This window comes from Nuphar pumila, chromosome 2 (genome assembly GCF_984573655.1).
Source record: "Nuphar pumila chromosome 2, dmNupPumi1.hap1.1, whole genome shotgun sequence".
NCBI lineage: Eukaryota > Viridiplantae > Streptophyta > Magnoliopsida > Nymphaeales > Nymphaeaceae > Nuphar > Nuphar pumila.
Genome location: NC_143250.1, coordinates 4,600,459 through 4,672,547, shown reverse-complemented (window position 1 = coordinate 4,672,547; position 72,089 = coordinate 4,600,459). Strand labels below are relative to the sequence as shown.

At 37.9% G+C, this 72,089-nt stretch overlaps 2 protein-coding genes across 2 annotated transcripts in view; one reads left to right on the top strand and one right to left on the bottom strand.

The window, feature by feature from the left end:
* Positions 1 to 2,247, bottom strand: part of LOC149844542 (uncharacterized) — a 4,149-nt gene extending 1,902 nt beyond the window's left edge. The window contains exon 1 of the mRNA XM_089997508.1: positions 1 to 2,247. This exon is cut by the window's left edge and continues 921 nt beyond it. Within this exon, the coding sequence (XP_089853634.1) occupies positions 1 to 2,077 (2,077 nt within the window). The 5' untranslated portion in view covers positions 2,078 to 2,247.
* Positions 2,248 to 17,440: 15,193 nt separating this feature from the next.
* Positions 17,441 to 70,703, top strand: LOC149844541 (WD repeat-containing protein PCN-like). Its single transcript, XM_089997248.1, has 12 exons — positions 17,441 to 17,575; positions 18,971 to 19,182; positions 19,313 to 19,459; positions 26,280 to 26,622; positions 26,704 to 26,767; positions 49,861 to 49,974; positions 50,202 to 50,364; positions 56,689 to 56,836; positions 56,925 to 57,550; positions 58,185 to 58,369; positions 69,862 to 70,122; positions 70,277 to 70,703. The coding sequence occupies exons 2-12, from the start codon at positions 19,024 to 19,026 to the stop codon at positions 70,590 to 70,592; spliced, it is 2,526 nt and encodes an 841-aa protein (XP_089853374.1). The 5' UTR covers positions 17,441 to 17,575; positions 18,971 to 19,023; the 3' UTR covers positions 70,593 to 70,703.
* Positions 70,704 to 72,089: the final 1,386 nt, after the last annotated feature.

The following is a 72,089-nucleotide window of genomic DNA, read 5'->3' as shown; positions in this document are numbered from 1 at the left end:
ATGGAATGGGACCCTGAAGCCTGTTATGGGAGAGATTGAGACTCTCCAATGCCTTTAACTTCCCAAGTTGGCTCGGTATCGGCCCCGTCAACGCATTTTGGCTAAGATCTAGTAAGATCTGCAGTTGTGCCAGATTGCCTATCTGAAATGGAATTGTTCCACTTAAGCCATTGTTGTTCAGATTCAACAGAATCAAACCAACACAGTCCCCGAGTTCTTCTGGTATTTGTCCACTGAGATTGTTGGATGATAAATCAAGTTCTTCTAGTTTGGCTAGCCGGCCAATCTCAGGTGGTATACCACCTGAAAGATAATTGTTGCCCATATGCATCTTCAACAAGAACGACAATTCCCCTATTCCTGCTGGAATTTCTCCAGTTATATAATTGTTAGACAGAATTAGCTCTTGGAGTTGTGTCACTTGAGAGATCGAAGTTGGGATCCTGCCAGTGATATGGTTGCTAGAGAAATCCAAGTATGTGAGATTGTGGCATCCACCCCAGCTCGGCGAGAGTTCACCGAATAGCTGATTGTTGCTCAGATCAATGTAGCGTAGGCTGGGATAAGATCCAAATGCTTCTGATATGTTATCACTAAGTTGGTTCCCTTCTAATCGAACTCTCATTAAGCTTGTACAATTTCTCAAGCTTTCTGGCACTGGCCCTGTGAAACGGTTGTTGATAGCAGCAAAATATTCGAGTCTCCCATCCTTACATATCTGTGATGGTATAGAACCAGAAAAATTGTTCTGTGAAAGGTACAGACGGACTAGACTGGTCAAATTATTCATCTCCGGAGGCAGAGCGCCAAAGAGTCCGTTTTCATTAAGGGCCAAGAAAAAAAGATTGGACAGGTTTCCAATGGAAGAAGGGATGGAACCTGGAAGATAGTTGGAGGATAAATCCAATTCAGTGAGCCTATTGAGCTTCCACAATTCTGCAGGGATAGTTCCAGTTAACATATTCGTTTCAAGAAACAAAGAGCGCAGGTTGGACAGGTTTCCAATTTGAGGCGGTATCGAGCCGTTAAGATGGTTAGTATCAAGGTCCAGCATAGTGAGATTCCCAAGTTTTCCGATAGTTGGAGGGATAGGTCCAGTCAGCTGGTTGTCACTAATGGCTAAACTCACTAGACTGGATAGGTCTCCAACTGAAGTAGGGATGGAACCTGTAAGAGAGTTGAGGGATATATTTACATAAGCAAGGTTCTTAAGCTTTCCTATTTCTGGGGGTATAGGTCCAGTAAAGTTATTTTGCTGGAGGAACAGATTCTTGAGCTTTGAAAGCGCTCCTACTGAAGCAGGTATTGGTCCAGTAAGGGAATTGATGGATAGATCTAAATCAGTGAGTTCCTTGAGATTTCCTATCTCAGGTGGGATCTCACCCGACAGCTTATTTTCATGAATGAACATGACAGATAGCTTACTCAGTTTTCCTATATCTGAAGGGATAGGTCCTGCCAGATTGTTTACTGAGAGGTTTAAACTTCTAAGACTAGAAAGGCTACCTATGGAAGAAGGGATGCTCCCAGTGAGATTATTGCCAAAGAGTTCAAGATTTGTGAGGTTCTTCCAATTGGTGAAGAAGTTTGGAACCAACTCACCACCAATCAAATTCTCCGATATCCTGAGATAGGAAATCTGGCTAAGATTAGTCATAGTCTCTGGTAAGGCGCCAGACAACTGATTTGCTGACAAATCAAGGTAGGAAAGTTTGGGAAGGCTGCCTATACCATCTGGAATTGTTCCTGACAGGATGTTACCTTGGAGATCAAGATGTGCAAGATTGTGGAATGCTGCGAAGTTGAAGCGATCAAGCGTACCTTGAAGACCCACATTCGGAAGGCTTATTTTGACAGTGCTCATTTTGTCACCACTGCAGACTATTCCAACCCAGTGGCAGGGACCATAGCTGGAGTTGAGCAATGACCAAGAAGAATCCACTGCATGGTGAGCTTGGAGACTGTCCCTCCACTTGAGAAGTGCCTCTGCTTCTGCTTGTAATGACTGGGCGTCTATGTTCGTTAAACAAAGACTCCAAAGAGTCGAGCAAAGCAGGAACCAATGCCCTCTGCTCATAGTGGCTGCTGCTGCTTCTACTTCTGATTTTTGCTGCTATTGAGATGTCTACTATCTCTTGTATTCTGCAATGAAATGAGTTGATGGAAGAAAAGGTCTGTGGGAGTGTGAGCAGAGTGGGGAGGGAGTCAGCAATGAATGAAGAGTGAATGGTTGGTCTGCAAAGGATTTGGAATGACTCGGTCTGAATGATGAGGCAGTAATTTATGCTGCAGGGTCAGAAGCAAAAGTCAACAAAAGCATATTGTTTAGTGTTTCCTCACGATGAACAGTATTTCTAAAATTCACATCTTGTGAAAGCAATTGGAGACCATCTAAATCTAAGGCTGGCCCATGCAATTATGGGTCAACGGGTTGGTTTATTTTTGAATTGTAGGCGAGGATAGTAACAAGGATGATACAGTTGACATGATATTTTTTAATTCTGGTTTTGGATGCACCAAGAGTGCCATTGTGGCCAAATTCGGAATTTAGTGCTTGACTCTGAAGTCTTATGGAATTTTACTCTAACATCATTTTCACAGGCAATGTGAAAACAGGAAAAACGCTTTGAAGTTGGAGCAAGAAGGGGCACCAATAAGTGCCCGGACCCCACCTAAGGATACAAACATGGAAGGAAAGTCGGCTTAAAACGTCAACGGCTTGGGTTTAGGTAGGATTCAATAAAGCATCTAGTATCTGTTTATAATTTTTTGCAGAAATGGTCCCCTACCTTATGCGTTAGGTAGTCTTGCATCTTGATCATTATACCCCTGATAAAAAAGAAAAGCTATCATTTTCAAGTTGTCTTGCAAAATGGCCTTTGCCTTATTAGTTTTTAGAAAAATCTACAAAAAAAATATGCCTCGCTTTTGGCCTATTTACAAACACAAGTGCTGGGAGTGTATTTGTAATATTTCAAAAGTTGGCCGTGTATTCATACATAGATAAAAAGTTAGGCATGTTTTTGTAAACTTTTTTAGTTTTTATCAAAAAGGTTATCGAGAGTAAAACTATTATTTGTAACTCTTAGTCCATGCCTTATTCATGTTTTGCAGAAAAGGTGGCAGAAGGATGAATTTTTTTTTGCTGGTAATGATTTCTGACATGAGAGTCGAATGGATGCTCAGCTTAAAAACTTTATTGCAAGAGTTAACAAAAAGGTAAGGATTGATTTGCACAAGTAGGTAAGTTAATGGACGTTTTTGCAGCAGTGGCCATTTTGCAAAATGCCCATTTGTTTAACCATTGGATGCTATGCACAATCATATTTTCTTCTTTGTCTCCAAGAATCCTATTAAAACATAAAATCCTATATGGTGGCAATCGACCAACACCTTCACTTAGCCACTTTTATTCATAGCACTTTGGATTTAATGAATGAGAGGATGTTGCTCTTGTTTAGTCATGCAATCAATATTTTGTTCACATAATCATAAAAAGTTGTCTTCAAAGACTGGATTTTTTTTTTCATGTCTAAAAATTGTAGTTTCACTTTCTCAATCATAATGTCTCAAATCTCCTAGAACCTGTAGGGCATAGGTACATCTCTATCAACATCTCTCAAATGAGCTCTATGAACTCAAGAAAATAAATGACATTATCTCAACACATGTCATCAACAATGCATCTCTTGATAGATTGTGCTTTTGCAATATCATCAAAAAATAGAAAACTCAATCTTTATCATCCGAAATAGTGCATTATTCACTTATTTAATTCTTTTAAACATACAAATAACATATGCAAAATGTGTCTCAACAACCTTCAACAACTTTAAATAAGAATGCTGCCTTACGGTGGTTTGCAACAAAAATTTTTATGTTACTAATGTCATTATCTAGCTCTTTAATCCATGAACATAACTCGTAAGCAATAGGATCTTTGCTTGGTAGGTTGTATATACTTTTAAGAGCTAAATTTAAACTGTGTCAAGGAGTTCAAAAATATGTTTGGATATTCAGCCTCCACAATTATATCAGTTGATCAACATATTGGTGCATTGTCGGTAATGATTTGAATAACATTGCCTTTTCCAAAAAGTTCTTTTATATATGTTGTATCCTTGTACTCTCCCGATGTGTTTATTTATTTCAAAAACATTGGCTTTTTTATTGAAACTGCAATAAAATTTATCAAAGAGCACATTTGTATATTCCTTCACCATCCAACACTATATAAACACCACTTTCAACCCAAAAGAGAGAGAAACAGAGAAAGGAAGGACGAGAGTGGGAGGAGGCCGAGGGAGAGAGAAGGGGGGGGGGGGAGGCCGAGAGAGAGAAAAGGGGGAAGAGCAAAGAGTCGAGGCCATGGGTTTAAGGTTTAGGGGAGAGCATCGAGAGAGCCGAAAGTAATTCAACATTACCACTCATGAAGATCAACAAAATGTTAAACCCATGAACTGAACAAGAGCAAAAGCCAAAACAAATAAAGAAATCACAAGAGAAAAGAACATCAGACAGATAAAATGGGCTCACGCCGGAGCCGCTTGCCCAGATTGCGACAAAGGATAGGTAGCATCAGCAGAAGGGAGTGGAAGATCACTAAGATGCATACGCAAGATCGCATAAACATCCTACCAAAATTTTATGCACCAGTTTTTGAATGTTAACTGGAATATGACAAAAATGAGCATCGTTTCGCGCCATCCAAACAAACCACCAAGAAGTAAGCAACCACGTCTGCCAGATGAACCTCCACCTCTTGTTGCGCCTAATACAAACCGGCCCCAAGATTAGATCTAGCGCAAAGGACTCCTCCTTAACAAATACTTTTGGATGCCTCCAGGTCCTGCTAAAGATTTTCACAAATATTGGGCAAGACCAGAACAAGTGAAACGTAGATTCTTCTGCAGGTTGACAAAGCACGCACCAACTCAGGAGCTGAATGCCTCACTTCTTTAAATTACTGTGGGTCTAGATCCTATCGTGCAAAATTAACCAAGCTAGGACTTGAGAACGGGAGGAATGACCCTTCCCCCAAAGCACATTCTCGAGCAACCAATCAGCCCCCGGCGGGAGCAACGATCTATAGACTTTTTTGGTGAGAAACTCTTCGCTTGGCACCAACGCCCACTGCAACCACTGACCAAAATTTTTGGAGTCCTCAAAATGGTCTCTAAAGCAGGCTAAAGCCCTCAACCACGATTTACGCAAGTGCGAGAGCGCCAAACCTCGGGTTCCCAAACAAACTGGGATAAGAGTTGGATCCCCATATTTAGCAAGAAGCAAACTAGCATAAGGGTTATCCGGTTGGTGGGTCAACCAACATTGCTTGGCGACAAGAACAATGCTTCGCAGTCTAGGCTCAGAAATGCCTAAATCAACCATACATCGAAGTAAGACCACCGAACGCCAACCAATCAAGTGACACTTACCCTTGAGTTGACACCCAGACCATAGAAAGCCTGCCAGCAAGCGCATCAGCTGCTTTTCTACTCCCATAGGCATCACAAACATAGACATGAAAAATTCTGGAATAGTTGAAAGAACATGTCTGACTAAGGTTAGACAGCCAGCGCTCGAGAGATAAGACGACTGCCACGAAAGCAATTTGCGCTTCACTTTTTGAAGTGTCGGAGCCCAAGCAGCTGAAGAGAGGTGCTTCACTTGTAACGGCAAGCCAATGTACATAATAGGCAATTCAGAAATAGTGCAATTAAAAATTCTCTTTCCAACTGCAAGCATATTGGCATTAACATTGAACATGGTAATAGAGCATTTGGTCTCATTTAGAGAAAGCCCGGATAAGGAGAGAAAGAACTGAATGATAAGCTTGAACCTAAGCATCTGTTGAACATTTGCACGACAAAAAATGATCATATTATCAGCATAAGTAAGAATATGACCCGGGAAGTCGGAAACCTGCAAAGAATCAATGAGAGAGAGCATCGAGAGAGAGGGAGGAAGGGGAGGATTAAGTATAGAGTGGGGAGGAACCAAAATGGCTCCATCCCTCTGACCCTGGTTTTACCATATACATTCCTAGTCTACAGTGGACCTGAACTGAGGCGTAGTGCGGACCCGACCCGCATGTCGACGTGGGTACGGCTAGGTTTTAGCCGTGTCGCGATAACATAGCTGTGTAAATATGGCTCTTAGCATTCTAAGAGAGATGGTTGAGACTTGGTGATAGGATGGCCAGGGCTTTTTATGAATTTAGAGTAAAATTTCATATGCAGGTTGAAATTGAGTAACAAGCTGCTGAATTTTCTTTGATGTTGCCTCCTACTCGCCAAGTGGGGGAGGGACTTTGGAAGGTCCATGTGCATGTTCCCGCTGCTTCATCAGGCAGCACTGGCCAGAGCTGCCCTGGGTTGACCAAGCATAGTTACATGGAATTGTCACTCTTTTTCTGGGGATAGCTCTTTGGTCACCTCTGGCTTGGATGAAAAAGGACAACAGCTTGAACCTGATGGCTATAGAGCTTAGGCTTGGCCTTCCCAGTTCGCAGTTTCCTGTGAAGGATCTTGACTTCTCCCTGTCAAGCAATACTAAACTTGGGAAAAAAACCACTTTCCTTTGGGACCTGTAAAGGAGGGAACAACTGAAGATAAACACTTGAGAAACCGCAGGTACACAACCTTGTGCAGAAGAACATTCTCTGGTAACAAGAGAGTGTTCTTTGATGCCATTGATGGGTTTGCTGAGGTAAAAAGGCAATGGGTTTGCAAAGGGGAAATGGATTTTTCCAGGTGCAATTTCTGAAGCTCAAGTCATTGCAGTTACTATATTGGGATGATGAAGATTGTAATGTGCACTTTATGTAATCTGTAATTTGTAATGCTTACAATTGTAACAATATCAAATTGTGTATTCTCATTGTAAAACAATTTTATAAATAAATAAAATTTTTTATTTTGTTATATATTGTGCAGAATGATTTTTTTATAAATAAACATAATTTTTTCATGTGGAAGATCTAGAATGATTTTCTTTTTTGGTTCATATCGCCGACCCCAATTGTTTTGGGATGAAGGCTTAGTTGTTGTTGTTGTATTGTGCAGCAAAATCTAATTTGGTTTTTTTTAACATATAGCAATGTGACGCAAAAATGCTGAGAAAAAGTTGTGGCTTCTTAAAAGTTCTATGCACTGGCACAACTCTGCGCTAGTAAAAAGTAGCTCACTGGCTCAACATTGGGCTAGTAGAAAAACAAATTACTGGTGCAAATAGGTGTCAGTGAAAGATGTTTCATTAGCACAAATATTCGTCAATGGAAAAGGGAAGTTTGGCACGACTTTGCGACAAAGAAAATTGTACACTGGTGCAGATTTGGGCCAGTAAAAAGTTGTTGACTGGTGCAAATATGTGCCAGTGAAAAACATTTCATTGGGGCAACTTTTAGTCAACGAAAAAATGAATTGTGGTGCGACTTTGCACCAAAGAAAAGTCAGTAAAAAGTGGTTCACCGTCGAATGTGTTTTTCGTCTGTGAATAAATCAATGATGAGACTTTTACTGACGGTCATTTTCTGTCAATAAAGACTTTCACTAGGGCAATTCTTGCACCATTAAAGCCTCCTTTTTTTATATACTTCTTGTGAATACTCAGGGAGAACTCAAAGCTTCAAAGCTAGACCTATCTTGATATTTATACATGTTGGACTATGGATCGAATCCAATCTAATGTGACCCATATTGACATGAGAACATCAAAGGTTTTCAGTTTTGGAGGTTTCGGTTATATGACAATTATGAGAATGTGAAGAGATCTCATAATTGTCCATGCATGAAAACCTCCCAATATTGCATCCTCTCACTATATAAATCAGCACGATAGTGTGACGAGGACTACGTGATATTGATTTCTCTCAATCTCTAAGGTTCAAGGGTCCCGCTTACCTCTCGACTTGACGGTCAGGCTCATCAAAGGCATCGATTAGCTAAGGAGAATGCCTACAACCCACCTCCATTGAAGCATTCTTCGAATCCACAATGGCCGCTCTCGTTAAGTGGCGTTTTCCCAGTATTTTATTCTAATATTCGGTTATGGGCCCACCCTGCTTCTATTGTGCGTGTTATGGTTGTGGGTATGTCAACGTCCATGTCGTGCTCACCAGAAACTTTCTCTTATTTCTCATTAAGTTCATGCCGCTCAAGTTTGAGCTAATGTCAGCCATCGATGACCAGCTCAGTCTGGACATCAATGTCAAGTCATCAGCGTATAAGATAGAGAGAGGGGAGGAATCGTCAGAAGATTCTTCTCCTTCATCAGACTCCCGTTCAGATTTGGAAGTCGCTAGCAAGGAGAGAGGTGTCGATCAGCAACTCACCACCTGCAGGTCAACCACTAATGTCGTCCAAGCCCCATCAAGGCTCGCGGTGGTCACTGAGAGCCGAGACTTAGCCAACGATTGCCATCTCCCCCTCTCCTTTTATCATTTTTTTTTTTTGTTTTTTACAGCTAGAGTTGTTGGCGGACGTCTAAGACTGATGGTGATTGCTAGTAGCGAAGGCTGTAAAGCAAAGTGGGAGGGGGCGTAGGCGTAACCCTAAAAAAAAATATAATCCTGGCAGGGTGGTCGGGATTCATTGTATCACTATAGCTACAATGAATTGCTAACCCGGTAGACCTAGTCCATGACCCGAACCCAATACTTGGGTTTTGGGTGGACCGGGTCTGACCCTGACCAGGTGGACCTAGACCCAACCGGATCTGACTCTGACCCAATGGACCCAGTCCAAGACCTGGACCTAGTACAAGGGTTTCAGCCTTCAGGTGGATCGACTTTGAGCTTAACCAGATGAGACCAGGTTCCAGACCCAAGCCTAGTACCAGGGTTTCAGGTTTGAGCTCTCCACGCCCAGGCCCCTTCAAGGACCTAGTTTTTGGTTGGACTCAGTGGCGGAGCCAGGGGTGGGCATGGGTGGGCGGTCGCCCACCCCAGAATTAGAAACCGAGTCGAAATATGATACGACTCGGGTCTTCTTCTTCATTCCCCACGATTTGGAGGTTGCATTCTTTCCTTGCGAATGCTTGTCGAAGAAGATCAGAGCAGGGTCGTGCAGGAGTGGAGATCACACCTCCCTGCGATACAGAGTTGCTCTGCCTCGATGCTGTGGCGAGGACCGTCCCCTCCGAGAGAGAGCTGAGGAGGCACCTCAGTTGGAAGACCTTCGGCTTGCTGCTGGATCACCACCGAGAAGGAGGTGGCTCAACTACCGAAACAGGCTTTCGATCTCGATGTATGATCTTCACCACCATGGAAGCTTCGTGCCACTGTGCCACCGACAGAGGTAGATGATCACCACCCGAAGTCTGCCCACCCAACAAAAAACTTCTGGCTCCACCACTGGTTGGACTGGGTCTTGGTTTGATCCAAAACCCGATCCTGGTGCTCGATTCTAGGTGGAGTGAGTCTGGATCTTGCAATTCAGCCTGGGTCTATAGTCCGAGTTGATAGACTCGAGTTTGGATCTTTGGATCTGGTCGGGTTGGGATCCGTTTTGGCATACTAGGATTGGATCCATGGGAGGGTCATATCAGGTCTAAAACTGGACCATGTTAACCCTTTAAAAGTGCAGAATCGATTTAGGGTCTTCCAAAACCGGCTTAGGGTCTTCCAAGACTGGTTCAGGATTTTTTAGGTTCAGTTTAGGGTCTTCCAAGACCTGATTAAGGCTATTTTGGGGCTAATTTCAGTTATTACCTATAACAATATGCTTTTGTCATTTCTCTAATACTTTTATATAGTATTTTTATCATGTAAGTGTGACTTTAGTATGATATTATGTGCATTTTATGATTATTTTGAGTTGTCAATGATATTAAACATGAGATTATCACTGAATTCATAAAATGTGGTGTGGCATGCTTTGCAATATAAATATACTTACAGTAAAAGATCTTGATCAACTTACTCTTACAATTACCAAAGTGATCTGAGTTGTGTTGATTGAGGGTTCCTTGGACTGTGTCAAGATTGAAATTTGGTGTGTGACTTTATGAATCAATTATTATACTTAAAGGTAGATACTTGTGTTTCAAATTCATACATGGTGTAATAGTGTGTATGTACACCAGCCCATGAAGCATGTTTATACCTAAAGGTACAACATTGAATTATCTCTAGTTACATAATCTATTAGTTTTACTAATTTAGTGATAATTTCTTGAGAATTGAGAAGGTGAAGCATCTCTGAGTATTATTCTTTTCACCAAAGTGAAAACATAATGACCCTATTATGATTGCCTTAGAAAATGTGAATGATAAATGGTCGCATATTTACCTTTTCAATATGAATCTTATATGAGTATTTAAACCACCTAAAGGTCAATGGATACTCAAATGCAGATTTATGAGGATATCTCAATAGTAAGAAGTCTACTACCTGTTGGCAGGTGGCGTCGTTTCATGGAGAAGCAAAAAATAGTCTACAACTTTAGCTGACACCATAATAGCAGAATTTATTGCTTTATACGCGACTTCATCTGAGGCTATATGGATTAGAAACTTCATCTGAGGCTATATGGATTAGAAACTTCATTTGGGGTTATGGTACTGTCGACTTTATTCGGAGGTCACTGAAGATCTTTTGCGATAATGAAGTTGTTATGTATTTCTCTAATAACAACAAAAGTCTTACTTTAGGTAGATATAATGAGTTAAAGTACTTTGTTGTTAAAGAAAGAACTGAGAATCATTTAGTATGTATTGATACAATTGACACAAAGAAAATGATTGTGGATCATCTTACTAAAGGGCTAGCACTAGGATTGTTTTCTCAACATGTAATGAGAATGAGTTTATTTGATTCCTTTTAGTGTATAACAATACTTTATAGTTTTATGTGATCACATTTCATAAACTAAATTGATTCTCTATGTTTTGTGAATTGTTGAATTATGTGTAAAGTGTCTCTTATTTTTTAAGAATGACAAAAAAGAATAGGTTAGAAGCCAACCTATTCATAAAGGTACTCTTAACATGCTAATCACTTAAAATGGATGACAATTTAGTACATAGAAATATGAAATTTCATATAGAAATGTTTATTTCCATAACTTGTATGATTCATTCTTGTGATTCAGTATAGCATGTGAATCTACATGAAACTTGAATCAACATAATAGTAAAGAACCTTGATAATAAGTTTTTTTGTATCAATGGATCAAGTGAAAGAATGTTGGACTATAGATTAGATCCAACCTAATGTGACCCGTATTGACATGAAGACATCAAAGGTTGTCAGTTTTAGAGGTTTTGGTTACAGGATCGTTGTGAGAACGTGAAGCGATCTCATAACTGTCCATGCATGGAAACCTCCCACTATTGAATCCTCTCGTTGTATAATAGTGTGACGAGGACTACATGCTATTAGTTTCTCTCAATTTCTGAGGTTCAAGGGTCCTACTAACCTTTCGACTTGATGGCTTGGGTTCATCGAAGATGTCGATTGGCTGAGAACACCGACAACCCACCTCCACTAAAGCATTGTTCGGATCAACAATGATCGCTTCCGATAAGTGGCATTCCTCCGATTTTTCTATTCTAATAATAGATGCTAGAGTACTTAACAAAGCATTCTGTCACTCAAGATATTTCTTTACAACATTCACCACCAACATCCTTGTTTCATTTTATGATCCCATACAACCAACATAACTTATGAGTTAAAGCGTGTATTTGAAATCTAAAGTATAAATTCAGGCTGCCAAATGTAATAACTGAAATGATGAGCAGCTTTTTTTTGTAAATTACTCAAAAAATAATTGGACGCCAGCAGTCCCACTAAAAAACTTGCCAAAAGATACTACATAGATTTGTGGACTTTTTTCACTTACCACCAGATTGCTGTGAGGAACCTACTTTTCAAACTTTGCAGCTGTGGGCTTGACTTTTATGCATCAACTTAGCGTGCACTGCCCCTCACTTTACTATGATGATGGTGTGTGTGTATGTGCATGACGTGATTAGCTTGTGACTGCCAATCGAGTGCGTATAGTACTCATTCCAAGGGGTTGTGTGACTGGTGGACTGAGAAATAAGCAGCTCATTTAACTTAAACGAGCTCACCATGAATGGAGAGAAATTGGCTTTGGCTCAGCTTGGATGATTCCTTATAGATATAGGGAGTGTTTGGCTATAAATTCCTCAGCTTTTTGTGGCGTTTGGGGATGCTTATTCTCACAAAACAAAGATAAAAGTCTGCTTTCCCCTATTGTTTTTTAGGAATAACACTGGGGGATTACCTCGAATTTGTATTAATCATTAAGAACCCTAAGAGGGTAGCCAATCCGGAGGCTTGTCTTTCCAAAAAAAGATAATCGCATGTAACATAACAAGAATCTTGCCCATGGCCAGAAGTGAGCCCTTACAAAGAATGTGATCTACATTGAACTCACTAGACAAAAAATAGAGCACCCACTAAAGATCTTCGCCCTTTTTAACACTACTTGGTAGAAGCTCCTGCATTGATAGGTAAAATTTCTCATTGACCCACTCTTTTTTATTTTTCCTAGTGATTATGAGAAGAAACCAGTATTAGGGCTGTCAGTAGGTTGGGTCAGGGTTGACCGGATTCGTCCTTATAATTAATAACCAGGTTCGGGTTTTGCCAGATCACGAAAATGGAATCCCAAATCCAGACTTGCATAATTTCAGAACTTTATTTTTACTAAAACTGCATATAAAATACTCAGGTTGAATTAGGTACCCAACAAACATTATAATCCAAACTCGGTATGCATATTGCTCGGGTCAGGATCAAGTCGACCTAGATATTATTCGAATCTACACTTTTCATGCCCATACTTGAAAATTCGGTTTCGGGTCAGGTCGGATTGCGTACCCAGTGCAAACCTGACCAGTTCACAGTTCATGGTTCAGTTGTCTCATATGGGATTGAGTGCATGTTTGCAATGCCATGTGATTCTTGAAAACTGTGACTGTAAATCATAATCCCCATATTTTCTCAAATAGAACATGAAAAAACAAAAGTTGTTACTGTGATGGCAAGCACTTATTGTTTTTGCCCTTTTTTTGCTTTTGAATCTTATGAAAGTTGATGACAGAATAAATAATGTGTTATTGTACTTTTTCAGCTTATACTCTCACATATAACCAAAACAAACAAGCCCGAAAGTTGCCACGTTGACTAGGCTTTATTTAGGTGTCTGCAAACTCCGGCGCTAATATTTTAAGGACATTGCAAAGCTGATGTGATTGGCAGCAAGTTGCAAAACTCTGTTTAAAACTTGTTCTATTGAATAAAACTTTGAAAATGAGGGAAAAAAATGAAACTGTCTTTTTAAAAAAAATCGACGAAAAAATGTGTTCTTTTGAAAGAAGCATTTAAAACATAAAAAGTTATATTTAAACAAAATACTTTTCAAAAAAACTCAATGATTGATCCATGGATTCTTGAATCCGAATCTCATAGTTCCTATATCCTAACTTATTTTTTGTGGAAAAATCTCATATATGTCTTTTTTTTACTTGGTTTTATAAAATTAAAACCAAATTAAACCCGTATGTATTGTTAGACAATTTTTTTGTGACTTGTTTCTTTGTACTATTTTTCAGCTGTTTTTTTAATGCAAGGCCTTTCAAATAAGTATTCAGTTTTAATCATTTTTTGCTGTTTCAAGTACTGCTAACTATGGTTGAGACACACTATTAGAGGATCCAATACCACTAAAACTGATCTAGAATCAGACATTATCACATCAGCAAACACTTTCAATGGTGAAGGTGCCAAAATGGTAAGAAACGTTGAATAAGTTCAGAGCAATGCAAATCCTCTGATTAAGGAAAGATACCATGATTGTGGCAACTTATCAAAGCCCAAAGAAAACCTATCCAGTAACAAGGTGCAGGATAGGTTTGAACATGATTTTGTATCCTAAATCTATTTTTTCATGCTATGTGGACAGCTTTAAGCCATGCCCACCAGAAATCAAGAAATCAGGAACAAGTGATTTGACTTGAACCAAATCTTGAAGACACCCTTTGGCAGAGACAAGACCAACTTCTTTTGAGTTGGTTAATTCAAGCCCAAGTCATTGGATTATGGACTTTAAATGAAGTGTGGAAATCATTAAAGCAGTCTTATGCTGCTTGTTTGAGGCCTAACATTAAAGAGCCGGTTGCAAGAGCTTAAGAAGAGTATGATAAATACTTGCAAGAGGCTAGGAACCTTTCACACCAGCTTGGTATTAGAATATGATTTAATTATGCAGATACTCATGGGTTTACCTAATGAGTATAGTGTTTTTAAGACATTGGTCGTGAGTCAGGTAGATTGCATCACATTGAATGAGTTGCATAGCCTGCTACTCATTCACGAATCACAAAGTTTTTTTATCTAGTCATAATGTGCCATCAGCCAATTTTGTTCAATGTCAAAACAACAAAAACCATGGGAATTACCAGAACCAATCAGGTAAATCAGGTTACGATAACAACAGTTTTAAGTCTGGATATCAAAATCAAAATAGAGGCAGCGGGTATGGGTTAGGTGGAATCAAGAAAATCATTGCAAAATCAGAAATGGTCAGACTCTTTTGCATTTGTGAGAAACGTGTTTCCCACCCTAAGTGCATTTTCCATCCTATGGGAAACATGTTTCCCATACTCCAGGAAACCATGTTTTCCACATGTTTCCCTTTCATGAGTTACATGCTTCACATGTTTCGTTTTATTAATTTATTATGCAGGAGCAGAGCGATACATGTCCCGGTCAGTATCCTTCATTGAATCATTTGAGATCCATATCATCTTAGTTTGAATACTTTTTGTTTTGAGTCATTATAATAGATATTGGATATCATTAATCTATATATCTTGATTCATGTTTATTAAAATAGTAGTCTAGGTCTATTAGGACTATGGTTTTTTTTCTATAAGTATAGGGAAGATTTGAGCAGTCAATATTAGAGTTGATGGATGGAATTATTATTATTTGTATTGAATTTATGAATTAAATTTTCTTATTTTTCATTGTTTATGCTTTCATAGCGTAATTCTTGTAAAAGTAAACTTAATTGTTTCTTCATGAATCAAGAGTTCTTGATTTACATCAAAGTGGCTTCTGAGCAAGACCTCGATCTTGTCCACGATGTTACTAAGTTCATAAAGTGACTTGAAGGGAGTTTAGAACTAAAACATGAATTTTGTCAGAGCTTCTTTGCATGAAATAAACAAAAATGTGCATGACATAGCTCAAGAGGTTGATTCAATAGTGAAGACGCTTATGCAAATATCTCAAGAAATGAAAGAGGCACAAAAGGCAATAAATCAATAAATTGGTCCATCGGAATAACACATCAATCTTTCGTGGTGACTAGAAAAACAATGAATTGAAGGAGATTTGACTCATGATGCTCACGAAGAAAACCCCTTTCAAGAGGTTGATGATGCGACATCAACGATTGTTGGTATGTAGGAGACTAACTTATATTTAATTGACTTTATTTGGACCCAAGTGCATCTAATTAAGATGAATCTTTCTGTTTTGACTGGTGTTCTACATGAAGACCCCTTTGGTTACATGCTGCACCAGCCAATGGATGATGGATTCTTCATTTTGCACTTGGTTAAGCATTCATCATATCATATCACACTAATGCTAGTGGATCTATGCCTTTCATATGTTTCAATGGTTAATTATTTCCTACAATTAGAATGAAATTGAAAGTAGCGTAAGCAAGATCATAACATGAGGGCAAGTCTTCTCCAACCCAGGAAGAATGATGTAAAAGCATAGCGACATATCTGGGTCTACATCCTTCATTGGATTATTTGAGACTCATACTATCTTAATTTGAATATTTTCTTGTTTTGAATCATTGTAATGGATATTGGATATCAGTAACTGATCCATATATTATTTTAGTAGTTTAGTAGAATTAGAATTTGCTTTCTTGATTTATATTTATCAAAATAATAGTTTAGGTCTATTAGGAATAATATATATTCTTTTCTTACAAGTATAGGAAAGATTTGGGCAGTCAAGATTATAGTTGATGGGTGAAATTATTGTTATTTTTATTGAATTTATGCATTGATTTTCTTCATTTTCTGTTGCTTATGCTTTTGTAGCATAATTCCTGTAGGAGTTGAGTAACTTAATCGTTTCTTCACGAATTGAGAGTTTTCGATTTGCATAAGTTATTAAGGTTTTTTCCCTTAAACGTTTCCCATGTGTTTCCTACATGTTTCCCAACCATTTTTCCAGCTTGTTTCCCATTTCCCATTTCACATGGATCAGAAAAACCTCATGTTTTATTTCCCAAGACATTTCCTATTTATATTTTCCTTTCTCGCAACCTTGGTCTAGGCCACATTGGCATTCCATCCATCGAATTATATCAGCAAGTTATAATTTCTACTGTAGTTATGATCCTATAATTTGAAAATATCCTAATTTTTATTTATTGATTTTTAATTGCTGAGAAAAACCATTTTAACAATGTAGTTTAATTTAAAGATGCTGCACCTCTTACCATAAATGCAATAAAAATCAATTTTAAAAGGTTTTAATTATTTTCATTTTCTAATGTAACATATTTGTATTTTATTTAGAGATACATCAAATACTTTTATTGTTCTACATATTTATTTCTATTTATATTAATATTGTCTCTTTTCTATTGATAAATTGTAAAGAATTTTGATTTTGTAGGGAATACACTTTTTGAATATATATTACATTTTTGAATTGGTCCCCATTGGTTTGATAAATCTCTCTCTCTCTCTCTCTCCAAGATTGTATTTCTAATCCACATTCACAACTCTTTCTTAAAAAAAAAATCCATGCAACTCACAAGTATCTCTATAATTTTGAAACTATTACTTGTACTCAAGCAGCGGGGCCACATTATTGGGAGGGCGGGCACATGACCATCCTTACCTACAAAAATCCTCCAAAGGGGTATGGGTCAGCCTGCCTCGCAGGGTATGTGGGCATTGCTGATGGCCCGATCGGGTTCCCTTGATATTGTGTCAATGGGTCGGGTTTGACTCAGACCTGATTCATACCAAACCCTATAGGGTCAGGGTTTGGTGATAAATAAGAAGGTTCAATTAGAATCTAGGTCAGACCCAAAGTTTCCGATTAATATATAATATATGGAACTGGGTATGGTTTGCAAAATTTCATACAAGATCCAGTTTGGACCCGAGTGTCAACTAAGATCTGTAATTTTTCAATGTAAAAAAAACTAAAAAAAATGTTATTTTACCATGGTCCGAGTCTGGTCCATGTAACCTTTATAGGATTCGGGTATGATTTCTCTTATGAAGGATTCAGTTGGATCCAAGTCCGGACCCAATACCATCATCTCTGATTCCACCTGGGTGCGAACCAAACCCGACTTGTTGACACCCCTACCTGATAGGCTGTTACCCTAACCCCACTCTCTCTCTCTCGCGCGCGCGCCCTCCCCCGCCCTCCGGAACCCGCTTTTCTCTCTCTCACCAAAACGCCACCGGACCTGCACGGCTGCACCTCCGGCGGTTCGGCCTTTCACCGACCGGCGGAAGTATCCGGAGCACGCCGTGCACCCTTCGCAGGTTCTCTCTCTCTCTTTCTCTATCTCTATGAGCTTCTGGCCTACTGTAGCTCCGCTCAGCGCCTTCGGCTATTCGGCGTTGGGTGGCAGCCTCTGGTGCACCCCTGGCAGGTCTCTCTCTCTCTCTCTCAACCCTGCTCAGACCGGGTTAGGCCCACAGGCTTGCCGCCTGCGCCATGCGTCCAGCGGCTTCCCCAGCAAGGCAGCACGCCACCGTTGGTCTTCTTCTTCTTATGTTTTTTTAGGGTTTAGGGTTTTTTGTGCTTTTTTTTTTCCAATTAGCTAAATGTGATGAATATTTAATTAGGTATTTCTGTGTTTTCTTAATCAACATTAAACATGGTTTCACATACTTGATTTTAATTAGAATTTTAGTTTTTTTTTCCAAATTAGCTTCTATATGAATGATGTTTGCTAGGATTAAGGTTATTTATTTATTTATTTTAAATAGCATGGAATATTTAATTAGGTTTTAGGGTTTTTTGTGTTTTCTTCTAATTAGCATTTAGATTTGTTATTTTTTAAATGAGGTAAATATTTAATTAGGTATTTCTTTAATGGACATTAAACGTGATTCCACATGCTTGATTTTAGTTAGATTTTTAAGTTTTTTCTTTTAATTAGGCTATATATGAATGATGTTTGTTAGGTTTTAAGTTTCTGATTTGGTTTTTTGTAAAATGACATAAGTGTTTAGTTATGGTTTTATGTTTTTTTTCAATTACCATTAGTCTTGAATCCAAGAATAATCAATAATGAATGCTTGATTTTGGTTAAAATGTTAAGGGTTTTGGTTTTTTATCAATTAACATAAATGCATAGTTTATAATGTTCGTATGAATTAGGGTTTTGATTTGGTGTTTTGCAAAATGACACGAATGTTGAATTATGCTTTTAGGGCATGTGTTTTTCTTCTCAACTATTATTAACCATGAATCTATAAAGAATGGATACTTGATTTTAGTTAGAACTTAGAATATTAAGCTTTTTTTTGTTTTTTTATCAATTAGCATAGTTGAGAGATCTATGATTTTTGTTAGGATTAGGTTTTTGATTTGTATCACTTCAAATAATGTGTGATTAAATTAGGGCTTTAGGGACTTTTTGTTCTTTTCAATTAGCATTTTAATTAGTAATAATCATCATTATATGTTTGTTTTCAATTAGGATGGGGTTTTGTTTGTGATGTTCAAATAACATTAATCATGATTCTATCTTTGATTTCTATTATGGTTTTAGGATTTTTTGTGTGTTTTTGCTGATTTGTTTTAGTATTTGATATATCTATATTTTATGGAAGTAGTTTGACCATTCAAATACATTTTCAATATAAACATTGGATTGATGTTTCATACTTGGGACTTCACTTATTAGTAATTATTTTTCTTTTTCACAGTGCATTTGTGCCCATCCTAGTTTAAATTACTGGCTCGCCCCTGGAGGGAGGAGATGGAGATTCACAGTGTGAGGTGCCTGGAGTGGAACCCTTCCCCTGTGGTGGCCCTCGCGACGAGCCCTGATGATGCTCAAGTGGCGGCCGCTCGAGAGGATGGCACCCTCGAGATTTGGCTTGTCTCTCCCGGCTCCATCGGGTGGCACTGCCAGCTTGTATCTCTCTTTCTCTCTCTGTCTTATTGGTCCTTTTGTCTTTATGATTCTTTCTGTCGGTATTTGTCTGGAGGATTGGGGTGTGTGTATGTGCGCACTTGTGCTTCTGACTGCCTTCTTCCTTCGCCAGACGATTCATGGTAACTCCGACTCGAGGATCTCATCTCTCACGTGGTGTCGTTCAGGCCTGAAGGGGATGCATTCATCTGGTCGCTTGTTTTCATCTAGCATCGATGGTTCGATTTCCGAATGGGATCTCTTTGCATTACAACAGAAGGTAGTGCTCATTTGGATATCTACCTTCTTTTTTTGTTCAGCCCTTTCCATGCTTCGTTTCTAGATTCGTGTGCAAATTAACTGAGAATCTGGTGATTTTTTTTAATACCCTGCATTTTTCAATGAAATCAATACTTTATTTGACTTGTAAGAATTGACTGGGAATTTAGAGAGCTTTTACATATAGACAGTGAGAGCGATACACTTTAGGCTTTTTTGTTCTATAAATCTGTCAAATGTGGGTTTTAATATCAGAAAAGGGGACAGTTTCTCTGGAGCTGGCAGAACAGCAAGCGCTAAACCATGGCTTGGTAAGAAGAGAACTTTTTTCAGCCATTGAACCGACGGAACAATGAAGTTCCACTCTTGATCTTCATCTCCACTTGATCTGTGCTGATATTAGTCAGCCTACTCATGAAACCTTATGCTGCTTGTGCATAAGCATTTGTGAGCAGCGAATTATTATCAGGTTTTAATCATGCCCATTGCAAAGTTCTACCATCCTTAATTTTAACTTGATGGATCTTTCATTTTTACTTGTGGCTGCTTTCTGCAATGGTCCCTTCTATATCAGTTAAAAGTTGTAGTGCAGCATCCACCTTCAATTTGATATTGAGAGGCATGCATCTTCTTGTGAACCCGCATCAGTCAGTAATGTAACTGATGCTCGCTCAAGGGCACATCGAAGTATAAGTTTTTCAGGTTTTTTGTAGCATCATTATCATTTCAGATTGCTGTCAAACTTATCCATATGAAATGTGCATGATAGATCTAAATGCCAGACAGCAGTTTTAATCATCAGTTGATTGTATACTGTCGCGCTAGACTTGATTCATAACTTGTACGTGTTGATGACCATGTGATTTGGGTGGGTCATGATACTTCCTTTCACCATAACAGATGTGATAAAAAGAGTGGATCACTGTGGGAATATATTACAGGATGACATTAGATTCATAGGCAAGCAGGCTGACCAGGGCATTGAAGTGACATGATGGTCTCATAGGTCCTCAGCTTGAGGTCCAAGGGAAGGCAATGCCTCAAATTTGCATTTAAAGGGGGGTTGGTGGTTCTTTTTTTTCTGTCTTTAAAGGGAAATATGTATAACATCGTATTTGAAAGGTGGGATTCTCCTCTTAATTTTGATAATGGAAAAGAAAGAACTCTTGTTGGTAAACTGGGTTCCCAATTGTCTAATGGATAATAATGGAGAAAATAGGAAAGGCAATTTTTTTTCTAGATATTAAAGTAGATATGCTGCCATAAAAAACAGTGGAATTTGAATAGGTTGTTTGATAAGGTAATTGGTCTAGAAACAAGAATTTTAGTACGATATGGATTCATTTATTTTTTCCTCAAGGTTGAAAGTAGAAAATTGCTGCTAAGTATGTCAATTTTTATAAGTTGTTTTCCCTTTTGGATATAAAGGGAAGAAAGCTACTAGAATATATGCAAACTATGAAATATAGCAATGATAGTTATCTAGGCAAATCCACTCTTTTTTTACTTAACAAGATGGCAGAGATGGCATGCTCTCCCCTCTTCCCCCCAACCTTTTTTACTTTTTTGCCTGAAATGCAAATATAAGGGAAAGATTCATTAAGTGAAATGAAGACACAAAAATGAAGTAAAAATGAGCATTCCTTATCCAATGCCTACATTTATTTGCGTGATCTCTTGCATTTTTCACACTCCTTGGTTTTCATTGTTTCTATTAGACAATTTTTTTGTTGTTGTTGTTGTTTATCTCCTTATATGACAAGACCACCTTGAATATCCTTCATGGATTTTAGAATCTTGGCTGTTGGACACCATATGCCAAGAGAGAAGCAAGATGTTTCTGCTGTTCTTAGTGTTAACTTACAGGTACCTAGCTAGGGAAGGGTGTTAACTCTAATCACAAGTTATTGGCCATGTTTGCCTGGACTCCTACCAATGTTACCATCTAGTCATGCCAATATATCAGTCACCTATATCGTTCAAGGTATTATCTCGGCGAGGGTATTTCTCGGAGAGATTTTCAAAAGTTGAAAAATCTTGGGAAAATCTTTGGGAGTTTAAAAATTGGAAAATATATACATAATACCAAAAGGATAAGAAAAAAATAAGTTTTGCATTATTTTTCTTTCAAAAATATAAAGAAAAAAGTTTTAAAAATATGCAAGAAAAAAAGAAAATGCAAACTTAAACTATAAAAAAGAGTTTTTCCCCAAAAATATCGTGATATTATCGCAATATTTTGTCTGCTGGTGATATTTCAAAAATATCGCAAGATATTCCCTTTAATATTGGCTAACTTAAAATATTGGTATTTCTTGCGCTATTTTCAAAATATCGCCGATATTGGTGACAGTGCAATATATAATAGGGATACCTATCAAAATCACCTGTGAATGTCCATTTTCTTTTAGTTCATTTACTGCTAAATATTTCTTTGTGAACTTTAGGCTATCCTTTTTTAATTTGAATGGACTTTTATGCTTGATTTTGTTAAATTTGTTTAAGATTGAAAGCATCCTAATTCCTTTTTTTAGTCTCGTTACAGTTCTATCTCAATAATTAGAAAGACAATTATGACATAATGTATTAGTACTTTATTGATTTTTAGTCTCGTACATTGCATTACTAATTTGGTGCCCTCTCTCTTTGTAGTTAAATGTTCAAACATTTTTATCCTCTATCTTTTTAGTTTGAAGTTCAAACATGTATTTTAATACTGTGTGCATGTGTGTGCATAGACATGCACATACTCATGCTCATTTATCTAGTGTTGTAAGCATTGATGTGTCTGACACTTTGTACCATTCTTGATATTGGCACATGTATCCAAGACGTTGATGTAGCACCACACATCTTGGAAATTGTCAAAATCTTAATTAGCTAAGGTGCCTCTCCATGTTGAGCATGCTAATGGTGATAGGTGCTTCCAAATGCTCTTGAAGCTACACAAAAATTGCATATAGTAGTGGGAGGTGTATTGCTCGTGCTTCAAGGTTTAGATTTGCTATGTCAAGTAGATGTCTTATGCACAAATTTGTGATGAAATTTGTGACTTTTTTTTGACTGAAGAATGACATTGCATTTTTGGCTATTTAAGAAAGCCTAGTATATAGAGTATGGATTTTGACTTGCGTGAATGTGATCTTACGTAGTTTTCAGACAAATGATAGATGGTTTTGTAACAATTCTTGTTTTTGATGGCATTATGGGAAATATGAAATATCCTATAATATACCCTGCATTACAGAGTCTGAAATACTCTCATAGATAACTCTTCAATAGCAATATCTTCTTCCATTTTTTCTGATTATTTAGTATTTATATTAACACTTCCCACAATTGGAACTCAAACATCACCTAAGGTATGTATTGCCACCTAACACATATCAAATACCCTATCCTCACGGGGTGTTTACTTCAGCACAAAAATCCTGATGTAAACTTGATTGTTTAAAACTTAAGTCTAGACTAATGCAAGTGGTATCACATTATTGGTTCAAATTAGCAGGATTTGATGCTAGTACTTTTATGCCTGGTATCTTATTTTATTGTTATTATTTTTTTTTAAAACCCAGAAGGGGTTTTAACCTTCAGAGGAAGCATCTAAACTGGGTCTAATTAGTATGGTCAGATTTGGTTCTACCGAGCTGCACATGTCGACACTTGACACTGGCTTTGATAATTCCAATTCATTCGGGACAAGGACTCGAGTTTGTTACTTTTTCTTTTTTCAATGCATGACCTCTTCTTCTATGTATCTGGGTCAAACAGACTGGTTGTACATAAGGCATTATATGCTACTCATCACATGCACATGCACTTGTGTTTTCTTTTATAACTTCGTAATTGATCACATAACATTACAAATATTGTTTTTGGCAATTTCTCTGTGATGAAATATCTTGGGAGATATTGAAAATTTTGATTTTATGGGATAACTCTTGGGAAAATATTGTTCTATTGAATATTATAAATAAATATATAATTTAAAATATTATAAATATTTATGATGGGGTTAGAAGGTTTAAATATAATGTGAACACATAAATATAAAGGCATTAGTCTGACGTTAAAGAAGAGAGGGAGTAGTGCTTTTATAACTTGGTTTAATAGGCATTAATAGAGTTCACAATGTAAAGGGACAAAAAATAGTCCCTTATCGAAGAGGAGGGGAGAAACCTCCCCTCTCACATCTATTTAAGATGGGCTTTACCTCTCCTTTTGCTGCATTAAAGAACGGTAGCTGTTCACTTGGGTGAAGTTCATGCCAACTGCCTTTCTATTAATTTTTAAGTGGGACTTTAATGCTCCTGCCTTTAATAAAGCTTTTTAGCTTTAAATAGAATTTTCATATCCTTTTTGGTTAGATTGCGATATTATCGAGAGATATTCAGAGTGAGCGAGATTTTGAAAATCGGGATTTTCAAAATCCCAGCGATATTTGTCTGTGATCATACATATGTAAGATTGATGAAATCAGTTATTGTTGTTACTACTACTACTACAACAACAACAACAACAACAACAACAACAACAACTACTACTACTACTACTACTTGAACAAAAAACAAGCTTTCTTTAAAATCAAGATCCAATGACAAACATGAATGGCAAGCAATCATCTTAGAGAACAAGAGAACAAGGTTAAAGGAAAAAAAAGGAAAAGAACTACAACTACTTTAAGCCACGATCAAGCAAGTTTCAGACATGCATAATGCCAGAAACTCATATCCTCTTAGGCTCAATCTGATTCCAGTCTAATGTATTATCAATTTCACCCATTGCACTAAGTAAAGCCCCTCTTTGAATATTGGAGTTGATTATCCTAGAATCACTTAGGCCCTGTTTGGGTCAGATTCAAAGGATCTTGACCGGAAATCCTCAAATCTCTAGTCCGGAACACCCCTTTGTTGTTTTTAGTTGTAAATTTGGATCTCAGATCCTAGAGGAGTTCCGATCAAGGCATGGGGCCCATGCCTTAATCCGCGTGTCTGTGGATATCCTCAAAGATCCACAGCATTCAACATCCCCTAAACAAATCTCTAAATGTTAGATACTTGGACTATTCCTTTCCAACCATGTGAACTGCCATGCTAGACCTCCACCATTTCCAAATGTGCACTCATTTCTTACTTGTTTGCCCTTCTCAAGGAGCTATGATCAGCAACCTTAAGTCACCAATTTTGGACATGTTAATGTCTCTACCATTCTAAGCCAATTTGAAAAAGTTTTCCAAAGGGAAGTACCATAATAGGTCCAATGATGATTCATCTGCAGCCTGAAAGGACAAAATCAGCTGGCCAAGGACATGGCCCATTTCTTCATGTTCAATTGTCTTGAATCTGTCCAATGGAACAAGCTATGAGAAAACAGCTCCTCATTTGAGTAGGCCTTCTGTCCTAATGAATCTAATTATGAAAAGGAGCCATAGACGGTTCAAGGAGGACAATTTGTGGGTCTTGATTCTGAAAGCACCAGAAGTTCCAACTTTCAAAACAATGCAATCATTTAACACTTTTCAATCTGCAATCTTGTAGGATTAACATTAGAGCATCCAATTCATGGAACTTCTCTGATGTTGGGTCTCGTAAGAGTTATATCTCATGCATTATTAGAAAAGAATTATATCCCCCATTGTTCCTCGTGTAAGTCTGCCACATCATTGCGGATGCATGTGGAAGTTAAGTCATCCCTTTTATTAGTTTATAATTTTTTAATTCTTCATTTTTCTTTGTTCATTGTCTTTGTAAGGATATTTGCATGACCTACTAGTTTACTAGTGACCATCTTTGTTGTTGGTCAATTACATTTAACATAAACCTGGGCATCTCGTAGCCTGCTCAAATGTCAAATCCCTCTTATTCTCCAGGCCTGCCCTCCTGTTAAATGGTTATATCTTCTTTTCCACTTCTATTTTCCAGCCCGTTTTTATGGCCAGAACAATACCTATATCAATGCCTTCTGATGCCTTGGCTTATTCATGCCCCATTGTATTTCTTCTGTGGGTATTTTATTTCCTCTTTTAGAAAACGTGTTTGCATGCAGGCACTATAATATCAAGCGGTGAAGGAAACTGAGGTGTATTTAGTGTTGGTTTATCTTTTACTGTTTTGACTTTGAGATGACTGAAATTTGGATTGTAAATGATGACTACGATTCCTAATTGTGAGATACTTTTTTATGGAAAATAAGAATTATCTAGCATATATAGTTAAAGTTTTAAAATGAGCTGAACTTGACTTGGCTTCTCTCTAGAATACTAAGGAATGTAGTAGCTATACAGATTTTGAAAATATCAAATTTTGCAGCTGTTCTGTTGGCTGCGTTAGTAAAAGATTTATCGTTAAGTTGATATGCCTTTGTGACAAATACATAGGCTGGCAAGCTTCACAGACAATGGAGATGAATATGATTCACCTACTGAACAAGGCCATAGTTGTTCATGTTCAAACCATCGTGTAGACATTCACTGAAATGATGTTTTTGTAAGGGCTGCACGCCTCCAATTTACTTGACCATCAACTTGTTGCAATTAGGGTTGATTACAGTCCCCAGAGTCTCTACTTTGGCAGCGAACATTTAACCACCACCAGGCTTTTTGAGAATTCTTTCTTTTTTGGTTCAACTGATTCTACTCAATGTACTACTAGAGTTTTTGAGCTTTGGCAACTCACAACCCACGATCAGCAAAACTGGTGATTATTGCTGATTATGCAATGATGGAAGTCTTTCAGTTTATTCTGGCAGATTTCTTGAAGTTTTGGTTTCAATAACTTATGTGGAATAAGAGTTTTTTAACATATGAGCCATCTGTCTTGCAGGTTGTTTTGGAATCTATAGGAGTTTCTATTTGGCAGATTGCAATGGAGCCTTCTGAAGAATCTTTGCATTTTGTAAAGCATATGGATGCAGCCACAAGTAATGGGGTTGCAAATGGTTCCATTCATCATAGAGGTGATGATGATGATGATGAAGAAGAAGAGAGTAGTGATGATGATACCAGTAGTAGTAATGATAATGACACTAGTGAACCTCTTTCTGTGAAAGCATGTAGCTTTAATCAAAGATTGGCCTTTGGCTGTGACGATGGTCGCGTGCGAATATGTACCATCAGTGGTTCCGATGAAGCATTAGATGCTATTGTATCTCTGCCAAGGGTGGATGGTAAGATGGTTCCTGCTGTCTGTGTAGGATAGTTTTATTATTCATATATCCATATGTTCATTTTGTCTGTTTATCACACAGGACGGATTCTAAGTGTTGCATGGAGCTATGATTCCAGGTTTATTTTCTCTGGGAGCAGCAATGGGTATGTGTATTGAACGTATTGATAATGCATCTGCATTATTTAATTCTTAAGTTAGGTGCAACTCAGAATTCTTGATTGTTGAGTTAAATTAAGAATTCAGTTCTGCAAATAAAACTAAGTCATGAGTCTTGTGATGATTCCAGGTTTATTTTTTTCTGGGAGCAGCAATGAATATGTGAATTGAAAGTAATGATAATGCAACTACATTATTTAATCCTTTATTAAGTTGGCTGCAACACAGGATTTTTGATTGATGAATCAAATTAAAAATCTAGTTCTGCAAATAAATACCATGTCATGAATTTTTTAGATTGTGATGCTTTGAGCAAACCTGATCCAAGTCATCCGAGTCTCATATGTTCATGATTCTTTCTGAGATGGTTTTCTAGCTTTCAAAGTCAGAATGATATTGATCAAGTCTTTATGGAGTCTTATGAATCTAGTTGTGTGTGAAGATGGGTGTTCTCACGGATTTGTTGAAATTTGGCATGTGCCACATGTTAATATGTATGGGTATGTGGTATGAGATATGGTTGTAATGAAATAAGCGGAAGAAACCAAGAATGCTAAAGCATTCACTATGTCCCACACGGACAAATGCAACAAGCACAAGAGAGAAAATCCACTAAGGGATATACAAAGGGCCTTATAAAAAGGCTACACACATGAAAAATAATATCACTATTATTGAAGAGGAGCTCTCAAGAGCAATACAACATACATGGGGGGTTCCCCCTATTTATAAGAAGAGGAGACCAAAGGGGCTCCCAATAGAGTCGTTGGGAGCCCCCAACGGTCACATATGTGACCGTTGGGGGCCCCAACGACTCCATTGTGGGGCCCCTTTTCGGTATCCAAAAAATACAAAAATAAAAATAAAAAATAGTGAAATACGAGAAACAAAATAAGTACCCCTATGGGGTACTTTGTGAAATGACCATAATACCCCTATCGGGTATTATGGTATTATTACATATGTTTTAACACCCCCCCTCAAACTTTACGGGGGAATGACCGAAAGTTTGCCAAGGAGGAACAAGAAGCGAGGAGCAGGCAGGGCTTTGGTGAAGAAATCAGCAAGTTGATATTCTGAAGTGACATATGGCAGTGTTACTGTCCCACGAAGATATTCATCACGTACATAATGACAATCCATTTCAATATGTTTCGTCCTCTCATGGAAAGTGTGGTTGCTGGCAATGTAGATAGCACTTTTGTTGTCGCAACAAAGCTTCGAAGCCCCGGTAATTTCGACTCCCATATCTTGAAGAAGACTTCGAAGCCACACCAGCTCCATTGTAGTGGTTGCCATAGCCCTGTATTCTGCTTCAGTAGAAGACAATGAGACTTTCTGCTGTTTCTTGCACCTCCAAGCAATTAGCGAATCTCCTAGGAATACACAAAAGCCAGTAGTTGAGATTCGATCATTTGGGTTTCCTCCCCAGTCAGCATCAGTATAAGCTAGTAAATCTAAGGAAGAGATTGAGGATAGGAATAGCCCTTTAGTCAAAGTATTTTTAATATATCGAATGATCCGGAGCACAGCACTCATATGCACAGATATAGGAGCATGCTGAAATTGGCTTGCAGAGTGCACAGCATGAGCAATATCGGGCCTGGTGATAGTCAGATAGGTGAGGGAGCCTATGAGTTGCCTGTAGGGCGTAGGATCGTCCAGCAGAACTCCATCCTCCAGTCGTAGTTTAGCATTGATAACCTCGGGAGTCTCCACCTTTTTATCATCTGAAATCCCAGATTTGGAGCATATGTCTGCAGCAAGCTTCATCTGTGACAGTATATACCCTCGAGAAGAGTATGCAACTTCTATGCCAAGAAAGTACCTGAGAAAACCCAGATCAGACATATCAAAATTATGTTTTAACATATTTTTAACTTTAAGAATACCGCTTTCATCATTGCCAGTGATGATCATATCATCAACATAAAGCAGAAGGATGATGATACTATTACCTGCATTTTTAACAAAAAGAGCAATGTCAGTATAGCATGAGCGAAATCCCAATTGTAACATGATAGCACTAAATCTATCATACCAAGCCTTAGGGGCTTGTTTAAGACCATATAAGGCTTTTAATAACCGAAGGGTTTGACCTTGGTTAACACTGATTCCCGGCGGAGGATCCATATATACTTCTTCATTCAACTGACCATTAAGAAAGGCATTTTTAACATCTAATTGGAATATAGGCCATTTCTTAGATGATGCTACCGCAATTAAAGTTCTAACGCTTGTCATGCGAGCCACGGGAGCAAAAGTCTCCTCATAATCGATGCCATATTCTTGTGAGTATCCCTTAGCAACTAATCTAGCTTTATAGCGCTCTAGGGAACCATCACTTTTTGTTTTGACTTTGTAAACCCATCGACATCCTATAGCTTTCTTATTTGGAGGAAGGTGAACTATTTCCCAAGTTTTAGCTTTATTTAAAGCATCTAGTTCAACTTTCATTGCTTCAACCCAATGAGGTATACTTTTTGCTTGATTATAATGGGAGGGTTCATAGTAAGAATGCAAGGCTATTAGACAAGCTCTATATTTAGGTGAAAGAGTTTCATATGAGACAAACCTATTAGGTGGAATTGATTCTCTAGAAGAACGCCTAAGGTAGGTTTCTTCTAGGGGTTCATTAAGCCGCAAGAATTTTTCTAAAGCACTAATAGGTTGGGCTTCCTCACGCCGAGTGTATACTTGGAGATTGTCACCATTAGTTGGTGATACATCATCATCATGAGAATCATGAGTATTTTCTAAAATTTCCGGATGACTCAAAGAGTCATCATTTGAATCTTCTAAAAGATCATTGATAAACATATAATCAATTTCATTTGATTTTTCCAATATGTCAAATCCATTTTCATCTTCTAAAAAGGTTACATCTTTGGAGACAAATAACTTATTGTTTTTATGATCAAAGCATCTATAGCCTTTTTGATTTTCACCATATCCTAAAAATACACATTCTATTGCTTTAGGTGACAATTTATCTCTTTTATGTAAAAGAACAAAGCATTTACACCCAAAAATCCGAAGACGATTGTAGTCGGGTGTCATATTAAAAAGTTTTTCATAAGGAGAGATATTATTCAATTTTGAAGATGGCATCCTATTGATTAAATAGGTGGAGGTTAACACGGCTTCGGCCCAAAAATTTTTAGGAATATTTTTAGAAATGAGTAAGGATCTAGTGGTTTCCAAAATATGCCTATGTTTTCTTTCCGCTAGACCGTTTTGTTGAGGAGTTCTTGGGCAAGATTTTTGATGACAAATGCCATGTTGTTTTAGATATGCTTGAAAATCATTTGATAAGTATTCTCCACCCGAATCGGATCTAAGAATGGATATTTGACTTTGAAATTGATTTTGAATTTTTGCATGGAATTCTTTAAAGAAGTTAAAAACTTCCGATTTAAAGTTAAGAAAATAAATCCATACATATCTAGTATAATCATCAATAAAAGTAACATAATATGAGTAACCACCTTTAGATAGAACCGGAGATGGCCCCCAAACATCGGAATGCACCAATTCAAAAGGTCTTGTTGTCACAAAGGATCTAATAGGAAAAGGAGTAGACTTCATTTTGCCAAAAATGCAATCTTTGCAATTGATATCTTTTTCTTTACAAAACTTGTGTCCAAAAGGAAAAAAATACATTTTAGAGTAACTTGGATGTCCAAGCCTTTTATGCCAAGTTTCAATATTTTTGTCTTGGACATAAGTACAAAATGAGGTATTTGGAAGCATTAAATTATCCATAAAATAAAGGTCTCCCTTCCTATGGCCTTGCCCAATCCGCTTCCCGGACCGGAGATCCTGCACAAAGCACCCTTGGGATGAGAAAGATATTTCACATCCATGGTCGGCTATTTGAGAAACGGAAAAGAGGTTAAGATTTAATTTTGGAACTATTCTAACTTTTGGAACAAGGAAATTTTGAACATTTTTAGAATCAAGAGTTCCAACACCATTTATTTTGAGAAAAGTTCCATCGGCCGTAGAGACATAAGACATTTTTGAATTGGTGTGCACATTGGTTAATGCATTTTCATGAGGGGTCATGTGAAAAGAAGCTCCGGAATCTAAAATCCAAGAGTACGTACCGGGAGGTGATGATGAGGCAATGGCGGCACCGGAGGTGGAAGAAGTGACCTTTAAGATTTGTTGAAGAGCCAAGGAGATTTGTCCAAGAGTGTCTTTGAGATTCCCGTTCTTGCCGTCATCTTCTTTGGTGGTGGATTCTTCAACGGAAGCCACCTTTGGCTTGAATGCCCCATTTAGCTTTGGGCAAACGGGTTTAATATGTCCCGGCTCATAACAATGATGACATATAATCATTTTTCTTCCACCACTCCCTTGCTTACCAAAATGAGGTGGTTTGTATGTTTTAACATGATTGCCGGGTTTAGATACGGCAAGAACTTCCTCTATGCTTTTACCCATGCTATGCCTAGTCTCTTCTTGAGTAATCTCGGCAATAGCTTCTTCTAAGGGAGGAAACGTGGATCTATGGAGAAGTGAGGATCTCACTTGTTCAAATTCGGGACGAAGCCCAAATAAAAATTGAAACAATCTATCTTGTTCCATTTGTTTTTGTCTTAGAACCACATCCTCCATAGATACCCATTTGGGCTCTAAAAGAGCCAATTCATCCCACAAAGGATTTAGAGCACTATAGTAATCTTGTATGCTCATGTCGCCTTGTTTTGTGGTTCTTACTTTTTCTTGCAAGAAATAAGCTCTTGCAAGATCCTTTTGGGTAAACATACCCTTCATAAAAAACCAAGCTTCATTTGCCCGGCGGAATTTTGCAATATTTGCACATACCTTAAGTTCGACATTATTCATAAACCATGCAAGGATTTTTGCATGGTTGCTCTCCCAATCTTCCATTTGATGATTATAATCTTCAATGGCCTTGAGACGAGCATCGCCTTCAAGTGCTTTCTCTTGATCTCCTTCCATCTTTGTGAGCTTAAGTTGGGGTTCCGGAACGGTTTCCATTACATAACCCCAAAGCTTCTTGCCTTTGAGATTATTCTCCATTGCGGATGCCCACATCATGTAATTTTTTCCATTGAGTTTGAATGATAGATCGATCTTGACTTCCATTGCTACACAAGGAAGATGTGAGAAAGAAATGAAGTAGAGAGAGACAAGATTTTACCTTTAGAAGATCTTATGGCTCTGATACCATGTAATGAAATAAGCGGAAGAAACCAAGAATGCTAAAGCATTCACTATGTCCCACACGGACAAATGCAACAAGCACAAGAGAGAAAATCCACTAAGGGATATACAAAGGGCCTTATAAAAAGGCTACACACATGAAAAATAATATCACTATTATTGAAGAGGAGCTCTCAAGAGCAATACAACATACATGGGGGGTTCCCTCTATTTATAAGAAGAGGAGACCAAAGGGGCTCCCAATAGAGTCGTTGGGAGCCCCCAACGGTCACATATGTGACCGTTGGGGGCCCCAACGACTCCATTGTGGGGCCCCTTTTCGGTATCCAAAAAATACAAAAATAAAAATAAAAAGAAAAATAAAAAATAGTGAAATACGAGAAACAAAATAAGTACCCCTATGGGGTACTTTGTGAAATGACCATAATACCCCTATCGGGTATTATGGTATTATTACATATGTTTTAACAATGGTCATCAGAAGCTTCTTATCTTGGGAAGGTCACTTCCTGGGGAGCCTCTTCTAAAGCTAGAAGTTGAGCACTTCCTAAACTTGGTTTCCTTAAAATGAGAAGTGTGTTTTCAAGGACACTAGATTTTCAATATGATGATTCAACTTTCACTGAAAAATAATGTATTTAGTTGTTTACATAATTAATTGATTGTGATTTGTGTAAAAAATAAAGATTAAATGACAATACATTTTTTTTATGATTTCTTAGAATGTGCAAACTGTTCTTTTTTATTAAACTCAAAAAATATTTTAAGTTATTCATTTAAAAAAAGTCAAGACAAAAATGTTTGTATCTTTTTTCTCATTATAAGAATGTCTATGCCATTATGTACTTTTTGTTATAAGTAATGTTTGTTAAACTAATCTTCATCTATTATATGTTGCTTACTAGTAATATGCTATCAATAAACAAGAATTTTTGCTTAAATAATTTTCAAGCCTGATTTGTTTTTACATTTGGTATATCTTATAGGAAAAAAAAAGAAATATTTTAGAGTTAATAAGTATTACAGTAATATACATTTCTGATTTTAAAGTTAAAATTTATTCAACAAATCTTAGATGAATTAGTAGCATGACATAGTATAACAACTTTAGGTGAATATCTCAGAGTTCTTGGATCTAACCTACGATACAATACAATATGTATCGTTACTTTTTTGGAAATACGATAGGATACACACTCGTATTGCGATACGAGTGTGTATCATACCTGTATTTGGTGTATCGTACGATACACCCTTGTATCATGGCGTATATATAGGGTGTATCGTACGATACGTGTGTGACACTTAAAAAAGACCCAAAACATACTATTTAAGTTTTGGGGTTTAAAGGTCTCTAGCTATGTCACATGGGTGCGGGTGCGGGGGTGAGGCAAAAAAAATATATATATATATATATAAAGTCCAAAAGTTGGACATAAATGACCTTGGGTGCGTTGACTGCACCCAGGTCAGGTTGACTGCACCCAGGTCAGGTTGATCGCATTCGGTGCGGGTGTGGGTGCGACACTTAGTTGGAGAATTCCTGTGACATATAGCGCAAAAAAACATTTCTTGGCAATTTTTTTTTTAAGTTCGAGAATTGGACCAAAATGACCCTGAGTGCGTTGATCGCACCCATAGTCGGGTTGACCGCACCCGCGTTGAGTAGCGTCGATGCGGGTGCGGCACCCTGCTAGCCGAATCCCTATGACATAGGTCTGTAGAGGGCCAACTTCTTCATTTGTCTAGAGGTTGTTAGAAGGGACTCCATGCACCCTAGGAGTCGTGAGATCGATTTGAGGGCCGATTCATGCGCAAGGGAGAGATATTTTGCGATTTTCTCAAGTAAAAGTGCATTTCCACTATTTTTCTACTCAAGGAAGTGGGTTAAAGTAAAAAATCTCTATTATTTACTTCTTATTGAGTTTTTTTGAGGAATATAGCATTAGAGGATTCAACATGGCAATGAGACACTCATGTAATAAGTGAAAACCGATTAAAAATCAAGTGCAACTATTGCTAAAATTCTTTTTTTCGGTTGAAGCATCATTTAGCCGGGACACATCACAATGTCCATGCATGCACATCAAGGAAATTGCCGGATGTTGCGAAATGACAATACCAACATTTACTTGTTGATTTGAGAGGAAAAAGACAAAAAAAGATGAATGATGCAAAAATGGGGTATGCAGATCTCTGGGAGGATGCGTGCTACAAAGATGAGCTTCCTACTTTTGATCTTACAACTCCTAGCATAGGATCAAAAGTAAGAAGTTCTGCAACGAAGGGGAAAGGTGTGGCTGATGCCAATAGTAGTGCCATCGCGGGCACAATAAGAAGAGGAGGAGAAAGAAGAGGAGTAGAAGGGAGTTCTTCGAGAGGAGGTAGAACTAAAGGCTCTATTAGGAGCTTTTTTTCTCCTAGGATTGTCCTTGGGGTGCAACTCGACATTCGTACTGTTATGACTCTGTAAGAAAATAGGCGAAAGTGTAACCTAAGAATGCACAAGCATTCACAAAGTCAAATAATGGACAAGCACTATGGCATTCAAACAAGAAGTCCACAAAGGGACAATATAAAAGCCTAAAAAGGCTACACAAGCATGAAAAAAAAATGGAATAATTATTGGATTGAGCCTTTAAAGGCATAAATGATAAATGGGAGAATACCCCTATTTATACAAAGTGAGAAGAGTGAGGCCATTGGGGGCTTCCACGTAGTCATTGGGAGCCCCCAGTGGTCATATTTATGACCGTTGGGGGTCCCAACGACTCTATGGTGGGACCCCCAAAGTCCTTCCAAAAGAAAGAAAAAATAAAAAAATAAATAAAAGATTACATTTAGTTAATGAAAAAATAAAATAGTTGTTTCTAGAAACAACTATGTGAAAAAGACTAATTAGGTTTTACAAAAATATATTACAAATGGATTACATATTATATATATATATATATATATATATATATATATATATATATATATATATATAACACTCTCCCTCAAACTTGACAGAGAAAGTTATCCCGAAAGTTTGTCAATATAGAAAGAATATCGGGAAGGAATCCAAGTCTTCAAGGGAAATCTCCATCTTTATGGCATCTCAGAACATTTTGCAAATATAAGTCTTCAAAACGCCTTTATTAGTGATCATCCTCAAGCACCTTCATTGGCTATCCCTATGATGTATCGAAGGTATCACATCTTAAAGATCTTGTGGAGAAAGAACTAGCTAAAACAAGACTAAGTATACAAGAAAAATATTCTAGCCCAAGAGTTGCAAAATTTTTAACAATATATTTTAAAGCAAGAATAGAATGGTTTAAACAAAGTAGTAATAACTTTTTGAATCATTAGATATTAAGAAAGACAAGAGGAGCATCCCTCAAAGATGAAATTAAATCATAATCAACTTATTTTTCAAGAAATCATAACATTGATCATAAGAAGATTTGATTATTTAAAGGACTTATGATTCATTAAGAAGATATATGCATAAAAATTATCTCTCGAAACAGTGTCTATTAGAGACACTTCAAAAAAATCCCATAAAAGGATATAAATGGAAGAACACAAAAACAATGAATCTTTATTTATCAAAAAAAAATGCTTAAGAAGCATTTCAATCAAGCACCATGTGCAAATGTCTTCGAGACTAAAGCTATGTGCACAAAGGCAAGATGAACACTCACAAAGGAGCACACATGCACAAAGGCATGTAAAAAGTTTATTGAATGACTGAGAGAACCTTTTTCAAAAAAGGATAACAAAAAGCTAATGCTAATATAGATATATGCATCATGCAGTTAAAGCATGTTTAAAGAAGCATATGAAACAACAATGAAGAGATAACAATTTTTATCAATATAAGATGAGTTAGTTAAATTTATGCGTACCACAATGTGGACACAATCAATTAGAAACATAATTCACTTACACATCCTAGAGTGGTTTTAAGTATAGAAATCCAAATATCAATATATATATATATATATATTATCAATGAAATTCCTGAACTTTTAGCGATAAATATTTTTTCATACAAGAAAAAAACAAGTAGTAAAGATTATTATCAATAAAATGCATGAACTTTTGTTGATAAATATTTTTCCATACAAGGAAAAAACAAGTAGTAAATATTTAAAAAATTCATTAAAGAATTAAAAAATCCCACATGACAAAGGGAATAATATATGCAAATAAAAAATAATTTGCGGAAGATGATAAATTTAAAAAAGTCCCATAAATATCAAGAGATGGTATTTTGCAAATCTCAACAATAGTTCATCCACTACAAGCAATCACCTCATTAGACCTCCAAAACCCACAAATTAAGTGTATAAGTGACTAGAACAAGCGCATAGATACAATGTCACTAAAGGGCCAAAGACTCACACGAAAGTGTGTATAAACACTTCTTGTCCACATACAATGACACTTAAAACTAGTATATCAACGACTAGAACAAAAGTATAATTTCAACAAAGGGATAGAGTCACACACGAAGGTGTGAATAAACAACTCTTATCTACATATTATGACACTTAAAAACAAGTGTATCGGCGACTAGAACAAGAGTACACAACCAATAATGGGTTAAAAATACACACGAAGGTGTGAACTGTAATGAAAAGAGGCGGAAGCACCAATAGAGCAAAAGTCACTCTTTAAGAGTGACCACTAGAGCCACGAACACAAACACCAAATGTGCACACACAAAACTCTCAAATATAGAAAATGACTTAAAGTCATAAGTTGGATATTATTGAAGAAAGGAAGAGAAGGGTGAAAAACCCATGCATACAAGAGGATAACACCTCCTCTATTTATAGAGGAGGGAGGCTCAAAGAAGGGACCACAAGGGGGCTCCCTTGTAGTCACGGTCAGAAATCTGACCGTTGGGGCCCCAACGACTACAAGAGTGGGGCCCCTTGTGGTCTTACAAAAAGACAAAAATAAAAAAGGAAAAAGTAAAAAAGGAAAAAGAAAAAAGAAAAAAAGTAAAAAATAAAAAATACATTTGCAGTTTTACAAGAATACCCCTATCGGGTATTTCACTAAAAGAGAAACAGTATATATATACATATTTTAACATGAACAAATATCTCTTGTCTACATATGATGACACTTAGATAAGAGGCATAAACAGGAGAGGACACCCGAGGTAAGAAGGCTTGTAATGGAACAACTAATGCAATTAAAAAAAATCAAATTTTAACCATATTTCGAAACACCATGGTTTCAAAAATTAGATATCCATCACAAATACACATAATTAAAACATTCATAAAAAACAATAGCAAAAAACAAATGAATGATTCAACACACTCACAATCAAAGATTACATAACTCTCAGTTAGAGTCAAACCACAAGTTGACAATCTAAAATGACATAAAACGAGGTGCACACATCTCCCCCCAACAGACATCTCTGATACAACAATAATAAGGCCAAGAAGATTGATGCATCATATAAAATTCTGTGATGGATAAAAATAATGCCATAAAAAGGTAATAAATACTCACGGAAATCATTTTCCAAATAGGTGAGTTCATAAAAGGAACCGATTTGAAAAGACAATTTCAAATAAAAATCCAATAATGTTAGATAACCAATCTTAGAAAAAATGCAATTATATGCACAACAATATGTCTCATGACAACCTTTTTGAATAAACAAGAATCATGCTTAACATAATCAATTCTTCAAAATAAAGTCATAAATTCACCGATCAAGGAATAGATGCACTAGGGCACATTACATACAAAAGATCTAATAATTTTTAAAGAAAAGATAATAGCATACTATCTTAAAAGAAAGTCTTTTAAATCAAAAGTTTACTATGAGACAAACAAAACATGTAATATTAAGGAAATAATACATATAAAGTTTTTAGAAGAACCTTTTACAATCTCAAAAGCAATAAGATGATCTAATAACTCATAGCCACATAGGTTATATAGAAGCTATGAAATTACACCAAACATCATTCATAATGCAATCTATTTTTGTGTGACTATGACATATTTTTAGAGAAAATGAGTTAACATTATAAAATGCGTTTAAAGCTGTCACATGGGTGCGGGTGCGGGTACGGGTGTGGGGATGCGACACTTCCAAAAAACCCGGGTGCGGGTGTGGGAATCTGCCATTTTTATCCTGAAAACACGCAAAAAAAAGACATTAAAATTTTCAAATCAATTATACTCGACCCCCTCCCCTTGTCGAAAACACAGAGAGAAGGGGGGGCTGAGCCCCTCCCCTGCTGACCCAACAAGAGAGCGAGAGCGAGGGGGGATCGACCCCTCCCCTGCCGTTAACAGAGGGAGCAGGGGGGACTCAACCCCTCCCCTGCCAACCCAACAAGAGAGCGAGAGGGGGGGCTCGGCCCCTCCCCTGAAATCAAAGGGAGTAGGGTGGGGGGCTCGGCCCCTTCCCTGAAATCAAAGGGAGTAGGGTGGGGGGCTCAGCCCCTCCCCTGCCAAAAACAGGGAGGGGATCAGCCCCTTCCCTACCGAAACAGAGGGAGCAGGGGGTGCTCAGTCCCTCCCATGCCGACCTAACAAGAGAGCGAGAGGGGGGGCTCGGGCCCTCCCATGAAATCAAAGGGAGTAGGGTGGGGGGCTCGGCCCCTCCCCTGCCAAAAACAGGGAGGGGCTTAACCCCTTCCCTACCGAAAACAGGAGCAGGGGGTGCTCAGCCCCTCCCCTGCCGAAAATAGAGGGAGCAAGGGGGGGGGGGGGGTCAGCCCCTCCCCTGTCGACCCAACAAGAGAGCGAGAGGGGGGAGGTGCTCGGCCCCTCCCCTGCCGACCCAAAAAGAGAGCCAGAGGGGGGGCTCGGCCCCTCCTGTGCCGAAAACAGAGGGAGCAGGGGGGGCTCAGCCCCTCCTCTGCCGACCCAATAAGAGAGCGAGAGGGGGGGGGGGGCTTGGCCCCTTCCCTGTCGACCCAACAAGAGAGCGAGAAGGGAAGGGGGTGCTCGGCCCCTCCCCTGCCGACCCAACAAGAGAGTGAGAGGGGGGGGGGGGGGGCTCGGCCCCTCACCTGTTGAAAACAGAGGGAGCGAGAGGGGGGGCTCAACCCCTCCCCTGTTGACCCAACAAGAGAGCAAGAGGGTGCAGGAGGGGGCTCGGCCCCTCCCCTGCCGACACAAGAAGAGAGCGAGAGAGGGTGTGTAAGACCCACAATTTTTCAGTTCAAATTCTGAATAAATTTTTGAGGCATTCTACATTGAAAAATAGTGTTTTCACCGTAAAGCGAATCAAACCGATTCCTGCTATCCAAATATACTTAGGATATTCGTATCTTCACGAATATATGCTCAAACACTCTGGAGGTCATAACTTCCTACCGGATTGAAATCAAAAGATTTCTACGAGCCAACTTTCTTAGTTACAACAATACGAAGATAATGGCCTACTCAGAAATTTTCGGAAAAAAATGCCGAAAACTCAACTTTTTTTGCCCGACCCGCGAAAATATTGGTGGGACCCACAGAAATATTCCTCAGAAAATATTTTAGAATATTCTAGAATATTCCAGGACCTTTCAGGGAATATTTCATGGAATATTCCTTTTGGATAAGATCAAACAGTCAGATGGATAAGATCAAAAGTAATTTCTGAAAAAGCTAAGGACTAATATGAAAATTCTGAAACTTGGGGCTCAAGTTTCAGAACCTATAAATAGGGGTGACCTCTCTCTCTAAAAATCGCCACCCCCCCTTCTCTCTCTAGCTTCTCTCTAGAAACCTCCCCTACCTAGCCTAGCCCACCTGAGCTGGTCTGAGCCTGCCTGACTTAGCCTGAGCCTGCTTGACCTGGTCCTAACCTAGGTCTGAACCTACCTGACCTAAGTCCGAACCCAAATGACTTGACTTGAACCTGGTTTGGTTCAAAGTCAAAGTCCAAGTCTTTTTTCGTCCGAAGTTCAAAGTTGATCCTTTTCGAAGTCGAGTCTCGTTCGAAGCATCAAAGCGTTTCAGAGTCGTTTCTTCCACGAATTGAAGTAAGTTCGCTTCATTAATCCATCTTTCTCAAGTATTTGATTGTTTGTATATAGCATATAGTTTCTGAAGTAGTATCTTGCTTTAGTTCTTGATTGAGCCCTTTTTGGACACTTCGGTGTTCACCCGCTCGTCTCGTAATTATCGTTGGATATATATATTCAAATACGCGGTATATGCGTTCTTCAAAATGGTATCTCGCCCTAGTGCTTTGTTGAGCCCTTTAGAACACTTTGGTGTTCACCCGCTCGCCTCGTAACTATCGTTGGATGCGAATCTAGGTGTATATCTGCTGATTCTGCCGACGGGTCCTATATCGCACATGCTATGTAATTTACCTTTGCCGTCGCGTCGTATGATGCTAAGGCTTCCTGCTTTCTGCAATTTTCAATTACTGTACTTCCGATTATGCATTTACTTACGCCGTCGTGTTGAATGACACCAAGGCTCCTGCTTTCTGCAAATATATATGTAGAATATTTCGTTCAGTTACACAACCTGAACAATAATATATGCATTTCTTTACGCCGCCGCTGTATAAAGCACATGCTTCTGCTTTTACTAAATATATGGCGCGTAAATGAGCGTTCAAATGGAGATCAACTCCAAATCGCCAATGCGATCCCCTTACCGCTCCTCGTTCAAGATTCTGCTTGACGAATGAAGCCCCTATTGGAAAGACTTCGCTTTTTGGCAAAATGCTCTTGACGTAAAGACTAAGTCAATTACGTATGGCCTGGCTATGGCTCAGGGTTCCTGCAACCTTGATGGATGCAAAGTACGCACAATGGTGCACATCCATTTCCCGATTTAAGCATAGCGATTTCCCACCAAAGAGGGGAGATGCCCCTGAAATGGATAAAAGAAACGCATGCTTTCTCCGTTAAAGAGAGGAAGTGCTGCTGAAATTCCTGAAGGAGCTAAGAATAGCTCAGAAAGAATGTAGCATGAGTGCTACCCAGTTCATGGAACGCCTTCTACAATGTAGAAAGGTTTGTCACACCACTGCCGATAGAGCAGAGGAGGTGCTGACAGAATGGTTGGCAAAAGAGCTGCCAGAACCAGTTAAGTGACACAACAATGCCGTTTGTTGGAATGATGTCAGAATGACTCGTCTCCCTGACACCTGCAAGGGCACCATACTTGTAAGAGCCGTTGCGCCAAAGTAGTGGTAGCGCCTTGACAAGGTACTGAGCTTGTTGCGTAAAAATACGCCGAGTAGCCGATCCGTAGAGATCGAGTCATGTGCATGCTCATTAAGAATTATCAGACAACCTGACTCGTAAGGGCCGCTGAGCCGGAGTGTGTTGTTTCCATCGAAAGAGGTGAAGTGCTCGTCAAGGCCGATGTGCCGAGAGCAGAGTTAAGCATGCATATTAATAAAACCTTTGTTCCACGGTGAAAGCCGTGTGGTTGATTGGGATCGGGTACATACTTCTCAAAGGCTGCCCTATAGACATATAATGTTCGTCAAGTAATTATAAGACCGGCAGACGCCTTTCAGAATTTCTCACCGAGGAAGACGGTGATGGCGCAACCTTGAGTGACATATATTTCACCCGAACCTGATAGAGTTCATTGATGGCCTACGTCACTCAGAGGTATGGAGGTTGTGGTTATCCTTAAATATCTAAGGATTGAACCCAACTACTGCAGTGGCAGAATACATTCGAATACCTAGTAAGGATCTCTTCTGGTATGATGTACCATCCTACTAGGTAGAAGAGCTCAATAGGCCTCTTGGGTATCTAAAATACATAGAATAATCAACCCCCAGATCGTCGCGTTGTCGCCCAGATATGAGTCCCCTAAGCCCAAGGGGAGGTGCAATTATCGAAACAAAGCATTAGCTTAGGTACAACGATACTTTGAATGTATGCATGTATGGACATTGTTGAGTCAACGATACTTTGAATGTATGTGTGTATGGACGTTGTTGAGTCAGTCTTGCATAACCTTTGTGAAGGTGTCATGATCGGTATACTACTGAACCGATTGGGAAAAACCCAAATGATATCCATACGAGTAAGCGAAGCTCAGAGAGCCGCTCTTAGATTCGTAGGATACGGATGTGCCAAACATAAAGGCTTGAGCTAGACATCCATTCGAAACCCTGAAGAGGTCAAGGCTAAGTCGTTGAGACTTGAGCGGTTATTGCAAATCATAGCCCTGAAGAGGCTTATGCGAAGTCATGAAGACTTGCGTGGACGTTCGACTCATAGCCCTGAGGAGGCTCTTGCGATATACGCTAAGTCTTGGAGGCTTGAGCGTCGTTATTGCGAGTTGCGACCCTGAGTGGTCTACGCATTTACTTGAGTTGAATGAACGTGTGATTGCTTGCTTACCAGACTATAAGTGGTTCTGACCCCGTTTAATGGGAATTTCAGGTGTTGTACCTGCGTGGCGATATGTGGAGCAAGACAGCATCGAGTTCCAGGGTTTTTCTAGACAGAGTTGTATTGATTCCTTTTATTGAACCTATACTGCTTTTTCAAGCAGCGATATTGTAATAAACATGTGATTTTCGATAATATGAAACACTTTGGTGGTCAATGAGTTGCTTGGCCACATACCTGCGACGTGCTCGGAGTTTTCTAAAACTGGCGACTCATTATCGTCTGATTCCGCTGCTAAAAGCTTTTGTAAGTTCCGCTGCAAAGAAAAAAAAAAGAAATTAATGAAAATTTTAACTTAGCTTTGTTTTGGAAATCTGGGGCGTTATAGGGTGGGTATATACCTGCGAAAGGAGAGGAGGAGCCTGGGAGGTGGAGCTGGGGCGTCGATAGGAGAGAGCTCGAGCTTAGGGGGAGAGGAGAGGAGAGATTAGGGGCAAAAAATTTTTTTGCCCTAATCCTCCTTTTCATCGGGGATTTTTTTTAATGCCAAAAAGTGGACAAAAATGACCCTGGGTGCGTTGACCGCACCCATGGTTGTGTTGACCGCACCCGCACGCGCACCCGTGTCGCGTCGCGTTGACGCAGGTGCGGCACCTGTTTTGCCGAGTCCCTGTGACTTAGGTTCAAAGCATCTACTACATGATTTACTTTCTATATAAAAGTCAAATAGAGATGAACACAAACATCTAAGATCATTCTCAAGCATAATCAATCGAGAATGTTTTTCAAAGAATTAGTTTCACATAATGAGAGAAACATCTTAAAGTCAACCATTGAAATCACATAAAATATGAGACATGAACATGTCAATATGCAAAATATCCACGATATTACCAAAAATTATTATGATAAAACCAAATGCATATAACAAGGGAATTAGCAATAAGAAAAGCATAATATTTAAGATTTTAAAGCAAAACCATATATTCTTGTAAAATATAATTTTTATGACAATATGCATACTTAAAACAAATATTTTATGGAAATATGCTTACACACAAGATTTAATAATTTCTTTAAAGTACTATTCATTTTTAACATATTTAGCAAGAGGCTACTACATTTTAAATACATTTTCAAATGCATACCGTAAATATTTAAAGTAGAGAATCCAAAGAAAATAACAAAAGTATTCATATATATATATATATCTATATATAATGATCAAGAAAATAAGTGTTTTCTCATGCATAATGCATGGGATAAATAATACAATAGACACTTTTAAAAGTATGCGATACATATTGGGTAAATTCTTTCTTTGAATCCAAACTTTGAGTTGCACGTTTTTTAAGGCGACCACCGTGATGACGCAATACACGAGCTATTCTTCTAAAGACCAAGCTCTGATACCATGTAAGAAAATAGGTAGAAGTGTAACCCAAGAATACACAAGTATTCACAAAGTCTAATAATGGACAAGCACTATGGCATTCAAACAAGAAGTCCACAAAGGGACAATATGAAAGCCTAAAAAGGCTACACAAGCATGAAAAAAATACTGGAATAATTATTGGAGTGAGACTTGAAAGGCATAAATGATACAAGGGAAGAATGCCCCTATTTATACAAAGAGAGAAGAGTGAGAGGCCATTGGGGGCTCTCAATGACTATTGGGGGTCCCAACGACTCTACGGCGGGACCCCCAAAGTCCTTTCAAAAGAAAGAAAAAATAAAAAAATAAAATAAAAGATTACATTTAGTTAAAGAAAAAATAAAATAGTTTCCAGAAACAATTATGTGAAAAGACTAAAATGCCTCTATCAGGTTTTACAAATAAATATTACAAATGAATTACATATTATATATATATATATATATAGAGAGAGAGAGATGTCTATATATACGTATGTATATATATACGTATGCATATATATTTTTAACAGACTCTTCAACATTTGGTCGAGCAGGCGAATGTCGCGGTTGGAAGATGGTTCTATGATGGCTGCATTCCCTTCAATGTGGCAAATTCTTTTCATTTTCAGGCTATGATAGATGCCATAACCAGTATCGGGCCTATATACAAGATGTCTTCATTATCATGATTTTAGAGGAAAAGTTTTATATACTAATGTGAAAGAAGTGAAGACATATTGTGATGATATGAGGCAGTCATGGAGAGAAACTGGGTGTAGCATCATGGCAAATGAGTGAACAAAGAGAAAGTCAAGACCTTGATAAATTTTCTTGTCTATTGCCCTAAAAGAACTATGTTTTTGAAGTCAATTGATTTGTCTAATACGTTCAAGACAACAAATATATTGCTCAAAGTGTTTGATAAGGTTATGAAAGAGTTTCAACCTTAAAATATTGTGCAAATTATTACTGATAATTATTATTGATAATGCAACAAATTATGAGGTAGTGGGTAAATAATTAACATAAAATTTTGGGTCATTTTTTTGACCCCGTGTGGTGCCCATTGCATAGATCTCATTCTTGAGGACATCGACAACGTGGATGAGATAAAGTATACAGTTGAATGCTGTCAAGAAATTGCTAAATTTATTTACAATCATGCATGGGTTTTGAGCCTAATGACACAGTACACTGGTGGTGTTGAGTTGATTCATAGTGCAGTTATTAGATTTGTTATAATTTTTTTGACAGTACAAAGTCTAGTAAAAAACAGAGTTGCACTAAAAAATGTTTTCATCAGATGAGTGAAATGCATATCCTCATGTAAAAAAAAGAAAGCCTAAAGAAGTTGTAAATATTGTATTCATAAGTAAATTCTTGGATTCATGCTTGAAGTTGTTGAGAATAAGTGTACTTTTGGTGAAGGTGCTTCAATTGGTTGACAGTGAAGACATACCAACTATGGGTTATCTCTATGAAGCTATGGATAAGGCAAAAGAGGCCATTCAAAATAATTTAAAGTAGAAAAAAAATTGTACATGCCTATATGAAACATCATTGATCATAGTTGGACTGGGCAACTTCATCAATCTCTTTATGCTGTAGCATATCATTTAAATCTTGCATTTAGATACTCTCCTGTGTTTAAAATGGATAGGGAAGTCAATAAGGGACTTTTGAATTGCATCAATAGGTTGAACCCTGACTATAGCATTTAAGATCAAATTCATAAGTAAATTAAAACTTATGATAATGCATCGTATGATATGAGGAGACTTACAACAGTGCAAAACCGTTCCACGATGCGTTCAGGTAATTTATTTTGTCTATTTCAATTTTAATTTTATATTGTTATTTAATTATGATGTTTTGTGTGATTGCATATCTGATATTGTCTTATTGATTTCTCATTTTTTTATTTTTTTCAGACATGTGGTGGGCGAGGTTTGAAAGTGGTGTTCTAAATTTGAGAGCTTAGCATTCTTAGCCAAACATGTAGTGCAAGTGGATGCGAGAGAAACTAGAGTGTCTTTGAGCAAATCCATAGCAAAACAAGAAATAGATTGGAGTATAAAAGGCTCAATGATCTTGTCTACATTCGTTATAACTTACGACTGAGGCAGATGTATATAAAATTATAAAGTTTATTTGTTATTTTTATGTGTTTATTTAAAGTTTTTTATATCATTTCAAACCCAACTTATTTCAATTTTTTTTTGTAATCTTTTTAGGCAAATCGAAAAGATATAATCAAGGAAGCACAAAGAGTAATTCAATCCGATCAGTTTGGAACATTTTGATGAATTGAATGCATGAGTTGAAAAAGCAAAGTCTCTTTTGAATGAAGAGGACATTCAGTGGATTAACATGAAAATAACACAGTAGGTCGATGATGAAGACCCCACATATCTTGGAGACGATATCGATGTTGGAGGAGAAGAAACAAAAGATAATGATGATGAAAATGCTGATTATGATTATTGATGTTTTATGTAATATGTTTTAAAAAACTTGGTTATTCAACACTTAATTGTTCATAAACTTAGTTAATTTGTTTTTGTTTTTGTTTATGTAATATGTGAAAGTATAAGTCTTGTGACATGTTCTTAATTGCAAACTATTTAATATTTTGCATTGTTCTTGTGAGATATGCATGCAATATTATCTATGATTCTATATTAGTTGATGATGTCTTATGCGGCTCACAGAGACATAAATGCTTCATATGTGATTTTATGTTTGTATTTTGTACAATTCATCATTGTTTCATGTGATATGATCTTTTTAGAATATTTGCTATTTTTTTGGTTTTTTTGAAAAATATTTATTAAAAATTTATGATACATTTATAGTACGATACGATACAGTGTTACTTTGGGCCCGACCGATACATGTAACGATACAATACTTACAGCCTTGGATCTAACTGTTGAAAAAGATATATATGTATATGCATATATATTAGCCTTATTATGTATGTACATATATGTATATATATTTTATATTGTTTGTACATTATTGTAAGTTATACCCCATTCGGGTTATTTTGGTCATTTCAGTCTTTGTAATAGGCTGTACCCATTAGGGGTACATTTGATTTTCTTTGTTTATTTATATAAAGGGGATCTCCCCTTTCTCTCATTTTATGCTTGTCTCAAGCATTTCAGTACAAAATATTTTTTATATTTTGTGTTCTTTCTCTCTCTAATACTGTTTGTGAGTTGTTTGTGTTAGCCCTTTGTGGCTTATTGTATTTTGCCCATTAGAGGGTTTGTGTTTGTGCACTCTTTGTAGCCCTTAGTGACATTGTATTCATGTACATTTGGTTTCATTACATGATATCATAGCCCCTAGGTGTTTTCACCTTTGAGCCTTATTGATTTTTGTGCTTTTTGAGATTGTGATCTCCAAACCTTTTTTTTCTTTTCTTCACTTCTCTATCCTTTCTGCCTCGTCATGGCTAATAAAGATTCAAAGACCAATCTTTCATTAAAATTGAATGGAACCAACTACATGATGTGAGCGATCGCAATGAAAAACAACCTCAAAGGGAAGAAACTTTGGGGCTATGTTTGTGGCACGATTCTCAAGCCACAATTAAAGCTTACCAAGAGGGAAGGAGATCAAGAGAGAGCTCTAAATGAAGAAGAAAAAGAGAAGGCTATCTAAGAATATCAATCCAAAATAGAAGATTTGGAAAGTGAACATGCTAAAATATTGGCATTGTTTATGAAGAATGTTGAACTCAAAATTTGTGCTAATCTTGTAAAGTTTAGGAAAGCCAACGATTCTTGGATATTTATGAAAGAAATGTTCACTAAAAAAAGATCTTGCTAGGCATTTCTTCTTGAAACTCGCTGGGTCAACCTGATGGCTCGGCCTTGATTGCCCAGTCACTGGGTCAAAAAACGAGTACAAACTCGTTTTCAACAAAACCTGGCCGAGTCACCAAGCTGACCCGATGAGTTTTTAAACATGCATCACTTTAGGAATGCCTCCCAAAAGCCGAGTCATGGGCGACTTTTTAAACATATATGTATATTATTTTATACACAACTCCATTACCCCATCTACTTCTGGTGCAGCGGTCTCATCTCTTCCCGGTATGTCTTCGTGGATTCTTGACTCATGTGCTTCTTTTCACATGACTCTGAATGCCTCCCTTCTATCTGGACAAAGCACCAATTCTTTTAAATCTTTTGTTTCTATTGCCGATGGTACATCCTTAGATGTCAAAGGTATAAGGATGTCAAACGACTCTATGTAAGCCCCTCTCTTATATATAAAGGGGATCACCCCATTTTCTTATTTTATGCTTGTCTCAAGCATTTCAATACAAAATATTTTTTATATTTTGTGTGTTCTCTCCCTCTCTAATACTCTTTGGAAGTGTTTGTGTTAGCCCTTGTGGTTATTGTATTTTGCCCATTAGAGGCTTTGTGTTTGTGCACTCTTTGTAGCTCTTAGTGGCATTGTATTTGTGCACATTTGGTTTCATTACACTAACATCATCTATATAAATCTAGTAAAAGTTTATGACCTTGTGAAAAGCCTGCAGATGGGTGAATCAACTAGGGGTTCAACCAACTCTTCACCAAAAGTCGACAAGATCCATTGGCTATTATGTATGTAGTCAAAAAGGCTAGGTGGTGCCTACTCAGTAGACCTTTAAAAAGACTAATCGAGGACTAGGTGCGACTAGTCGTATTAGTAGGTACCCAATTAAAAAATAAAAAAGTATACAAAATATACATAAAAATATGTTTAATTCTTTTAGTAATAAAATATTTTCATCTTGCAAGTACAAAATTATACATGTTTTCACAAAATATACATATTTAACTTTATCCACACATATATGTATATTCAATTATTCATAACATATTCAATAAAATAAACAAAATATGCTTTCAACCTTCCACAAAACTATTGATTTTAACCATAGTCACTTATATCGTTCAAGGTATTACCTCGGAAAGGATATTTCTCGGAGAGATTTTCAAAAGTTGAAAAATCTCGTGAAATTGTCGGGAGTTTAAAAAATTGAAAAAATATAAATAACAACAAAAAAGATAAGAAAATAATAAGTTTTGCATTATTTTTCTTCTAAAAATATAAAAAACATGTTTTAAAGATTTTAAAATATAAAAGAAACAAAAAATAGGAAATGCAAACTTAAAATAAAAAGGGTTTTTCTGAAAAATATCATGATATTATCGTGATAATATCACGGATTTTGTCTTTTGGTGATATTTTGAAAATATCGTGAGATATTCCCTTTAATATCGACTACCTTAAAATATCAATATTTTTGCGATATTTTCAAAATATCATCGATATTGGTGACAGTAATTTTAACACACATACATATATATATATACATAAAAAATCATAATTTCAACCTGTCACAGGAAAAAATCACACACATATATAACATATTGTATAATCAGTAATACTAAACATGCTTTCAGGCTTTTATAAAAAAATCACAAAAACAATTGTAAAAAATGTGGCAACTTAGTCGCCGGCTATGCGCTCTAGTCGGCAAAATTGGCATCTTTTAAGACACCCATCTAGGAATTGCAAAGCCTAGGCATTATATTTACACCTAGGCAGACTAGTCAGTGCTTTTGACTACATAGGCTATGACATGTTGGACACAGATTTCAGCAATCTCAGAAGCTGCCATGAGATCAGTGCTTTCAAAAGGCCCCCTCTTGAGGCTGGCATTTAAGGGTGCTGAAGCTGAGTTCTTTTTATTTCTGCTCTTGTGTGTCTGTTAACATCTAATGCGGTGCATAGCCCATACCCCTGACCTTTCTTTTGGAGAACGCCAGCCATCACATATCATACCAAGGTTGCCAGAGGGAGAAGCAGAATCAAGAAGTGTTGTTCGAAGAAAAGCGAGAAGCGAGTGATTTATAAGTATATGTAAAGTGCGAGTGATTCAGAAGTGACTAGGAAGCATTTAATAAGTTAATTAAGTTCTCTCGAATGCATGAATAGCATAGATTATTTTTTTTAATATTTGATGTTTTTCCCCTGTTGCCCATGATTCATTTATGGCTGCATGTGTCCTTGATCTTTCTATTTGTAAACCTGATCATGTAGCCATTTCTTTATAGATTCATAAGATGCTGGAACTCTACTACTGCCCATGAGGTTTATAGAATCACTGTAGGGCTTGGAGATGTGAGTGATAGACGAGAGCTTTGCATATGGTCGCTACTTGTACTAAGGTAATTCCATTGTTGCTGGTATGGAGAGGTGTTTCTTTAATTACTTGTGGGTTTCAAGGCAATGTTTAATAGTGGTTTACTAATATATTACCAAAGTAAAACATTTCCTGAAGGAAAACTTTATAAGGTCTTGTAGGTTTTCCTCTAGTTTAGCTGCAGGCAGTACTGTCTTCAATTCAATTGTTATGCATGAAATTGCTAATTTATTTAGCTTCTGATGATTTCAGGAATGGAACCCTTGTGAGTGCAGATAGCACTGGCAGTGTTCACTTTTGGGATGGCCAACATGGAACTTTGCTTCAAACCCATTCTAGGCACAAGGGTGATGCCAATGCTTTGGCAGCAACACTGAGTAATAGAAGAGTCTTTTCGGCAGGTTCAGACGGTCAGGTATGTTTGTTGTAGTAGAAGAGTCTTTTCGGCAGGTTCAGATGGTCAGGTATGTTTGTTGTAGCGATGCATGTTATTTTTTTTCTTGCTTGAAGCTGTGGATAGGCTAATCTGATTTCCTTCATTCACTTTGAAATCACATAATGATGAAGGACAGGAACATTGAACCATGTCTTAGTTTAACTGTTTTAGGACCTATGTCACATAGGTGCAGGTGCGGATGCGGCACCTTAAAAAAGCTTGGGTGAAGGGGTGCAGGGAGGGTATATATATAACAACAACAACAACAACTACGCCTTCATCCCAAAACAATTGGGGTCAGCGATATATATATATATATATATGTATATATATATATACATATATAATTTTTAACAGTTTTAAGTTGACACTAATGAAATACAAAAGCGTCATGATAATATATATATATATATATATATATATATATATATATATATATATATATATATATATATGTGTGTGTGTGTGTGTGTGTGTGTGTGTGTGTGTGTATGTATTCATATATAATATTAGATAAAACTGGACTTGGTTAGGGTTAACCGAATCTACTTTTGGGACAGAAATGAACCTCGGTGCGGTTGACTTCACCTGACACAAAGGAAACCGTGTGCAAGTGTCACACCCACATGGGCGTGGGTGCGTTGCCCTGGTAGAAGAGTCCATGTTACATAGTTTAGGACTCATTTGTGTGACTTTGAGATAGGGGTGTCAATGGGTCGGGTTTGGTTTGGACCAGAGTTACCGGAAGCGCCTAGGTGTATGGGGAAGTGCACTTCCCCGATACACGCTTTGGAAGTGCGAAACGTTGTGCTTCCGAAACGCGTGGGGAAGCGTCTCCTTTTTTTGGGAAGCGCGCTTCCCCATGCTTCCCCATTTTTTCTCATTTTTTTTTTATTTTTTTCGCTTCCGGTTCGCTTCCTAGGTCGCTTCCGAGACGGTTCGCAATTTTCTTCTAAGTGGTCCCACGCTTCCCGCTTCCTAAATTTTTGAAAGTGCCTCGCTTCCCGCTCCCGCTTCCCGTATTGCTTCCCGCTCCCGCTTCCTCGACTGGTAACTCTGGTTTGGACCCAGGTGGGACCAAACCCAATTCTGATTTGGAAACTAGAAAGGCAATGGAGAGCGTGGGTAACCGTTCTCCATGTTTAGCATTAATTGGTTATCAACTTTTCATAAGCCTCTCTCTCTCAAACGTTTAGTACCATCCTTTTGCATTCTTAATATTACTGGATGGGAGATCCACCTCTTCCATCTGATGCTGGTAATGATTCATTTTTCATTATTACAAAAAGGAATTTTTGAATATTTAAAGATTAAGGTGGTGGCTTATGTAGTGAATCAATAAAAAAAAAGATGGTGGCTTGTGAAGGTCCCATGAATACTTTACCTTGTCTGCATAATTCCAAATGAACACCCACATGAGTTTGATCGTCATTCAGTGTGCCCTTGTAATGAAATGAAAAAAGGGCCCACACACCTCACACAAGTTGCAAGAACACAACCCACAATGGGTGCAAACACGAGCCACTAAGGGCCAAAGAGATTAAACTCACAACACTTAAAAAATAATTATTTTATTCATGAATAAGTGCACATAAAGTGCATAGGATACAAGGGACTAGAGGTCCCTTATTTATACTCAAAAACAAGAAAGGAGTCCCATTATAGCTGTTGTTTGCTCCCAACGGCTATAATGGCAAATGACCATTATGCCCTTTACAATAAATAATAAGACAAAAACCTAAAAAATGTACATTCTACAAAGAAATTAATATATATATATATTATATATTAACAGCCTTATGGTTTGAAAAGCATTGGGGATAACCAAAACGACCTAGTACCTGGAATAGAATTAAAAGAATTCCTTGGTCCTACATAGCCTTGAACCAACACACTTGGTTTTGTTACTCACACTTAGAGAGATAAAAGAGGCGCCCATTTTCATAGAGTTTTCCATGCATGTATGGGAGAGAACGACCTATGAAAAGATATTCGTTCATCGATGTATTAACGAGATGTTTTTCAGCAAAAAAAAGAGAGATATTCATTCATATAAGCATGAGAGAGAGAGAGAGAGAGAGAGAGAGAGTTAATAACCAGCTATGTCACATGGGTGCGGGTGCAGGGATTCGGCACTTCCAAAAAACCTGGGTGTGAGGGTGCGGCAGGGGCAAAAATGTTAATATATATATATATATATATATATATATATATAGAGAGAGAGAGAGAGAGAGAGAGAGAGAGAGAAGGGGGTCGGGGTCCAGTTTTTTTTGCTGGTGTGTTTGTTTGAAGACTTGTTACCCACGTTTTGCTTGTTGTGTACTTTGGCGCAACGGGACAAAATTGATGAACCGAAAGGATTGGCAATCTGATCGACCCAGCCTGCTGCGTTTCGCTGACTGTCATGATTCAATCATGTCTGAAACTCCCTGGTCTTCACGAAAAAAATATAAGCGAAAGGTTTGATGTGGTTTGTTGGAGAGAGAGTCTTCACGAGGCCTACGGCTCCACTGCCACGCCACTGCCTAGGGTTCTTCAAATTTCATTTTATATACAGTTGCACACAGATGACAGCTAAAAGAAATTTATTGGATTTGACATGTGGAAAAGAGAGGTCTACACGAGGCTACGGCTAGAGCACCTATCTCGTCAGGGGAAAAGTGAATACTAATAGCCACCAAGGCTACCACCACCATTATCATTTATTATGGAGAGAGAAAATCCTTGACGAAAAAGGATCTGGATGGTTGAAGGATAAAGACTTCAAAAGGCTCTTGAATTTTGGTTTTAATTTTTGAGGAAGATGGATCATCATTTCCAAGTTAACAATATGTTTTCCAACGCTGCAAATTAATTGTTTGGAGGCAGGAATAGCATGGGATGCCAACAAAGCTCGTCAGATGTTGTGGACACAAGTGCCCCTTTATAAAACAAGAGCAGCAGCAGCAAACAACTGTCAGCAGATTTTTTTTTTTAAAATTCCGCAGCCCATTTCGTAGGGCAAATTTTTTTTTTTTAAATCCAAACAAAATGGACCAAAATGACCCTGGGTGCGGTCAATGCACCCAGGATCGGGTTGACCGCACCCGGTGCCGACATAGATAACCAGTTAATGCTAAACATGGGGAACGGTTAACCACACTCTCTATTGCCTTTCTAGTTTTCAATAATAAATGGAAACACATGCACATTTAACTCCTTTTTGGTTTCATTAAAAAATGGATATGCCTGCATATTAGCCCCCATCATAACCGTTGGATCTCAATAGATCCAATGACTATAATTAGATAATTAGAGAGTAGGTGCTCTGGGAGCACTCTATCATTGCTATATATATAGGGCCACTAGAATATGAGAACTAGAGTGTGAACTAGGCATTTCTGATGCTTTTTGTGAAAATTCTGAGCAATCGATTTTCAAGCCTTAAAAAATCCTACTTAATGCTTATGCATTGCAACCAGATTATTCAAGAGCTGGGCCCTTTAAAACCAAGCATGGAGATCACATCCATGCAGTCAAACCCATGAAAATCTTGGTTTGCACTTTAGCTCTCATTATTTCCAGTTCTCACCAGTGGCCCTATATGTACGTGTATATATATCTATATCTATATATATGTATAAAGAGAGAGAAAGAGAAATAATTAAATAACAAAAAACTATTTTAGAGAAAGAGAGGGAGATGCCTGGGTTGCCCTCCCCTAAATGTGATACCACACATTTAATATGAGGGCTGGTAAACAAGCTGAATGAACCCAATAGAGGGTCTTCAAGCTCAGCTCATTTTTGTGTTGAACCAAGTCGAGCTCGGGCTCATGGCGAGCCTGAGTTAAATGAGTCAAGCTCGGGCTAGTTTTTTTACAAAAAGAATGATATATTTTTCAAAATTTAAAATAATAGAATTTTTGGTTCTAAATCTACTAAGCTAATCTCAAACCAAGTGGCCCTATATATACTATGTATGTATGTATAAAGAGAGATAATGAGAAATAATTAAATAACAAAAAACTATTTTAGAAAAAGAGAGGGAGATAGCCTGGGATGCCCTCCCCCTAAATGTGGTATCACACAATTAATATGAGGGCTGGTAAAGAAGCTGAATGAACCCTACAAAGGGTCTTCAAGCTCAGCTCATTCTTATGTTGAGCCACTCGAGCTTCTGGCAAGGCCGAACGAGTCAAGATCGAGCTAGTTTGTTATTCCAGTTTTGGAAGCAATAAGAGTTGAACTCTAATCCTATTGGTTGCAAGTTGAAGGTTTCATCAACCATCTGAACATGATATAAATATATGTAAAGTAGGATTATTACTTGTTAATGAGCCTATGAGGTGAGATGAGCCGAGCTGAACACTGCCTATCTCATCAGTTTGAATGAGCTCTTTCCTAGCCGAACACAAGTTGAGCTATGAGTGGCTCGTCTTGTTTCATAGTCCAAAATATGCATTAAAGGTGGATGGGTGGGTAAGGGGAAGTTTGCTCCTAAAAGGGGTTGAGCTAGAGCCGACTATAGTATCAATGAGAGGGGGAGAGTCCTTTCCCTGATTGCCTTTGCCTTTTTTTTTTTTTTTTGAGAGAGAGAGAGAGAGAGAGAGAGAGAGAGAGAGAGAGAGAGAGAGAGAGAGAGAGAGAGAGAGAGAGGTCCACAAGCTGACTCCACCTCCTTTTGTGGGTTGAGACTTGGCAAAACGGAAAAAAGGGGGAATCTTTGACAGGTCAAACCACTTCCTAAATTGTGTGGAAAGGGGTTGGAGACCTACCGACACCCTTTCTTTGGGTTGTGTGTGTGTGTGTGTGTGTGAGAGAGAGAGAGAGAGAGAGAGAGAGAGAGAGAGAGAGAGAGAGAGAGAGAGAGAGAGAGAGAGAGAGATGATTCCAGCAAGGGGTGAGGTTCCATGATTAAGTTCGACTCTTCGACACCTCTAGGTGCAAAATGAGAGAATCTACGGTTTAAATATGATAGACTTAGTGTCCACCACTGAAACACTTTGTGTATAAGATATTAAAAAATGCTAGATGTGTAACATAAAACCTTTTTTTTTACAGTTCTACATTAAAAAATGATGTGTCCATGCTGTGTCTAGGAGCGTCGGTGTTGATGTCCAGAAGTGTCCTGCACCATAGCCCTCCATGCCACATAGGTGACTGCTTATGGGCCACATGCACTATGTACACTAAGTTAATGTATATTAGCATAGTCAGCAACATCGCTGATAGTTTGAAATTATCCTGATATTGTCAACCTTTCAAGGTAAGCCAAAATTATTGGCTAAATATTGTGACATTTTCCAAATATTGCCAGAATATATATCACAATATTTTTTGAATGAAATCATATTTTTCTACATTGAAGCCTACTTTTCCCATTTTTGTTTCTTTTATATTTGAAAAACTTTTTAAACTTGTTTCTTTATATTTTTTCAAGAAAAATATTGCAAAACTTATTTTTGTTAACTTATTATTATTGATATTTTTTTTTTCAATTTTTAAAACATTCAACATTTTCCCGAGACAAACCACTCTGAAAAAAAACCATCGGCGATAATTTGCTGAGAATGATACTGGTGAGTATGCTTTTAGGAGCTTGTCATAAGTGTGGCACTTTAAATGTGTATAAGTTTAAATCAGACTAGAAAAGGACATTGAAATCCTTAGATGTGGAGTTGTTTGAGGATCTAGTTTCCATGGAAAAGAGACCCAGTGTTAGTAGGAACATGGTGGTTCTGAAAGGCAACACTATAGTTACTTTTTAGGTTTAACTAACTCTATCTGTGCATGCATGTGCAAATGCATACATGAAAAATTAGTATCATATGTTGATGGGTGCTTGCACATCTACACTTGAGCTAGTGCTACTTGAATCGGTGATTCAGTATGAGTGATACTGCATAGCGTTTTCACCATGCAGTAGTCTGGGGGTTCTAGTTTATTTACATGTTAAATTATGCAAACTTTTTCCCTGACAAAATGCTTTGTTTGTCGCATGGATCAGCATATCTTCAAGAATGACCTTAAATATTTCACTAGTAAATAATCTTTTGATAAATTTAAAGCAGTAATACATGGAATATATTTGGCTCTCTTTTTTCTTTTGTAGTGCTAACTTGATGAGTACATGTCATTGGAGGTCCTCATATTCTAAAAAATCATGCAAGTGTATGATTAGCTTACAATCACTTCGATTGGTAATAATCAGTTAAAGCAGTGATATCACATTATCATAGTAATCTTATTTGTCCAGATATTAATTTTTGCTCTAAAGGAATACATGGTTTCTTAATAAATTTTGGTATCTGTTTTCTTCCAGGTTATCCAGTATAAACTCTGTAGTGACTCATCTGGTAAAAATGATTCTTCTGTAAATGTGATGGAAAAGTGGATCTATGTGGGCTATATAAGAGCTCATACCCATGATGTTCGGGCTTTGACTATTGCTGTGCCTATCAGTGCAGAGGGTTGTCCTATAGTTTTCATCCGTTGACGTCTTACTGTAAATTCTAGTTTTTTAATCCTTTATTATAATTTTTTCATTTTCTTCTGTAGATCCATTACCTAAAAAGGTGAAAAAGAGCAGAAAGGAGAGAAAGAATTGTGATCCTGAAAAGCTCATGAACTTCTGCTACCGAAAGTGGGCACACTTGGGAGTTCCAATGTTGATTTCAGGTGGTGATGATACCAAGCTCTTTGCCTACTCTGCCAATGAGTTCAACAAGTTCTCACCTCATGACATATGCCCTGCACCTCAGAGAGTGCTTGTTCAGTTGGTGTATGATTCAGTTATCGGTGGGACAGATGTGCTCTTAGTTCAGAATCCTGGCTGGTTGGATGTGATACCTATTCTTGTTGGATCTAACGCCAAATCTGGTAAGAGAAAGCATCTGGATTGTGGGAGGACTGCAACCACACAGTTGCTGGCTAGAGTCAAGTGCAGAAATTCGCAAAAGATCATCTGTAGTGCTATTTCTAGAACTGGGGTTTTGATTGCTTTCTCAGATCATGTAAAACCTAGACTAGTTCAACTAAAGAAGCTGTCCTGCTCTGGTGATGGAAGGAGTGGGTGGGTGATTGACAAAATGCAACTTCCTTGGCAGTTGCCATTTGCACATTGTATGGCTTTTAGCAGCGATTCGTCTCGCCTAATTATTGCAGGCCATGATCGAAAGATACATGTATGTAACCATCTTTTGATTTTCATTGTCAGTTCTATGTCTTCTGCTTGTATTTATTTAATGTTAAGCATCTCTTGCCTATGGTAACTTTTCAGATTATAATCATACTGAGCATAGCATGCAGTCTTCTTAAGCTAGATTTAATCCGTCTTTTCATATGGTTTCCCTATGGCGAGTCAAAGCTGTGGCACCTTTCTTTTTTCTATTTCTGTTTCCCCTTTTTCTTCTTTTATGTTTGTAATTTATGTGAGCATTGATCTTAATATTCCTTTTTACTAGTTTTCTCCATATTATCAAATCTTTTTCTTCAGGTTTCTGCCTTTCATGAAAGATGAAAAACCCTTGCACCTTTCATGCTCTACGGAATTGGTCCCCTTCTCTCTTATCCATGCTTGAACATCGTTTTTGAGACATGCATGAGTTTGCACAAGTGCAAATGGTCATGGACAGGCACATGGAAACATAGATACAAGTGGATGTGTCCAGACTCCATTCACACTTGCATAGTTAAGTATACAGATGCACACACACATGTTTGTGTGCATGTCGCTAATTTGTGTTTTAGTTACTTGCAGTGATTGGTAGTTAGGATTGTTATATTTGAGGTTACATTGCATTTGTTGATTCATAACAGGTGGTTGATGTTGCTGCTTCAGAAGTTCTACACACCTTTATACCCTGCAGGAATGATTCAGGTCGGAGGAATTCAGCTCTGACTGAACCACCAATAAACATGTTGCTTACTAGTGGTGATGGGCAATGGTTAGCTGCTATAAACTGCTATGGAGATATCTACATCTTCAACTTAGAAATAAACAGGTGCATAATTACATGAATCTTTTCCTTTTTTTCGTCTGGGTTCCATAATTTGATTTTGGCTGCTTGCAGAATGTGTCTCATTTGTTTGAATAACTGATACGAAGAGCATGCATGCCTTAATCACCGGACAAGTAGTCTACCATTTGGATTAAGTATGATGTAAAATCATTTAGGCTTTAGCCAGATCTATAATTTGTCTGGGTCAATTGTGGGGCCAAATCTGGATGATATAGGACCAGTTTGAAGCATTAGCTGGCCAGTTTCCAGAACTGACTGGTATCCAATCCTTTCTACACATCAACTCTTTGTGACTTGGTATGATGTATGAGGACCAATGTGTCACCATATATGGTTGAAAATGCCTAGGGACCCAGATCTAGTCCTTCTATCTGGATGCAAATTGTCCTGAATCTGTCACATGGATACAGATCCGCGAATGGGACACCATGCAGATTCACTTTGTACAATTTGATAATTTTCACTAATTAGGACACAAGACGTGACTGTACACACACAGATGTATGTATTATCAAAGCTAGAGAAGAAGCACACAAGAGAGAAGATGAAACAAAAAGTCTTGGAGTTTCATCAATTAGAAAAATATTGTACAACTTTACATATGGGACATCTCCTCTTTCTAACAACTAAAACGTAAAAGTCCATGACCTTTGAATTTTATCATGTAAAAAGTGCCCCCTTATAAAAATAATATGTAAAATTAGGGCAGCATGAAAACTAGAGATACATGGTTGTACATTTCTCAACACTCTCTCAAACTTGAGATGATGCAAGGTAAATCTGTTAAAATGTACCTATTATATATATATATATACATATATATATATTCTGTTTATTACATCAATACCCGATAGGGGTATTTTTGTAATTTCACAGTTGTTTTAGAAAACAACTATTTTTTCTTTTTGAACAAATGTAATTTTTATTTTTTATTTTTTCATTTCTTTTTTTATTATTTTTGAGGACCTAAAGGGGCTCCAACATAGAAGTCGTTGGAGCCCCCAATGGTCACAAATGTGACCGTTGGGGGCTCCCAACGACTCTATGGGAGCCCCCTTTTGGCTCTCCTTTTGAGGCCCTTTGGCCCTCCTTTTTCCTCCTCCTTCTCTTGTATAAATAGGGGTGATCCCCTTGTGTATTCTTATCTTGGAGAGCTCCTCTCTCTTTTCAATAAGAGGCTTTGTATATTGTTGCCTTCTTAAAGGCTTGTGCTTGTATTGTCCCTTCGTGGACTTGTGATATTTTCTCTTTTATTCATTGTTGTATGTGCTTGTATGCACTCTTTATATTTCCGCAATATCTCATTACATGGTATCAGAGCCACTCGATTCTTGAAGGAAAGGTGTGGTTCGTGTATCTCTTATTTTGGTGGACATCTTCTCACTTCTTGGCAACATCATGGAGACAAAGATTGATCTTTCTTTCAAACTCAATGGAAAGAACTATATGATGTGGGCATCAGCAATGGAGAATAATCTCAAAGGGAAGAAGCTTTGGGGTTATGTCATGGGGACCGTTCCGGAACCTAAGCTTATGCTCACAAAAATGGAAGAAGATCAAGAAAAAGCTCTTGAGGGAGATGCTCGTCTCAAGGCCATTGAAAATCATCAAAAGGAAGTAGAAGATTGGGAAAGCAATCACGCAAAAATCCTTGCGTGGTTTATGAACAATGTGGAACTTAAGGTATGTGCTAATATAGCTAAATTTCGTCGAGCCAATGAGGCTTGGTCCTTTATGAGGGGTATGTATACCCAAAAGGATCTTGCAAGAGCATACTTCTTGCAAGAAAAAGTTAGAACCACCAAGCAAGGTGATTCTAGCATTCAATACTACTATAGTGCCCTTAACCCACTATGGGATGAATTGGCTCTTTTAGAGCCAAAGTGGGTTTCTATGAAAGATGTTGATTTAAGACAAAAACAAATGGAACAAGAGCGATTGTTTCAATTTCTTTTTGGGCTACGCCCCGAATTTGAGCAAGTGAGATCCTCACTTCTCCATAGATCTATTTTTCCTCCTATTGAGGATGCTATTGCCGAAATCACTCAAGAGGAGACAAGGCTTGGCATGAGTAAGCATGTTGATGAAGTCCTTGCCGTATCCAAACCGGGTAACAATGTTAGAACCTATAAGCCTCCTCATTTTGGGAAACAAGGGAACTACAATGGAGGAAGAAAAATGATTGTTTGTCATTATTGCAATGAGCCGGGTCACATTAGACCCGTTTGTCCAAAGCTTATGGGAGCCTTCAAGCCTAAAGTAGCCTCTCTTGAAGAAACCACCTCCAAAGAAGATGAAGGCAAAAACAATGACATTAAAGAAACTCTTGGACAAATATCTATGGCTCTCCAACAAATGCTTAAAGTTTCTTCCTCCACATCGGGCACGGCCATTGCTTCAACATCATCACCCGGTACGTATTCTTGGATCCTTGATTCCGGAGCTTCTTTTCATATGACCCCTCATGAGAATGCACTTAGTGATGTTTGCATCAATTCAAAGGACTCTTGTGTCTCAACGGCCGATGGAACCTTTTTGAAAATTTCAAGTATTGACTCTTTTAAAGATTCTCAAAATTTTTGTGTTCCAAAAGTAAGAGTTGTTCCCAAATTAAATTTAAACCTTTTTTCGGTTTCTCAAATTGCCGACCATGGATGTGAAATATCTTTCTCATCTAATGGTTGCTTTGTGCAGGATCTCCGGTCCGAGAAGCGGATTGGGCAAGGCCATAGAAAGGGAGACCTCTATTATATGGACCATCTTGATCTCCCTACAAACTTTTTTTGTTCTTATGTCCAAGAAAAAAATATGGAAACTTGGCATAAAAGACTTGGTCATCCAAGTTATTCCAAAATGTATCTCTTTCCTTTTGGAAACAAATTTTGTAAGGAAAAAGAAATTAATTGCAAAGATTGCATTTTTGGAAAAATGAAGTCTATTCCTTTTCCAACTAGATCTTTTTTCTCATCAAGGCCTTTTGAATTGGTGCATTCGGATGTTTGGGGTCCTTCTCCGGTTATGTCTAAAGGGGGCTATTCATATTATGTTACGTTTATTGATGACTTTACTCAGTATGGTTGGATTTATTTCCTTAGTCATAAGTCGGAAGTATTTACTTTCTTTAAAGATTTTCATAAAAAGGTTCAAAATCAATTTCAAAGTAACATATCTATTTTAAGATCCGATTCCGGTGGTGAATACTTATCTCACGAATTCCAAAACTATTTAAACCAAAATGACATTTGTCATCAAAAGTCATGTCCTAGGACTCCTCAACAAAATGGCCTAGCGGAAAGGAAACATAGGCACATTATAGAAACCGCTAGAACATTGCTTGTGTCTAGAAATATTCCAAAAAAATTTTGGGCGGAAGTCATTCTTACCTCAACCTATCTAATCAATAGAATGCCCTCTTCTAAGTTAAAAAATGCTTCTCCCTATGAGAAACTCTTTAAGTTTTCACCCGATTTTAATCGACTTCGTATTTTTGGTTGCAAATGTTTTGTCCTACTACATAAAAGGGAGAAGTTATCTCCCAAAGCAATTGAATGTGTATTTTTTGGATATGGTGAAAATAAAAAAGGGTATAGATGTTATGATTTTAAGAATGATAAACTATATGTTTCAAAAGATGTAACATTTCTCGAAGAAGAAAACGGTTTTGATAAAATAGAAGAGACAAATGAAATCGATTATGTATTCTTATATGATCTTATTTATGACATACAAGAAGATTCTCTTGAAAACATAGATGACACTCACGAGGTATCCCCTCTTGACATAACACTCTCAAATGATAGTAATTCAAATACAAATGTTCATGATAGCAATACCAATGTAAATGTTTACTCAAGAAGAAATCAAGAAAAACCTATTAGTGCCCTCGAAAAATACTCTCAAATTTCCGAATCCATTGAGGAACCACAAGTTAGGCATTCTTCTAGAATATCAATACCCCCAAATAGGTTTGTCTCCTATGACTCTTTAACTCCCAACTATCGGGCATGTTTGATAACTCTACACTCTTATTTTGAAACAACTCACTATAATCAAGCTAAATCTATACCTCATTGGGTTGAAGCAATGCAAGTTGAACTAAATGCTTTAAAAAAGGCCAATACTTGGGAAGTAGTTGATCTACCCTCACACAAAAAACCTATTGGTTGTCGTTGGGTCTTCAAAGTTAAAACTAAAAGCGATGGCTCTTTGGAACGATATAAAGCAAGATTGGTTGCTAAGGGATACTCCCAAGAATATGGTATTGATTACGAAGAAACATTCGCCCCCGTAGCTCGTATGACAAGTGTCAGAACCTTAATAGCTGTCGCATCAACCAAAAAATGGCCTATTTATCAACTTGACGTAAAAAATGCTTTTTTAAATGGAAGTTTAAGTGAAGAAGTTTATATGGATCCACCACCCGGAATAAATATTAAGCAAGGTCAAACACTTCGGCTTTTAAAGGCATTATATGGTCTTAAACAAGCTCCTAAGGCTTGGTATGATCGTTTTAGTGATATCATGATAAAATTAGGATTTCATTCTTGTTATACTGACACTGCTCTTTTTGTTAAAAATGCAGGTTCTAGTATCGTAATTTTGTTGCTTTATGTTGATGATATGATTATCACTGGAAATGATCAAAGTAGTATTATTAATGTTAAAAATATGTTAAAAGATAATTTTGATATGTCTGATTTAGGTTTTCTCAGATATTTTCTTGGAATTGAGGTTGCATATTCTCCTAGAGGATATATTTTGTCACAGATGAAGCTTGCTGCAGATATATGTTCTAAGTCTGGGATTTCTGATGATAAGAAGGTAGAGACTCCCGAGGTTATTAATGCCAAGTTGCGGTTAGAGGATGGGGTTCTTCTGGAAGATCCTACACCGTACAGACAACTCATTGGGTCTCTTACATATTTAACCATCACCAGACCAGATATCACTCATGCGGTTCACTCAGTCAGTCAATTTCAGCATGCTCCTACAACCGTGCATATGAGTGCGGTTCTCCGAATCATTCGCTACATTCGGAATACCATCAATAAAGGGCTATTTCTATCCTCCTCTTCCCCTTTGAATCTTCTTGCTTATACTGATGCAGATTGGGGAGGTAATCCCAATGATCGAGTCTCAACTACTGGTTTTTGTGTCTTTTTAGGGGACTCATTGATTGCCTGGCGATGCAAGAAGCAGCAGAAAGTTTCCCTATCATCCACTGAAGCTGAGTACCGGGCAATGACAACCACAACAATGGAACTTGTATGGCTTCGCAGTTTGCTTAAAGATATGGGAGTTGATATTACTGAAGCCTCCAAGCTGTGTTGCGACAATAAGAGTGCCATCTATATTGCAAGCAATCATACTTTTCATGAACGTACGAAACATATCGAAATGGATTGCCACTATGTTCGTGACGAATTTTTACGAGGAACTATTGCTCTGCCATATGTCACTTCAGAATATCAGTTGGCAGACTTCTTCACTAAAGCTCTCCCGGCTCCTCGGTTCATGTTTCTTCTCGGCAAACTTTCCGTCCTTCCCCCGTAAAGTTTGAGGGGGGGTGTTAAAATGTACCTATTATATATATATATATATATATATACATATATATATATATTCTGTTTATTATATACATGAAAGTGGAGAAAGGATTTTAGATTTTTGTTTGTCCTATGATATGATCTTAGCAAACACTTGGTTTAGGAAGAGGGAGTCTCACCTAGTAACATTTAAAAGTGGGGTTAATACGAGTCAGATAGATTTTTTCCTACTTAGAAAGAGAGATAGGGGTTGTTGCATCGATTGTAAGGTTATACCAGGAGAAAGTGTAGCTACACAACATAGAGTCTTAATTTTAGATCTTAGAATTAGACAATGCCGCAAAAGGGATAGACATAGGATAGATCATAGAATTAAGTGGTGGGCACTGAAAGGAGCTAAACAAGGAATGTTTGTAGAGCAGGTAGTTAAGGAAGTTGATTGGTGTCTCGAGGAGGATTCAGAATCAATGTGGAATAAGATAGCGGGTGGTATGAGAAAAGTAGCTAAGGAGGTATTGGGTGAGTCTAAAGGCGGTGCACCACTAGGTAAGGATACATCATGGTGGAACGAGGATGTCAAATTAGCTATTAAGGTTAAAAGAGAGTGTTATAGAAATCTAAGTAAGAGTCGTGATAATGAGAATTTGGAGAAGTATATGATAGCAAAGAAGGAAGCTAAAAAAGTTGTTCGAAACGCGAGGGCTAAGGTATATAAGGAGGTTTATGACAAGTTGGATACCAAAGAAGGCGAGAAGGATATTTATAGGCTTGCAAAGATGAGAGATAGGAAATCGAAGGATTTGGGTATGGTTAGATGTATCAAAGATGAAACGCAAAGGGTTTTAGTCAAAGATGAGGAGATTAAGGAGAGATGGAAAAATTATTTTGATAAGCTATTTAATGATAGTCATGCTCAAGATCTTGGAGACTTCTCCATTCCTTTTCATGAGATAAATCGTGACTTCATGCGCAAGATTCAAAAGAAAGAAATTGCAGAGGCTTTGAAGAAAATGAAATCAAGAAGGGCAGTTGGCCCAGATGGTATACCTATCGAGGCTTGGAAATGCTTGGGAGAGAAAGGTTTAGAATGGTTGACAAATCTTTTTAACTTGATTTGGCGAACAAATAAGATGCCTAATGAGTGGAGGAAGAGTACTTTGGTGCCTTTATATAAGAATAAGGGTGATATACAAGATTGCACAAACTATCGTGGTATAAAACTCATGAGTCATACTATGAAACTTTGGGAGAGGGTGATTGAGTCTAGGTTGAGGAAGGTTGTCATGATATCGGAGAATCAATTTGGTTTTATGCCTGGAAGATCAACTATGGAAGCTATACATCTTCTTAGACAACTTATTGAAAGATATAGAGAGAGGAACAAAGATTTGCATATGGTTTTTATTGATTTAGAGAAGGCATACGATAGAGTACCTAGGGACGTTCTCTGGTGGACAATGATGAAGAAAGGTGTTTCTCTCAAGTACATTAGTATAATTAAAGATATGTATGAAGGAGTAGTAACCAATGTTCGCACTTGTGGAGGGGTGACAACCAATTTTCCGATAACGGTTGGGTTACATCAAGGATCTGCTTTAAGCCCTTTCCTATTTGCGATAGTGATGGATGAGCTTACGAGATCAATTCAAGAAAATGTACCGTGGTGTATGTTGTTTGCTGATGATATTGTTTTGATTGATGAGTCTAGAGCTGGGGTTAATGCTAAGTTAGAATTATGGAGACAGACATTGGAAGCTAGAGGTTTTAAGTTGAGTAAGAGTAAGACTGAATATATGGAATGTCGGTTTAGTAAGCAACGAAGTAGTGATGGGAGTGTAGTGAAGCTTGGTGAGCAAGATATACCGGTGAATGATTATTTCAAATATTTGGGATCCATCATTCAAAAGTATGGAGAAATTGATGGAGATGTAAATCATAGGATAAAGGTTGGGTGGATGAAATGGAAAAGTGCTACTGGAGTGCTGTGCGATCGTAGAATGCCATTGCGGTTGAAGGGAAAGTTTTATAGGACGACTATTAGACCCGCTTTACTATATGGTACGGAATGTTGGGCTGCCAAGAGACATCATATTCAAAAAATGAGTGTAGCTGAGATGCGGATGCTTAGATGGATGTGTGGAAATACAATAAAAGATAAGATTCGGAACGAAGAGATACGTAAGAAGGTAGGTGTTGCACCCATTGAAAATAAGATGCGAGAGAATCGTTTACGGTGGTTTGGACATATTCGGCGAAGGCCTAATGATGCTCCAGTTAGAAGGTTGGAGAAATGGGAAAATATATTAGTTAAAAGAGGTCGGGGTAGGCCTAGGAAGACTTGGATGGAGATGATAGGAAAGGATATGAATGCTTTGAACCTCACCGAGGACATGGCGTTGGATAGAAATGATTGGAGGAAAAGGATTCATGTGGAAGACCCAAAATGAATTTCTTTTTTGGTTCATATCGCTGACCCCAATTGTTTTGGGATGAAGGCGTAGTTGTTGTTGTTGTTGTTGTTATTACATCAATACCCGATAGGGGTATTTTTGTAATTTCACAGTTGTTTTAGAAAACAACTATTTTTTCTTTTTGAACAAATGTAATTTTTATTTTTTATTTTTCATTTCTTTTTTTATTATTTTTGAGGACCTAAAGGGGCTCCAACATAGAAGTCGTTGGAGCCCCCAACGGTCACAAATGTGACCGTTGGGGGCTCCCAACGACTCTATGGGAGCCCCCTTTTGGCTCTCCTTTTGAGGCCCTTTGGCCCTCCTTTTTCCTCCTCCTTCTCTTGTATAAATAGGGGTGATCCCCTTGTGTATTCTTATCTTGGAGAGCTCCTCTCTCTTTTCAATAAGAGGCTTTGTATATTGTTGCCTTCTTAAAGGCTTGTGCTTGTATTGTCCCTTCGTGGACTTGTGATATTTTCTCTTTTATTCATTGTTGTATGTGCTTGTATTCACTCTTTATATTTCCGCAATATCTCATTACAAAATCATCCCAAGTTTGAAGAGAAATGTGGTGAAACGTGGAGCAAGATAAACACATCCGCAATTTGCTCTTTGGAGCATACATGCTCAATTGAGATAGTTCTATCTTCATAAGCCCTCCTTGTAAAGTGTCAATCTATCTTAATATTCTTCATTCACTCATGAGATTCAGGATCCTTTGCTATATGAACAACACTCATTGTCACAATACAAGGATGTTTTTCCATGCATAGATATTCCAAATTCTTTCAATAGCCATCTAATCCAAATTTATTTTTACTGTAACTTGAGCCATGGATCTTTATCCTGCCTCTGCGGTAGACAAATCCTCCATTTGTTGTTTCTTGCTCTTCCATGAAATCAAAGAGCTTCCCAGAAAAATGCAAAATCCAGCTGTAGACAATCTATCATGGATAGATCCTCCAAAGTCATCATCACAGTATGCTCTAAACTCTGAAGAGATGATGAAAAGAAAAACATGCCAAAATGAATAGTGTCTCTCGCATAACGAATGATCCTTAGAACAACAATAAGATGAACTGTCGGGGGTGAGCTCATGAACTGACTCGTTGCATGGACTGCATAAGCAATGTTTGGTCTAGAAATAGTCAAATATATCAAACTCCCAAGTAGCTGCCTGAAAATAATTGTATTATCGAATTCAACTCCATCAATGGGTTATAGCCATGGTTGCCAGTTGAGGAAGCGGGAGCGGGAAGCGATACGGGAAGCGGGAGCGGGAAGCGAGAAACTTTCAAAATTTTAGGAAGCGGGAAGCATGGGACCCCTTAGGAACAAATCGGGAATCATCTCGGAAGCGACCTAAGAAGCAAACCGAAAGCGACCTAGGAAGCGAGGGACAAGCGAAAATAAAAAATAAAAATAAAAAAAAAAACAAAAAAAAAACAAAAAAAAAACAAAAAAAATTGAAAAAATGGGAGAAGCATGGGGAAAGCGTGATGGGAAGCGTGCTTCCCATTAAACGGAAGTGCACTTCCCATTTAAAAAGGGCGCTTCCCCGCGCGTTTTGGAAGCGCGACGTTCCGCGCTAAGCGCGCTTCCCCACTTACCTAGGCGCTTCCGGTAACTCTGGTTATAGCTTCATATTTGGCTCCATTGGAGACTCTACATTGCTTAGAATCATCTACCAACCGAGCTTTAACCACTAGGTCTGTCTCATATTTGTGTTTAGACAAATACAAACCTCTTCTTGATTATGCAACTTCAAGCCCAAGAAAATACTTCAAATATCTCAAGTTTTTCATTTCAAATGCATTAGCTAACTTTTTAGTATCCTCAATTTTTTTGCAGATCTTCACCAGTGATGATCATGTCACTCACATACAAAAGAAGTATGCACTTCCATTGATCTGAAGATGATACAAATAAAGCTTGATCATGATAATTCTGCTCAAACCCCAAAGCCTTCACTAGCCAAACTAAATTTCTCGAACCATTCATGTAGGTCTTGTTTGAAGCCATATAATGCCCTTGTGGAAGCTGCATATATTCTTCCTCATCAAGTCTCCATTTAGAAAGGCATTCTTTATATCCCACTTAGGAAATGTGGTTGCATAATCCTCATTATCATCCTCCGGCTTTCTTTTTGATCCATCTGGATACCCGCCATAACCAAAACCCTTGAAACAGTCATGTATTCAGCCCAATACGAATAATTGTTTCATCCAACTTAACTGGTTGATTCCTTTTTCTCCATCACACCAACCTCCAAACTCGGGCTGCACGAAAGAGAGTAACCACAACAAACCAGAAGCTAGAATGCTGTATATAGGATCACCAACACCAAAACAGGGCAATATTCTATTCTTGAATGCTACAACAACAATAGAGTGTCGATGCCCAAGGAGAATACGGAACACCACCACTAGTTAACAAAGTATTGAACCAGCTTTAATAAACTAGCATGAATTATGTATTTGAAGGTGATTAATACCAAAAAATACATTATCAAGGCTGATAGCACAGTCGATGCACCAAAAAACCCAAGAATACAGGTTGCCGCCAGAACTAGAACCTCAAAACTTCACCAAAAAACAAACTATGACCCAAAACTGATATCAGTCGTTTCCTTATGCAAAAATGGCCAAACCCAAGCGAACAAACTCTGTTGATTAGTCCAGAATCAACAGTTTTAAAAAATCTGGACACTGTTCACTGCCACATCCAGAATAAAAAAAATCACTACAAATCCAGATTAACCTCTACCTCAATTGGCTGAAATCCCTCTGATTGTACCGATGACCAGAATGTAACTCATGCTGGAGAAGTCTTGAAGGAGTTTCCTTAATTAGAAAAATATTGTTACAGCTCTACACATGGGACACCCCTTCTTTTTAAGAACTAAAACAAAACTGGGCATAAAAGTTCATATGACCTTTGACTGCTACAACAGAATTTTATCATGTACAAAAATGCCCCTTATGTACAATTAGGTCTGCATGAACACTAGAAATACATGGTTTTACATTTCTCAACATTGTACGTGTGTGTGTGTGTGAAACAAAATAAGATCATAAAAGAAAATAGATAAAGTTAACAACACAATATTGACTGTGAAACTGGATTGACTGTGCCTATGAAGTGTTGTAACGTGTCCATGAAGTGTCTGGGTGTTGTATAGTCAGTAAGGGGTATGCATGCTAAGTGTCCTTGTGACAGGCCTGAATCGAACCTCCAGATATTAGACTAATTGACTGTATTGAAGTGGCTGGATTTGATATTGGCACTGGGTAGTTTTGTTTTATATTGCTGTGTAAAGTACCGGTTTCACTCTTATCTTTGAAGGTCTTCCAGTTTAATTTCTGGACTATGTTTTCGTTGAGATCTGCTTACGGGCCTTTAAAGACGCATTTGAACGATATCCTTTTTTGTTTACATGAATATATTTGTTGCTAAATCTAGAGGTCTTGTACAGGCAGCATTGGTTTATATCTCGATTGAATGGGGCGTCAGTTGCTGCCAGTGGTTTTCCTCCTGGGAACAGCAATATTCTTGTAATTACAACATCCTCAAATCATGTCTACGTATTTGATGTTGATGCCAAACAGTTGGGTGAGTGGTCTAAGCATCACACTTTTGTTCTTCCAAAAAGTTTTCAAGAATTTCCTGGAGAGGTCATAGGACTGTCTTTTCCTCCATCAATCAAGTCAACTTCTGTCATCATATACAGTGCCAGGTACACCCGCTCTTCATCCTAGCAGCTATTTCCATTTTGCCATGTATCTTGTCACCATATCCTTTGCCAATTTAGATGCTTGGTGCCAAGTCTCCATACAGTACGTAAAAAAACAGATATTTCTGGTTCTGATACTATCTCATTCTCCATGCAGAGCAATGTGTACAATTGATTTTGTGATGTCTGTGGAGCAAGAGAAAGATGGTGCAAGTAACTCTTTCAGTTCGACATCCAAGAAATCTGACAGGTTGCATGAGAATGGTGTCAAGAAGTGGAGGCATAATGATTCTGGTTTGGATTATAATCAATCACCAAGATCCAATAGAAATTTGGAATTTCATACATTTAAGAATCCTACTTTGTTTGTGGGGCATATATCAGATGGTTCTCTTGTGACTATAGAAAAACCATGGACGGAAGTAGTGCAAAAATTGGGTGCTCCCGTTCACAGACACATATATGGATCATAATCAGCCAGCAGGTGTGTGCTAGGCCCCTTCTCATTCGGTACTCCCCGGATGGTTGAAGTAGTTGTAAAATGATATTGTTTTTTGGTAATAGTATTAAAAAGTGTTTTATCACGTGGACTTGGCATCTTTAAGTCGAACCTATTCGATTCCTTATGGTGCCGATTCTAGAACTGTTGTCATATGATGTTTTTTTTATTTTTTATTTTTACTCGGAGAAACCACCCAGGTGCAGAGACCTAGCCCCGCTGGCTCAGTCTGAAATATTTATGGTCTCTGTCCATGTCGGCGTAAAACTCTGAGGGCTTACCCCTCGACCCCAGGGAGTCGCCAAGCTTCGGCTTACGAAGGGGGGTGATGCCCATGGGATTTGAACTTAGACTGCGTCAAATGGTCTAGGCTCCATTCCACTACGCCAAACCCCTTTGGGTCTAGTTGGCATATCATTTTGAACATGAAAGGGATGAATACACATGACCTGACCAGGTTAAAGCCTTTAGTATATGGGTTTGGTGATAAAAGAAAGGTTTGATTAGGAACCTTGTCAGTCAAAAGGATCTGATTAGTATATTCAGCTGGGTGCTTTTGTGAAATTTCATAGACCCAGATTTGACTTGGGTTCCTAATTAGACCTGTGATTTTTCATTGTAGTCGGTGATTTTGTTTGGTTGGGTTCGGTATATTTCACCATCAAGTGGGATCCATCCCTTGGTTCAAAGCTCCCATGATTCACGAGAAGAATAGGTGTGCCAACGGGTCAGTCCTGGTTCAATCCTAGGTGGATCCAAACTCAGATCTGACAGTAATTGATCTCATCACAATCATGTTGATGCTCGTGTCAGTGCTGATGATGTCCATCACGGAATGTTGTGTTGGGACTCACCAAAGCGGATCATCCAATTATTATGCATCAACAATGATTTCGTTGTTTAGTCTTTTAATAGGAACTCCATTGGTCTCACCAATAGATGACAGGTGGGCCGTGCTTTATGGACCGGTTACATTTTGAGGTGCAAACTGGTTATAGCCTTGAACCATCTCATATCTTAAGATCCAGGTATTGTTAGTCCCATATCCAACCCATTTTTGTTTTTTATTTGTCAGACTATATTAAGTGTTATTCAGGAGCAAACATGATCAAAATATTCACATTCAGGTTGTAACCATATTGAAAATTATGCCCAGAATTGACTTGTAATATGGGTTGGTTCGGGACCTAACAGGTAAATATCCAATTATAGTGATCCACATCCAACCTATCCATGTTGTAATCAATTACTTTGTCTTTCCTAAAGTGAATGTCTACATGTACGGTGGGTCAAAAAAATGATGGATACAATTAAAATTCAGCATTTACCCTAGTAGTGTGATTTGAACTTCTATGAAACGGTGGATATCCAGGGGTGTAACCTGGTAGGTTTCAGTTTGGGTTCTGGTTCAGTCTTATCAGACCCGTTTCTTTCATCAGGTCTAAAAGTTGGTCTCAAGCCTGACCCAATT

Excerpts from the sequence above, each read along its gene's own strand:
- LOC149844541 (XM_089997248.1), top strand. The coding sequence starts at position 19,024 with ATGGAGATTCACAGTGTGAGGTGCCTGGAGTGGAACCCTTCCCCTGTG. Across the intron at positions 19,183-19,312 it reads TCGGGTGGCACTGCCAGCTT|ACGATTCATGGTAACTCCGA; the intron begins GTATCTCTCTTT and ends TTCCTTCGCCAG. Across the intron at positions 50,365-56,688 it reads CGGCAGGTTCAGACGGTCAG|GTTATCCAGTATAAACTCTG; the intron begins GTATGTTTGTTG and ends GTTTTCTTCCAG.